Raw genomic sequence first — 65,384 nt, forward strand, 5'->3', positions numbered from 1 at the left:
GTGATATGTCATGGCTATGTGCTGGTGGTGAATGAAAGGGATGTTTATCAGGAATATCTAACAGCAATATCAGATGAAAAAAACATTCTCCTTTTTTTTAAATGAATTTTTCCAATATATTACTCATTTCAATGTAATTCGACACCCCTAATTTAAGTGCTAATTTATGCGCAGTTTAATGCAAAATTTTGACTCTTTCTTTACATGAAATGAAAATTTGAACACTCAGCTACAACAAACAACAAAAAAAGCATTTTCACCAAGTTTTTTCATTTTTGTCCTGTTACACAATTGCATACCCTGATTGTGCTATTGACCTGTTGTCTTTTGACCTTTAATCTGCTGTGCATTATGATTTAAGATAATCGAAATACAAGTATTGTCCTTTGCTCTTTGCCTTGGACTTCTTCTTGTTATCCCAGTAACAGTTGCTAAATTTTGTATCTTTTGTACCTTTGATTTTTACTCATGTATTGCTTTTTTTGTATTAAATTTGAATTTCATTTGTCTCACAAAGATGTTCAAAATCAATTTCTTCATGGAAAGAGAATTTGTTTCTCCATGACATACTGTACATTATCAATCCAAATGAAAGTGTTTTAATAGTGAAGATGATTTAATATGATCTTGTTTGTGTGAGTTATAGAAATAAAAGTTTTGTTTTCTATTCATAATTCTGTTCCTTTGGTTTTAGTATTAAATATCTGAAATTTTAGGAGTTTTGGTACAGGTAAACATACTAATAATGTCTCAATAAAGTTACTTTTTTCAAATATCTTTTTTTTTTTTAAATTCTGCCCTAGTGTTTAATCATGCACTGTAAAATATAGCTCTATGAATTAAAATTGATAACATACAGTATGTCCCAAAAAAAAAAAATTACAACGGGACCCCCCACAATGATATCTTTAAAAATAGTGAATCAATCTAAATACAAATTCAGGGTATGAAACTATAACTCATTGCCTACATCTTTCAGAAAATCCCATTTGATTTGCTTCAGTGGTCAAAGAGAAATGAGGAATTTTTTTAGAGGATGTCGGGAATCTCTTGTCCAAGTTCTGTCTATTATTCACACACTAAAGCATTGAATTGCTAAAATTGGAAAAATTAGACTCATGACATGCTTTACAACAATCTACATTGTACATTTCTCTGTGACCGCTTAACCAAATTGAATGAGGTTTTCTGCAGAATAGAGCTAAGATGTTATATTTTAAAGGGATGGTACAGTTTTGGTGGAGATGAGAAGTGGGCTTTTAACTTTTTGCGAGATACCAAGAAAACACTTATGATATAGTACAGAGCATACCATTTTAGGAGGAATTCAAAGTTTATTTGATGAAAATCGGGTTTGTAATTATTGAAACATCCAAAAACAAAGTAAAACAAAGCAATCGTAATAAAGTGTGGGTCCCACACTTTTTAGAATTGCTCTTTTTTGGATATCTCAGCCATTTCAAAACCAATTTTCATCAAATAAAGGTTGAATTCCTCATGGAATCACATGCTCTTTCGTATTTCATAAGAGTTTTGTCATTATCTCACCAAAAAATGTAAGAAACCTGAAATTAGGTCTCAACCAAAACTATACGATCCCTTTAAGGCCCCGAAGTAGCACTTAGACAGGTCGATCATTTTGGATGTTATCAATTTGAAAATTTGACTGCAATTTTTGAGGGACATACTGCAGTATGTCCCACAAAAATTACAATCAGACTTTTCACATTGATAACATCCAATATGATTATTTTTTTCAATGCTACTGCAGGGTTTTAAAATATAACATCTTAGCTCTATTTTGCAGAAATCCCCATTCGATTTGGTTAAGCGGTCACAGAGAAATGGGGATTGTAGTAAAGCATTTCATGAGTCTGATTCTTCCAAGATTAGCACTTCGATGATTTTGTGTGTGAACAATAGACAGAACTTGGACAAAAGAGATTCCCGACATCCTCTACAAAATTCCTCATTTCTCTTTGACCACTGAAGCAAATTGAATGGGGTTTTCTGTAAGATGTGGGCAATGAGTTATAGTTTCATACTCTGAATTTGTATTTAGATTGATGCAATATTTTTAATATTGCGTAGGGCCCCGTTGTAATTTTTTTTGGGACATACGGTATTACGCATTTAAAGCATGATTCATTTTTCCTTTCCTGCTTCATCATGGGCTATACCCTTCACTTGTATAATTTTACAGATCATCAGCTAGGATATTTCTGTACATACTTTTGATAACTAAAAAAATATGTGTTTGTTTGTTTGTTTGTTTGTTTTTCTTTGTATTTCTTCAGCAGACAAAATATTTCACATCTACACTGGATATTTATTTCTCTCTTCTCTACCCTCCCCTTCTCTCTGTCTGTCCAAATACAAAATTAGGAGGGCTTTACTGACCTGGCCAAAGGGACTGCAAGCGAAGCCATTGCGTACTTCCTGGTCGAGAGGACACGACTGTCGGGAGACGTCGCAGCAGCACGGAGGAATTCTCTGACCAATGAAACAGCGAAAACCAAAAGTGAACAGGTGTGGCTCTAAACTGATAATCTGTTACAATCAACCATTGACTGAATCTTACCACAGCTAATAGGGTTGGAATTAGTTTGTTCTAACTTAAAAATGAACGAACGGAGGATGCAGGCCTTGGAGCACAACTTGGTCTTTTCACTTCAAAATGTACACTGTAAGCTACTGTTAACATGGACATTTTCGGGGTACATTAATTTCCATGTGTTTCACACTACTTTTGGCTAGCACAAATTCTAAAATTAGTGCAAATATTTTCACAATTTTCTCTGCACATTTTGATTGGGTTGACAATTGTGCAGCACGAATTCGTGAATGTGCGAATATGCTTTGAGCCGCTCATTGCGAAAAATTGAATATCACAATATTATTGGCACTCACAGTACAGTCATCTGTATGAACAACAACCTTTTTATACATTATAGCTGTATTAAACTTGCCAAGTCACCTGACTAGCATTCCGTTCAATTTTCTTTCCCCTAAAATAAAATGCCGATCTACCGAACAGACCAACCAAACACGAAGTAAAGACACAAGAATCTGGACCATTATGTGAGGTTATGAAATGACAAACCATTTGGGCCTTCTTAGGCCTCAACATTTGTGCATTTAGACCATTGCATCATAAGTGATTTGGATGATTGCATAATCCTTATCAATGCAAGGTGATTTTAAGATGGTAGACCTGATTTATTAGTGCCACAAACAAAAGGCCCTGTCACACCTTTCTTGGCAAGCGACACGGGCTTGTTGCATGTAGGGATTTTCCAGCACGCAAGATAATTTATGTGAGTAGACAATCATTTGGGCTAGTTTTGTGTGCATGTTAACTGCTGGATGCATGCTACTTGCGTTCTGCTTTATACTTTCTAGTTACAGTACAGTGTACGTTCTCATGCCATGCAAATTACCATAAATAGCATTTTACTGCACATATAGATGTGAATCTATTTATTATACATTCTATAGTTATTCTACTTTTCCAGGCTCCTTTCCACTTCAAATATTGCCATATTTGCAAATCATCACATTGTGATCTTTGTCATCGCTGCAGGAACAAAAATCTCTGCTCTCCAAATTGGAGCTCCAGAAGGAGCGGTTGGAGCAGGAGAGCCGTCAGCAGATCCAGCGGGTGAAGGAGCTGGAGCTGGAGGCCAGGATGCTCAAGGGCAGACTGGAGAAGGAGAAGGAGACCCACCTCAAGGAGGTGGAAAGGGTCCAGAAGAAGGCAGGTCAGTGACCCACCTCAATTGAGTTTTCCTCAGTAGGCCCAGCTTTCTAGGCCCCATTCTATAAAAAGTTACTGTGATTGACCACGCTCGAGGCTTCAGCAGGGAGGATGAGGCTTCAACTTCAAGGCCTCATTTTATATAACTCGTTGGGGACGAGTCCCAAGTATACTCGGGCAGGTGTCTGTGGGAAACGAATTTTGTAGCAAAATTAGTCTGTCCTCAACGGGTTAAGAAAAAGTTGCTATGATAGCAACTCTTGCTGCAGTGGCAAGTGTCATGGTAACAAAAAGAATTTTGCTTTCTGATTGGCTGTTGCTACAAGAGGTTGCTATTCTAGCAAGAATTGCTATCCCAGCATCTTTTACAAAATAGGGCCCCGGTGTACAGTGTGGTTTGGCTCTGTAATTGTCTGTCTCGATTTTCGTAACGGCCGAGTGTTCACATTCTCTTGGAGCCACCGTCATCACTGTATGTAGAACAGTGACTATTCGTCATTGTTCTGGTGTCATGATACATGCAAGGATGTCTTTTCTTGCTATTCATGTTTGAGAAAAACTCCTACCCACAGTCAAATTGACTTATAATATGTAATGTACAGTCACACCAGCAGAAGGGAGTTCCCCTGAAATCTAGCAGTAAAGAAAAAGTTTGGGAGCAAAATTTCACAAAATGGTGTCAATGTAGCTGTCACAGTAAAGGTGTCAATCCCATTCTCACTCATGTCTTCCACTGGCTTGCCTTCAAATTCTTGCCATTTTTTCATCATCGAATTGAAGAAAAAGTTATAAATTCACTGCTGACTACTATAAAGCAAGACATATTTACGGCATGAGGTTTTTGCAAATTTGAGCAGATTGTCTTTCTCACAGCATGGCATTTTTGCGAATTGCCACTGACATCCAATGCATTATAGTGTAGACAAGAACTTTCTCATACATTTTAATTTCTGGTTTTACAATATTCTTGAGATGTAATAATCTGGCAATCATGGTATCTCAAAAGGGAAGAAAGTGGCTAAGCTGTAGCTTAAGAAAAGAATAGTGTGCAAATACCAGGTAGGCAATTTCACAGATTCAGAGTTCTTTGCCTACGTATGTCATTGCAATACCATGTTGCAGGGCCCCCAGGAATAACAGCGTAAAAACCACTAATGAGGCTACCCTGGGTAAAGAAGGTCAAATGAAGGAATAGATACATGTGGATAAAAACAAAATCCTGCCGCGCAAAGCTGGGAAAGCCTCTATATGAGTCAAGCTTGTAGGGCATTGCAATCAATACATTGTCGTTCACATCAGCACCATTGATATGACACCAAAACTACCTGCATGTATACAATGTGAGGGCAGGGTGACTGGCCAGGTGTCCTTTTTTTTTTTTTTACGGGCTGTAGATCACCGGTTCAAGGCCCAGTGTGACCTTTGCATACCACTTACCACAATTTACCCATCTGCGCTACCTGTCTCCACATAGAGGACCATTTGATTTGTACGAGTTCGACACACTGAGACAAATGCATGCAAAAGTTCTGCTCTTCTAGCTACTTCAATTACCTAGAATATCTTCAGAATTCTTATAACCCTCCCCGCAAGCATCGATCATCCAGTTCTTTTGTATTTCATATACCTATAGTTAAGCATTCATGGGGAATTCATTCTTCTTCCCCACATTGGACCTAAAGTTTGGAATGATGTCCCTGTCACTCTTCACCAGTCATCTTCACTGGAATCATTTAAAACTTCTCTTTCAAATTCTGTTTAACCCGTTGAGGACGAGTCCCGAGTATACTCGGACAGGTGTCTATCGGAAATGTGTGTTATAGCAAAATCGCCCAGTTCTCAGCGGGTTAATACACAGTCATTTTAAAAAAGAAATGGTTTTGCATACTTTTCCCTTTTTTTCTTTCTCTCTCTCTTCTTATCCTGAAAGCCCAAAAACGCCATGAGCAGCTCTTTAATGGATTGTTGCACTGTAGAAGTGTACACTATTATTATTTCATTATCATTATTACCTACATGTACTTCTTATGCAGAGCAGAGTGGTAAGTCCTGCACATGCTCTGAAAAGTGGGCAGTAGCCAGCGACACCTTGTGGTTCTTCTGAGTTGACAAGTAAAAGCCACACTTCCGTAGTCACTGGCCACAAAATTAGTGTCATACAACAAAGATAAGAATCATACTGACTGTTGTGAATGACTTGTGACCAACTAGAGCATCAATTCATGGCCAGAGTTGTATAAACAATGTTCAATCCCATAATGCACTAGGTCCTATTGGTTACATATCATACTGTATAGGTAGTATATCTTGCATCATTTATTTTTGTGAATTTAGTCAACCAATATTTGTGAAATGTTGCTTCCTGCAACACATATGCTTTGAACATCACTTCAAAGGTGGGTATTGCGCACTTTTTTTTTTTCTTGCAGAATGGCAATACGTCTTTCTCACTGTATAAGCTGTTATTTTCGTGTAGAGATATTTTAAGCGAATGAGGAGGTCACGGACATTTTTGCGAGATGTAGTTTTCGCTCTTTTGACACTGATGCTATGATATGCAGTAAGTGCACCAATGCCTGTCAGTTCGAGATATTTTCACGTGTTGTTAAATTCACAATCCAACAGTGATTCGCGAAATTTGCAAAAATTAGACCCTCACGAAAATAACAGCTTATACATTATTCGATCAATATGGTTCTTCATCTTGAATTGAAGTACTTGAACAGTTGTCCACTTTGCCCAATTTGCAAACAATTATGCTCATGAATTATATGGTGTGTATACAGTGATTTGCGTATAAGGGCAATTACCCTCCAGGGACAATTAACCCCCCTCCCCCGCTATTAGGTACTGGTTAGTGATGAGGTCAGAGTAAAGATTAGGATTGGGTTAGGTTTAGGGTTAGAGTTTGGGTTAGGGTTAGGACTAGGTTTGGGATTGGGATTAGGGTCAGGGTCAGGGGAAAGGTCTGGGGTAATTATTGTCCAGGGGGTAATTGCCCTAGAACCAGTGATTTGGTGCTTGCATATTCCTAAATCATATATCCGCTGCACACAATGTAGTTCGCATGAAATTTGAATTTTCCTGTTCATTTTTTTTTTTTTTTCAGATGAGAAGTTAAAAAGTACTAGTTCTGGAGACCAGGAAACAGCCCAGCTGAGAGAGGCCAAGCGTAAGCTGGACCAGGAACTGTCAACCATGAAGTACAGACTGAAGACTAGTGAGGAGGAGAAGGAAAAGGTGGACCAAAAGGTTAGTGACCCCTGATCATGTCTAATTTGTTAAAGGTCAATGACCCCGCCCCCAATAATAATATCTCCTCTGCAGAAAAGGGACTACCTCACATGTGTGTGAAAACGGGTGAGTGTAACATGACTTGCATCGTCTCAGAGAGGGATTGAGATGCAGAGAGAGAGAGATAAAAAAAAGAAAACCAAAACAGGAAAAAAATGCTAAAGACATCCTGTAGGTTGCTCCGAATGAAAGGCACATGGTCCCGGCGGTTTTAGTTGAATACATACGCGGGCGCATGGCGCAAGTTTCCTATAGAGACCTACACTATTGACTCCTCTTTAGCGCTTACGCTTTGACCCATTTCCCCGAGTCCGAAGAAGTCCCATCCACTGCAGTCAGTGGTCCGATCACAGTTCAGCTTGTGATTTGGCTGAGGGGGATGGCAGCTTCAGCAAACTTCTTTTGTGATGTCATAATAACAAGCACATGTATGCACCCTGGCATTACTACAGACTGCGTGATGCGCAGAGAAGACAACGAAGGCAATGTTACCTAGCAACACCTAGCGCTTTACTCTTGATGACAGCTTAACTTCAGCAATCTTCATATCATGTTAACGGTGATCGGCAGTATCGTTCAACAGCGCCCTCTACACGACCGGGACTATGCGTCTTTAAAAGCTGGCCTTGTACATCCAAAGTGTTCTACATTGTAGGTGTAGTTTTGGGGGTTATATCATGGCAATGGATACATAGGAAGCAAGGACACAGAGGCAAAATGAATGTTTGTTTTTGTTTTTTTTCTGACCATATGTCAAGGTTTATACCAGCAAACACATTTCCGTGGAGACAATGAAAAGAACTCATTGATTGTCTGTGTTTTCAAACCCTGCAATATATCCCACCTCTTGACAGATTGCAATAACATACAAATGACAAACATCCGTGATGGCGTTAGTAAGAATTGCCCGCAAAAATACCTTTTAACAGTCAAACACACAGAGGCGATAGCAGAGGTTGTTTAGACTGTTTTGCAATTCTCCCTATCACCTATAGCCAATATCAAGCGATATCACCTCGTGATACCGATATCTGATCGCTTGCTTCTGGGATGTGTACTTTCGGTTTAGCGGTTCTGGAAGATTGTACCATACCAAAGAACCTACATAGTGTAGGATCTTTGATCATACATTCAAAATGCACAGAACTCATCATGCATAAGCCATTTTACCCCATTTTTCAAATGTAAAGGTACAGATTAGAAAATAAATCTATTATTCGCGAGATTATAAGACAGAGTTTGATACAATCTATGGGTTCTAGTACTTCGGCGTTCAATGTGCATATAAGTGTACATTTACATATCACACCTTCAAAACTGGATGTTTATCCAATTGTTAACGATTGCCACGTCACTGTACAGGCATGCTAATCTGGAAACATTAAACTGCACATTACTTGAATATAAGACCATTCTGAAGCAAATGATTTTCACACAACTATAGATATTAATGTACTTTTAAATGAATCCCACAAGGATTGGAACAATCATCCCCAGCATTCCCACTGATTTCCACTGATCAGTTACTAGCCATCCCCTTTAATGCCCCAAGAAAATGATATACTGCGGTATATATTATTTGCTTCATAAAATGTTGAAGCAAGTCCTTGTCAATTGATAAATCACCCTCATTGCAAGTAAATGAAATTGTGCTTGCTCCCCGTCGCGATGTGAAAGTGCCTGGCTATGTCACTTTACTAATGACTGGTCATATACAAAATTGTGTGTTGCAATAGGCAAAATAAATGTCTGGCCTTGTGTATGCTCTCAACTAATTATTTTTTTTTACAATCTACTTCATCAGTATCTCAAGGTTAATACCCCTCGTTGCATGCTGCCATCAGCAGGGTACATGTACAATATACAATACAGTACATAAACATGATTTGGTCAGAAAATTTGGCAAGCTGACATCATGCTGTATTTCAGTATGAATTGTTGCTCGAGTTGCAAGCCACTGCTGTTGAAGTGTGATTAAGAATCTTATCATAACAAAGGTCATACATTTCCGCAAAAGATGGATCCAAGAAACTTGTTTGCTAAAAGGCTCTGAATTTTGAAGAAACTTGTATATATACTTTCGGTAACCTATTTGTAGTACATTAACTTGTTCCTTACGGGGAACCTGGTGGCCTGCGTATTAAGTCTGTGGGCATTTCAGAATTCAGTGTAGAAGGGGTTAAGAAGACAATAATATTAGTTTGAATCATTCTTGTATTTAACTAGCAGAATATCAAGACTGCAACCTTACAGATGAACAAAAGAATCATGACAAATTCTCATTCTCACTCTCTCTCTCTCAAAATCTTTGTATGAGAGTGTCAAATGGTTTCATGACAGTCTCATCCAAAAGCCCCGGACTGTTAAAGACAAGCTTTCTAATGATGCAAACAACCCTATTCAGTCAATCACCTCCCCTTCGCTCATCCCACAGCGATTACACCTTCCAATTGTCAGCCAACCTTGCCCATGGGGGAAGGGGGGGGGGGGAGGGGAGAGGGGTTAACTGAAGGGCTGCACTTTTGTATTGACCATTTCCAGCGCCCACGTCAATTCGCCGTCCCATAATAGACCTTTTATGAATGGGAGACCCCTCTCTTGTTGGGCTGTTATTGATTGGTCAGACTATGGAATGGAATAAAATCAGGCTTTTGTTGGTGTTGTTGGCAGTGGTGTGGCCCATTCTTGTCATACATGGTACGTTTGAATTGGAACAAGAGCAACAGTTTTCTGCCAGTGTTTGGCCGATGTGCAATGTTGGAGATCGCATTCAATGCTTCATTGAGACTAGAAAAACGTCTATTGACATCGCCAGGAATGTCCCAGTACTAATTGATGTTCCCCAGTGGATTGCTGAAGTCAGAATAGGGAAGCTGTGAAAGCCTACTTTACTTTATGAAACTCAAATTTTGCCGGGGAATGTGTGAGGACATTGCCAAACTAAGCAGTGCACCTGGAATTGATTATCCCCATTGGAATATACGTGTATATTATGCTACGGAGCCATCTGAATGAAATCTGTAGTATCAAGCAGCAACTGGACTGGATAAAAACAACTACACTTTGTAGTACATCAACAGTATTAATAAGTTTTGGATATCCTCAATGGTCTAACTCAAGTACTGAGTGCACATCTGATTTCTAGGACTAGTATGTGGAATATACCAAAGTCTGCCTCGCCATCTGCTTTAGGCCCCAGCTGAGCCTGCAAAAGGAGTCGAGTAAAGATCTCACCTCTATATCACAGTGTGGTTAGCTTGATCTTGTTTGGGATTGCATCTTGACTGCATGCAAGAAGGTCACTTGTGCGGTGATACAACCATTTTTGTGATCTATTCCCAAGGGAGTTTCAGTCACACGATATTCAGAGAACTGCCACAATGGAGCCCTACAGAGGTGGTCCACAGGTAAGGTTGTTAAAAAGTGTGAGACTTTGGTGCAGTTCCTGTGCAAGAGCTTAATACTTCTCATATCTGATGTTATCCAGAGCAATGAAATTGGAAACCACGCCCTCACAGAAATACATTGTATTGATCATCTGAGAGCATAATATTGTTTCTGGGTTGTCCATCTACTGATACTTCTGACCTCTGTTACCAATCTTTTACATTTCCTCCTGTCTTCAATCCCATTATGAAAGAAGGAAATTGAGAGATATAAAGAGAGAAAGAGAGATAGAGGAAAAATGAGAGATACATGTGCAATGTGACTCCAGAACAAGTTTTTCCTAAGCCAAAGTTTGACTCCTTTCTTGACATCTGAACTACAGTTGCTGCTTTGAAGTATTTTGAAATTTCGTATTTATAATGTGAACATGCAACAACATGATACAGTTTTTTTGAGAGTCTGGAGGACTTTGTTTTATTGAATGTTCTCTTCACACGCAATTTGATCATCTGTTCACGTGCAATTTGGAATTATATGATTAAGATTGTTTTCACTTGCCACATATTTTCCTCTGTGCTTCTAACTACCAATGACACTGATGAGTGAGTGGGAGGGACGTGAACCCTATCACTACCATTAATTAGCAAACTTCAAAGTGCGTCAAGAGTCAACAGCATTTGATTTTCATATAATGTCTCAGAGAGACTAAGGTAAAATATTGGTCATAACAAACTCACATAATATCTTGTTGATGACATTGATGCAACACTGCAGAGCTTACATCTAGGCCTGCGAAGAGATAATTTTTCCCAATCTTTGTTATTAACTCTGACAAAACCAGTGGCAAAAGAGTTGTACATATGCCAGTAGTATTGCCAGACATTGGTACTGGAAGGATTAAACCCCTCATCCATCACCTCCTCTCAAGATTGTCCTTTCAATGTTATACTGTGTAACCCATACCTTGCTTTACAGGTAATAAACCAACTGGAACAAAAGTGTCTGGAAGCTAACTTCCAATGAATAAAGATTACCTTCATGTAATCCGTCTCGTCTCTGTTTTGTCAATGTGGCCATTATATGAAACCAGGGAGCACCTCCCTGGTTGAGCCAAGCCATTGTTATCCCTGAATAGACTTGACCTGTAGCCAGGTCAAGTCTAGTGGTAATAGGGATTATTAGCAGAGTGCTAATATTGAAGAATCATGGCAATTTATAGCTGAACGCCCAAGGTGCTTTGTAGTGCGACTGAGTGTTTGATGGGGCTAGGTTTTCAAAGGAGTTCTGATGCTTGAATTTCAAGTGCAGGGAGAAAACTTTAGGGGAACGATCATGGAAATTAATCTACCACAGCCAAACAGGTGTATGGCTGCTGCAGCTGTTGTTGTTGTTGTTGTTGTTGTTGTTGTTGTTGTTGTTGTTGTTGTTGTTGTTGTTGTTGTTGTTGTTGTTGTTGTTGTTGTTGTTGTTGTTGTTTTTGTTTTGTTTTTTGATCAAGCAATCTTAATGTAGGATCTCATTGATCAGCAGCTATTGACAGGCTCACAATACAAGCTATGAATAGTTTCTCAGTGAAGCTACCTGTTGGTGATGATGTACACATTATGTATATACCCACTAATTGTCCAGACAAGACTTGTGATGTTGGACTTAATCTTATATTTCAGTCTATACTGAAACTGGAACATAAACTATTGCACTGTTTTCTGAAAAATTTGAGCATTTATGCAGGAGAGTAGTACAAGCTGACTAGCAGTACCATAGCAGTATAATATCACCTATATCATAAGCTTCTTTGCCAGCATACCTGACCCACGTTAGTCTACAATGCTCAAGTCAATCAAAAACAAGCATTTAGATACATGTAGTATAGATAGCAGCAGAGAGAAAAAAGAATTGTATAAGTGTGTAAAGAATAATATGTCCATTGTGAGCCCCTCTTGTATGTTACACAGCCTGAGATGATTCTACAGACTTACAATAGGGAGTTTTCGTTACACGACGGGAAGACCGAGAAAACGCGGAAGCAATCAACTGTGACAATCCCCGTACAAATGTGTGTACTTGGACTCCCATCCCCATATACCCAAGCAGTTTCGCTTTCCTGTTAAGGACGGAGGCGTGGGGACAAGATCGCTGACTGGCTGGCTGGTGGCTGGCTCACTCCTGCCGAGCATCTGGACCGAACGCTATTTTGGCCAAGTACCATACTCGATTTCCCCAGGACGGGACGTTTCTCGGATTTGATCATGCGCAGAAGCAAATTTTACACACGGCATGCTCAAGTCCCAGCCGCGTCGTGCTTGCTTGTGAAAACCCCCTATTGTATTCTACAAAATAATAGCAAATGCTGTCATGGAAGAACTACATGAATTTTAGTCATTCACAATGGAAGAGTAATAGAACGTGTCAACCAAATTCCTTTGGAAATGGACCACCTGGACAGTGGTGCACATGCCTAGTACATTATTGTAAATCTTAGAAGCTTAGTACTTGGTCTGAAGTCCTTTTTCAGGTCCTTGCTAAAAAGTTTGCAAATGTGTGCACAAGAAAAGCAAGGGGTGCAAAGAATGAAGAAAATGATTTAAATGTGATCAAATATACAGGAACACTTTGAGAACATTCCTGGAAGAATCATTTGAATCATTGAACTTGGACTGAATAAGAGGTTGCTCCCAAAGATTTATTTAATTGTAGGGTAACAGGCGAGTGTCTTAACCTGTCGTAGACTTACGTGTACATGTATATCATGCACTAGTCTTGAGTATACATGGGCAGGTGTCTATGAGAAATTATGGCCAAATCATCTTCAACAGGAATGTGCACTGTAGTTTAATTGGTCTCCTTCCTTGAAACTGACTCAATCCAGGGCTGTGTGTCTGAGATGTATACTGCCCTCTGTTGGGCGACTTTACCATCTGGCATAATTATGACTCAATGCACACTCATTCCATGCACCGAACAGTTGAAGAGTCATCGATAATGGAGTGGCCTCCATTCTTCAGCCAGCCACAGAGAGGTACTAGGCCTGTGTGACGAGCAGAGCTGAGTGGTTGTCATAGTTACCGCACACAATGAATGCGAATTTGCTCTCCACACTCCAATTACACTGTACACATCACTTTGGAGTATGGCGAATGCAAACCTTGATGTATACAGTGTAATACCATAGCTGCACTATTGTGCTGTGTATTACTCAATGCTTCCTACAAACTGTCTATTGTGGCAGTGGTACAGAAAGTGGTCTTGTAGTACTGCAACAAACTGATTATAGGCATCACACAACATGGCAGTTAAAAAATGTATGGGATAATTTTATTCATAACTCCTTGTAATCTGTAATAGATAAATAGTAATAATACTAATATTAAATAATGATGATAATAAAAAAATATATTCTATTCATGAATTATGATTATTATTATGGCTAATGTTATTATTATCATTATTATTATTATCATTATTATTATTATTATTATTATCATTATCATCATCATCATCATCATCATTATTATTACCAGGCATTTTGATTTAGAAATAGTACTATTATCTTAATGATGGAATATTTTTGAAGGCTAATATGTCTAATGTATACCATGATATTTGGTAAACTGTTGGAAACATTAATCATTTGAATTTGTTTCTCATTAAAAATGCTCTGTATTTTAATCATATTGTTCTCAGTAGTATGGACACTGAAAAACAGCACAAAAACTGAAGTCACTGTGACAGTGTGTAACACTGTCACTGTTATAGCATACAGTACCAAGGTGCTGTATTAATTAGCTCCTTGCTCTATTCATACAATTTAGACACTTTGTGATGACATCTTGACATACAGTATTGCCTGCACATATCAAAGCGGACAGCTATTGTACCGTGTAGTGTCATCTGCAATTTGTATCAGTTGTTCCAGTTGAGCGGTTGCCCAATTGTTCAGGAGCTCAACATGGCTTGCAAATTCAAAAGAAGAACACATCCCTCTTTCAAAAGTCTGTACCCCTCACAGACTCTACTTTGTTGTCTGCTTACTTTTTTTTCTTTTTTTTTTTTAAATACAGAGTGACGTTTATGCATCTGAACTACCAACTGTAGTTAGCATATATTCAGTGCTTGAATGCTAGTGGTTACTGGAAATTTCAGGTTCAGGTTAACGTTTCCCAGGAAAACACTCATGGATCCTGATGGTGGTGGAATACAAGGATACAAAGCCAACAGGAAAATGGAAAAAGAAGAGGAGGTAAATAATGTACTAACTGGTTTGGAGGTGGCATACAATGTGTAAACTTGCATTGATTGCTATAAGATATTTTAACAATCCTTGTTTGCGATGCTTCCTCATTTTAGTCCTACCCGGTACGTATTGATTGCAATCTTTGTGACTGGCTTTTAGAGAAAAGGGGTTTGGCATGTGTACATATTATGTACCATGCCTGTTTTCTATTATAATACATTTATCCTCTTTGAAAAAGAAAACTATGAAATCAATAAGTCTGTTTTATTCATTTCAAGTTATATCTTTGTACTCATTTCAACCACAACACACACCCTTTGATTAATCATTTATGAATTTTTTTAACTGTTGAAATATTTGTGAAGATGAGTACAGCATAGATATACAGTATTGTATTGCACACATGCAAGACTCAAACAATATTATAGTGTAAAAGTTACAGACCAACATGTTGGCAAATTCGACATATTTGATAAAAATTTCTATCGAATTAGGCCCTGATACATTTTCATTTCATACTCAGTCATCAAAATCAACTCTTTATGCTGTAAACCTACATTGTATAAAGTCAGTCCATTTTGACCATGTAGTTTACATAAAAGAGTAGTGCATTGTATGTTCAATTTAAGCAGATTTGTTTCTTATTACCTTTTGCCATCAAGTAGACACACATATCATTGTATGAGGTGAATAAGCGGGAAGGATGATCGATACTGTTAGATTTTGCAGACTGATAGAAATACCAAATCACACACAAAAAAAAATCAATATTGATTAATGCTCAAAATAGAGCAGAAGAGTACAAAAGATGATATGCTGTTGCTATTTTGCTTTAATCAGCAACTTTTGATGACCTACAATTTGTATCTGATAAAATTTTTCCATGGATGTGCTCCAATTTTTTGGCCATCAATAAACAAGTGTGATACAGAACTAGCCTTTGGATTCTCTTTTCTTCTAAACTCTTCTACCAGTTATGTGACAGGTTAGATTTCAGATGCATGTATTGAAAAACAAAGTAGTTAGCCCGTGACCAAAGTCATCTGAGACTGTGGCCTACAGCTTTTTAGTAGCTTTTAGTTTCACACGTACCGAGAGCGCTGAATTTGAAATGATGCATTTATCACTAGAATTGTGTTTCAAATCAAGCACTCTTGCCGTGTCAATGCAAACTGGAATCGCTGAGGGTGATTTGAATCGCAATTCCAATCGTGTTTCAAATGACGGTCCGGAGTAGTTTTCCAAACATGCTTCACCAGAATTAAACGGCAAAGGGATGACCGAGTGAATGTAATTGACCTTCAACTGCATTTTTGGGGTGGAGCTTACAGTGACCTTTCAACCACTTCCGCTGAATAACTGTGCTCCTCAAACGTTCGCAGTGCAGTCAATTATAAAGAGCGCGCTACTTACGCCTCAAGAGTGATTGATGGGTACTCAGAAAGAAGCCAAAACTCCCATCCTCCCTCCGAAATTCAAAACCACAGAATCCATATGGTCGTATGAACAAATGGTGATTCGAAAATTTTGTAATGGCACTGTTGTTTGTAATTCAGCATTTAAATTACGCACTCTCGGTGCGTGTGAAAGCAAGGCAACTCTCCTGCTTTGAGACCATTTTGATCTCAAAATCTCTCGCTCTCTCACTTGAATTAGACTCTCTCCTGCTCTGGCTGTAAACAGTACATGAACAAGATGCGTGATGATACCTAACTCCACAATCTCAAATTTAACCACTTGTGACATTGTCAGGTAGTCTTGATTCACAAAAATTAGACACGCTGAATACATGGATGGCATATATACCCGTATTTGCTTGCTCTGTCATTTTTTTTTTTTCTTCTCATAGCTAAGCATGCAATGTACTGGTACATTGATTGTGTACTATGCAGGGCTCACATGGATAAATAATTCCCCATAGACATGTGTGTTAATATTCAAAATTCAAGTAATTTTGTAAAATAGCTGGGAGAAATGAGGTGTTTCATCTTCGGTAACTTGAAAAAGTGAGGTATACCCTTTCATCCATCAAATAACCTTGGGGGTTCTTCAGCTCAAACTCTGCCCAATGGTTTGCAAAGCCAGACTACAAGTTCTTTTTACTCAAAAAAATCACATGTGCTGTATTTTCTGTACATGCACCCAATCAAATATAGTCCCTTCCAATTCCGTGAAAAAAGCTTTCATCTTCCAACCAAAATGCAGTTTGCTGAGGAATTCATACTCAATATCTGCAGCTATTCAGTTTCTGCCAAACTGTCTTTTCTGATTTTTAATTAAGTCTTCATTTATTTTAATAGTATCTTTGGTAAGATTTTGTGATGCGGTCAGGGATATTCCAGGATTATATTTACAGGTGTGAGCCCTACATTGTACTTCATGGCCACAGTAATTATTAAACTGGTACACACATACCTGATGGGGATATTGATTTTAGGGACAGGTATCTTGGGTGGTATGGACGTACATTGTATGATCGATCGTCTATTTGTGCATTGATTAGCAAATTAATAAACAGCACTAATGGGGTGCATCAATGTATGTAGAACAACCCTACATTGTACTTTATCACCAGTTTCAGCCCATTAAACAATGTTATCATACCTCCCTCATCATACTGGCAGCTTATTAATGTACAGGTACTGTGGTGTATAAATTTGCACTTACTAGTTGGGTGTAGAGCCTGCAAATCGATTTGCCCGTATAAAGCTATTTGCATCTACAGTGTGTAGCAAGCCTTAGGGTTATTTTGCTGAAGATGTCCATCTGAATTTAAAAATTCGTTTTTGCACAATCGGCAGCTACATTGGACTCCCATTATAACGAAGTTGTACTATAGGGACTGGCAGTTTTCTTTCGTTATATTGAAATTACGTTATGATAGAACAAATAAAAAATAAAGATACATAGAATGGATGATGTTGCATCCTAAATTTTTACTTTGTTGTAACCAGAATTTCTTTGTAATCATGTTCGTTATAATGGCAGTACACTGTACAAAGTGTACATCAGCTAGTGGGATAACATATGTCATTCCTGCAGTAAGATCTGATAAAGTTTATAGATTTTTAGCAGGCGATAGTCTCAGCACGAGGTAAATTTGGGACTGACTGAATTGTGAAAAAGTGAACTTTGATACAGCAAGGGGCACAAAAAATGGAATTCCACAGAAAGCCAGCCTACCACATCAGGTGAATCAATCAAGTTTCCTCTCTCTCCAAATGGAGTCTTTTATCACAAAGCTAGGGACAGATGTTCAAAATATTGAGTGTCTGACCTGCAGCTCGGTCAAGTACAGATTGATTCCTGCTGATTACTATCAGGAAAGCTTTGCAGTTTAAGTCAGGTATGTGTCTGGGCAAGTGCATCTAATCCAAGACCAGGAGAACATACTGTTATGGTTGAATTGTGCCACTCTTATGCAAGGTTAAAGTGGTGAGGCTTTGTCTCTATAGCAACCAACTTTCATCCTATCCCAGTCACCCTCAAAGAGGCTCCATTGTCATCCATTGTTGGACAATAGCTGTCAAACTGCTGTAAAGCATGGGGATTAAATTAAGCTACTTTTATAGGGATAAGGATTACATCCAGGCTGGGCAGGAGCCTTCTTTCAAGGGACCTGTGTGCAGTAGAAGTGAGCATGGGCTTGGCTTTTTATGCTTTCCCCCCTAGTATGTAATTCTCAGAGAAAGAAAGAGAAGTTGGACTCTTTTCCCCTTTTGTTGAGGGAGAGGAGTCCTACCAGGTCTTGTCAGTTTGGTCTGTTTATTTAGCAGCGTTGTAGCACTCACTGTGTTTGAGGGCACAACAAAAGCAATCTCATGGAATGCTTAATTGGAGTTTGGACTCTAAAAGTGCATAGAGTGCATTTCACGTTGAGTTCTTTGCAAGAGAGGGGTAGATGTGTATAGAGCGAAGTCTGTGCTATGCCCTGCCCTCTGTTATTGAATGAGACGTAATATGCTTTCTAGCCATATCACTATTATCACTCAATCCTTCCAGTCGAAATCTCTCAAGAGAAATGACAAGAGTTGATTGCATTGACAGGGCTTGCTTTGCAGTTCTTCACCGCTGAACCATCTTGGAGCAACATTTGTGTTTTATTAATCTACATGTACCTCTCTGGGAAATAATACTTGGATCTATATTCATTGTCAGGAATTTATCCCTTGAGACTAACTGGTAAGTATGCACTTTCACAGTGTGGTCCTACATGTGGACCTTATAGTACTGTAGACTGGGAGCCAGTGAAAGTTGAAGAATCACCCCAAATGTATTTACTCCCAACAAACTTTTACCTCTGTAGTTTTATTCATTGGCTTCTCCCAATGAGCTGCATTGCAAGTTTTGGAAACTGGCACTTTGATGACCTGGTGTGGGTTTCATCAGATTCTTTCACTTCAGAGTGACAAAAGTTGTGATTTGTGACATCAAATGTTGACTGACCAAGTTTGATGCAGTTGATGACTTCAGGAGAGCTGTGAATATGATGTAACAATCATGGTAGTTTTAGAGTCTCCTTCATTCCTGGTTTCGAAAGTCCATGTCCTTCACTTCTTAGATTGTTGTTGTAGGCATCCTGAAACTACATGCATACTGTGATTACATCCAGGTTCAGCTCGATGTATCAGTAGAATAAAAACAATGCTTTGAGTGCAAGTAAAAACATGATGGGGGGTCTACCTACATTGAGTCTTGCCTCCAAACATTGGCAGAAGACTTCTACCAATATTGTTGAGTTAGCATCAGGAGGGAGAGTGTTCCATGTCCTGACAGTCTGAAAACTATTAATTTCAAAACAGTATAATTCCTTTGTGCTAATTGGTAGCTACATGTACCAAATTTAACCCTGATGATGGATGTCAAGTGGCTCGCTGTGCTTGTATGAATCTTGAAGTGATCTGTGCCATGTTCAAATTTAAAAACCAGGTTTATGATGCATATTATCAAAAACTAGAGAAGCACTCTGAGAGCGCAGACCTTCGCCAAGTATGCAGCTCATTTCCACCGTCCCACTGATCTTGTTATGTTCGTCCATAGAGATAGTGATTTCCACCCATACGTACTTCTTGTGTGCTGAGAGACGCCCGATTTCCCAATATAGAAGCCTTTGTTACGTCATAAACCCTCAGCTGCGCGTCGCGCCTCGCCCTAGCAGAAACTACAGTACGCACTTTAGTGCGCGCATGCAAACCTCAAGTATGCGCAGCCTGAATTCCCAAGTTCATTGACCCTACCTGCCAAAATATCAAAATCTTTCAAAAACTCCCAAAAAATTCTCGGATCACTACCAGAAGTTAATCGTTTGTAATACTTAATGTGTTATTCTCAACTTTTCCGGCAAGTTTCATCCCAATCCGTTCACTACTTTTTGAGTTATACTGCACAAGGACAAACTAACGAACGAACCACACTATTTAAACTAGCAAACAAACCAACGGTAATGAAAACATAACCTCCCCCCTTGGCAGAGGTAATTAAAGAACAGGAGGCATACAAAACATCAACCTTATTCTGTCTTTGTTGCAAGGAGGGCCATTGAAGCTCCTGGAGCATATCGGTCAACGATTGCGCACATCCATTACATCCATCTGCTCTTCTTTAGATGATCAATTTCAAGTTTATGGATCATGTTTCTAGGTGCATATATGGGTCCCAGACAGGAGCAGCATTCTAGGATTGGTTGTACAAGAGTGAAGTATAGTAGGCAAGCATTTTGAGCTTCACAGATTTTATTCAAGATTTCTCCTGAGGAAGGCAAAAGCCTTTGATTTATAGCCTTTGAGCATGTTTCTTCAGGATGTCCGTTCCATCTAAGATCTGAGGAGGAAGTCACGCCCAAGTACTTGACAGTGGAAATTCAGTTGTTTTTTATGCCTTACTTGTGCTTTGTTCGCGGATTGGTAACACTTAGACTGGAGTGCAGTTATCTGGAAACTTATACGCCAATGAATAGGGAACACCTAATCCACTAATCCCTTTTGTGCCACCATGGCCTTGCTGTTGGACTGAGGCACATACACTGTAGGTACACCTGAGTAGGCTTGCCAAGTTTGCAGAGCTCTACAATTGTTGTAAGTCAAGTACGGATGGAATACTAAAAGATCACTAAAGCTTGGCAATTTAAGCCAGGCATTTATCCGGGCAAGTGAAGAGTAATAAGGGATTCAACTACAAATTGGTATACCTACTTGATCCCAACTCAAAAGGAGATTCTATTCCTTACAGTTTTTATTGATTACGAAATCATATGCAGCACAGCAGCACAGATAGTGCAAATGTTGTAGGTATTTTGTCAATTTCTTTCCATACTTTCCCCTCCCGCCAATCTTCCCTCACCAATCCCTTGGAGAGAAAGGGGGCGGGGGAGGGGAGGGGGAAGGGAGAGAAAAAAGTTACAGGGCAGGAGTACATGTCTGTAGGAATTTTATTAGAGTGCAATCTTACAGTTGTGCCAAATGTTTTACAGTTCACTACTACATATGTCTTGTCTCTTTCCTTCTTTAGTTTGATACCCAGAATTTGCACATTGTTCATCCCCTCTGGGTCATTTCAGCCCCTGAGGTCATTTTAGATCATTTGACCTGGGGTATTGATTATCCTTTAGTGTTCACTTTCACCGCACAACTCTGTGATATTGTCAGTCAAACTCTCACTGACAGAACTTAACCAGTCCACTGGAGTAGGAGAACATTGAGAATCAAGAATCAATGACCAGGAAACGTTTTATTAAATGAAGACAGACTCCAGAACATTGGTTTCTTTTCTCAGTACTTGTCAATCACCTGTTTAGCTAATGCCACCCTAAATGACGCAATTCTTCTGCTCGAGTGGACATGTGAAACAAAGAGGAACCAGGGGAGAAAAAGAGGGAGGCGTTGCAATTGTGTTCGTTTTCTCGGGAGACAGAGTCGGGAGGACATGACGTTTTTCAGCGTGCTCTACTTGCTCATTGTTGTCGCTGCGGGCAATCATCGTGGTGTTGTTTGTTTTCGGTGCGCTCCAGTGAGCGGGCGGAATCAATATCCGCCGCCCATAGGTCGGTTCTCGCTCTCTCCCGAGAGGAATTCTGATGATCTGTTCTCCTCTATCACATGTCTTGAGGATGTGATACGGCACTGATGCTACTTCATCATTTGTGAGGAAGTAACAGACAGAAGATGTAGTACAACTGTGCTTGTGGTGTACTGGAAACTGTTCTTGAGGAGAACATTAGCATTTTGTGTTTGGGGACGTACTGAATTCCTTCACCCTCTCCTAGTCCCCTGAGCTGAGATCAAGCTACCACGCTGGAGGGGATACTACTTTGACTGACTGCGTGGATGAGAGGATGTTTCCCTACGTTGGTTTGAGCATGATGCATCTCATTGTGTAGGAGGGTATGGAGTTGGCTGTTTAAAGGTCATACAATGCATTTGTAACATCTTAATTAAACTTGTGTATTACACATGCTGCTAGTCTACAAATGATTGTGCTTGCAGTAAGTTGAATATGCCATTCAAATTCTTCATGTGGCACATAAATGATAATTTTTTTATTTCGATCTTTTTTTTCTGATAACTCCATAAAGGCCAAAAAAATTAACTTTGCAGTGGTAATCACCTGCACTATACAATGTACATTGCATAAAATTAGCAACTCACTGAGCACTATCAAAATGAAACAATCAGGAGTTTATTCCAGTGAATGATGCAAGTCTTGTTTACTTCTTGTACTCTTTTTTTCTTTTTTATTCTTGCATACCAGTCATTCTTTGCTTTGGACTTGGAATCTGTGTACATTTGTATCAGCCGTCATAATCACCAAAAACTTTGTGCCACCAAATAAAAAAGAAGAAGAAACTTTGTGAAATCATCACTAAGGGACAGTCTGACTCTCTATGTTCACTACACAGGTCCGAGAGCTGACCGAAAGCTTAGAGGCGGAGAGGAAGAGACGGTCATCTTACGAGGGCACTATCATCAAATTGAAACACCTCCTGGATGCAAACAGGAAGACTATTTCTTCTCTTGAGGTAAGTAATAAAAATTTAAGTGTGTGTGTGTATGTGTGTGTGTTTGTGTAGTGAAGTACTTTGTCCTAATACCCACGCATATACAGTATAATAATAATGATAATAATAATAAGGGCTTATTTGTCAAGGGTAGCCTCTTCAACCAGTGTTGCCACTGCTCTACCAGAGGGCCCTGCCATTATTACGTATTACCCCAGCGTTGCCAGGTACCCATTTATACACCTGGGTTGAGAGGGACGTGGTGGGTAAAAACATCTTGTCCAAGGACGTACAATGTATTCAAGCACTGGGCGGGAATCGAACTCGAGTCCTCTGATTGGGAGTCAAGAGTCTTATCCTCTACATGAATACCACAGTGCCCCCACAATATAATGTCTTCAATTCTTCTTGAGAAAAGCTACCTTTAATATCATTCGTTTATGTGATGATGCTAGTTTGTGCCGTGACTGGTGAATTTTAGCCATGAAAAGGCAAACTAGATAGAACTCGCTCATAAAGAAACTATGAAGTCTCTTCAGGAAAATCAGTGCCAGACTGTGTTTTTGTATATTTGGAGTCAGTAAAGAATGAAATACTATGAGAAGACACAATCATTCTCATGAGGCAAGTCAATTCCAACCCTATACACACCCAGCTAGCTTGTACACTGTAACACCATTCATTTGATTTTTCTCTTGTAGATTGATACCAGAAACTTCATTTCCATAACCTCCCTCCTGAAGCTCTCATATTCTCCAAAGTCTACTAGAAGAGCATTCGTATCTAGATCTGTCATGGTGTAAGAGATGCTTCACTGAATATTTCATCTTGTGAGGTTTCTAGTACTTAATTCAGTCCTAAACATGAAGGGGGAGGGGAAGAGGGAGGATTTAAGAAGTATTGAAGAGTTGTAAATCTCTGCAGGAGATAGTGTAATCCGCTCTATTCACAGACTCAGATGATGATGTCTAATGTTTGCCAACGTGCTGTGAAATTTGACAGGGCACTAGGTTCTCAAAATTTGATTGCATGCCCATATCACATTTCAGTTGGTACCTACAATTTTTGTAGGTAAAAATGTGATCGCCAACTACCTAGGTATTTAAAGTTCAATTCACATTTGGGAATTTCGCCAGTGAAGTCTGAATGCTCCACCATAAAACTTTCCGACTTTTATACCCAAAATGCCAGTGGTTCCTAGGTAATACAATTATATAGATTGTAGTCATGCTTTCGTGTATCTTTCCCATGCAGCAAATGTTAGCTATTAAAAACATTTATGATAGCTGCAGGGCAAATAAAAAAAAATAAAACAAAACAAAACAAAACAAAATGTTGCATAGAGTACCAATCACATGTACTTTTATCTGCAGGGACAGTTGGAGGAGAGAGAAAATGTGAAAAGTCATAGTAAATATAATGTTCCAGGTTCAGTATTTGCCTTGAAGTTTGATATTCCTGTAACAGAATTTCGTTTTTCATCTACTCGCGATACCAGTGATATCATGAAGATCTTTACCAAGGAACAAGAATGAGAAGTTTCAAAGAGGGAGGGGTGTAGGGTTGTTTGGCGTAGGGCGAAAGTTATTTGTAGTTTGTCCTTAGCTGTCACGGCGCCTGCCCCGTCCTGAAAGGATGGGATCAATAGGCCTTTACACTAGATGCTTGTACGACTCCGAAGCCCACTTCAACCCACCTTTTGATAGGGAGGATTCGTACCTTTGTCACTCCTCGCTGGCCGAGGCGGCCTTGATTGATTTTAATCCCCTTCCAGGGACGCGGAGAAAGAGGAGTGGGTTGGAAGTTTTCTGTTAGCTACTCTCAATAGCCCGGATGGTGTAACAAAGTTTGAAAAAAAGAATTGCTGTCTAGTCTGATCTGATTTGACAATACTGAACCATTAGAGGACTTTTCCTATTATCATTCCATGAGAAACCACAATGTTGAAATTTGCAAAGGAGAAAAAAAAAAGAGGAAGAATAATTGATTTTGTTAAAACATGTGCCTGTTTGCAGAGACAACACAGCATAGGCACATGAAATACTGAAGTGTTTCTTTGAGCATCCAGTGTACCAAACAAAAGTCTAATTTATGGAGAACAATACCGAATCATTAGAGTTTCCCCTCATCATTCCATGAGAAGCCACAATGTTAAATTTGCAAAGGAGAAAAAATATGGAGGAGGAAGAATGATTGATTTTATTGAAACATGTGCCTGTTTACAGAGACAACACAGCATTGGCACATGAAATAATAAAGTATTTCTTTTAGTGCCCAATGTTCCAAACAAAAGTCTAAAAGGAGAACAATACTGAATCATCAGTTTCCCCGCATCAGTCTATAAGAAGCCACAATGCTAAATTTGTAAAGGAAGAAAGAAGAAGAATATTGATTTTGTTTTATAAAAATATGTGCAGGCCTGTTAATAGAGACGACACAGTATCGGCACATGAAATGATAAAGTGTTTCTTGTAGCACCCAATGTTCCAAACAAAAGTATAGACAAGAACAATACTGAACCATCAGAAGACTTTTCTCCGCACCATTCCAAGAGAAGCCACAATGCTAAATTTGCAAAGGGAAAAAGAGGAAGACTATTAAGTGGTTGATATTGTTTAAACCTGTTTGGAGAGACAACACAGAATCTGTAGATGGAATAGTTGTAACTGTAACTGGAAAAATAGTTAACCATTAGAAGATTTCTTCGGCATCATTCCATGAGAAGCCACACTAATTTTGCAAGAATAGAAGCAATTTCATGTATACAAAGAATAATTGATTTGTTGAAACATGTTGGCACTGGCTTGTAAAGACAACACATACAAATGTAGTATAGGCACATGACATAACTGAGTGTTTCTTTGAGCATCCAGTATACCAACCAAGAGTCTACTTTTGATACATACATATAGTTTTCATTTGTATACCATGCATATATATATTCTTCATGTTAAATTGCATTTGATGAAAATAGAGTGGTATATTTAGTTTCAATGAATATACAAATATTGTACTTGCCATGTATAAATTCATTCTCTACTGCAGCTCGTTGTTATGACTTTTATGTTTCTTTTTTTCATCAGAGTTCTCTGTTGGAGTACACATTGGTTTTTTTCCTTTGTCAGTATCAAATCTCAACATTCGCAGGCCGCATCATGTACAGACACTATCAGTGACACAATCTCACCTGTTGTGGTATTAAATTTAAGTAACTGGCGGTATTTGAAACCGCCAGCGTCTCACGCCCCTTTTGGGTGTAAGAAGTGAAAGTTACTGCCCATTGTTCCCAGCAGACAATGCCCCCATGCATGCCAGGGGGGCTTGTAAAATGAAGCCCTGCGCCACGCACCTTTGGCCTTCTTAATAAGTCCAAATTATGAGCGACTAGTCAGAAGGTGTACCGATACACTCAAACATACAATGTAAAGTGGTTTATACATGTACCAACACACACAGACACATACACACACACACATATAGACACCCACACATGCACACAAGGAGAACATTTCTGAGTGTTTCTTTTATAATAGTCCATTAAATTCCATAGCCAGTGCAGTGTATCCATTGGTTGAAAATAACCATCCCATTGTGCCTATCAAGCCAGTGTTTATGTTCAGTCAATCCGAATTCACAATACAATTCTGTCTAAAAATAGCCGGGCAGTGCTATTTCTTTCAGTTCTGCAGTAGGTGATATATTGTTTGTGAGAGGAATATGCCTTCGTTCAAACACTTAGTCAATTGATCCCGGCATGAGTGAGGGGGAAAACCTATACTAGTCCTCATCATCTGAGCTCGTGAGTTCTCTCTGCAAATACATGTATAAAACCCTGATTGAGTGAGCTAGGTGTGAGAAAAGTCATCACCCATTGTGAATTTCATTCGTGGCTGCTGATGCGTTCACCACAGTCCAGCGTGACTGCACCACTTTCCCATGCATCGTATTGCAGGAGACACTTGTACACTAATATTCCTCAAGCTATCTGTCTGGGCATCACATTTGTAAGCTGTACTGTGCACGGTAGCAATGTATGTGTTGGATTTTTACACATACATTGTACATGATGATGTATCTCTTCACGTACAGTGATTAATATGTTATTTTGTTGATTTGTCTTGATTTACAGGTGTATATCCTTTCTGTTGGTATACACCTACAGTATATAATCTGCCATTGAAAGAAGCTACTGAATGGAGACTCTGCTCCCATTTTGAAATACATGTATCATGTATTGTTTAAAGTTATCAGGAATGTAGCTTGCTTTTAAAGATTGAATCTCAATTCTCTTTCGACAATAATGATTATCAAATCAAATAAAATGTTTAAGGAATTTTGCTATTTTGAAATGTATATATTATATATGGACTGTTTAAAGATTTCTTGGCATTGCTGTAAATTTTGTGCCCGTAACTGCAGGTGTGACACTCTTTTGTGTTTTGTTGTAAAAACAGGAGGATAAGCTGTCGTTGGCCGAACAGAAGAAGTCACTAGAGAGGAAAGTTGACACTCTCCAGAAAGATGTGGAGTCTTTTCAGAGGAAGGAAGGGACCACAGTAAAACCACAGGTGAGCTGGTTGGGGGTGAAGATGCCAAAGTGATTGTTAAAATAACCCTAGACTCCTAGCCAAACGCAATATCATTATGTTGTACATAGCAATGGATATATTGGGAACTGTCCCCTATGAGTTAATCTATGCTGCAATACAGTGCACTCCCGTTATAACGAAATGCTCGGGACCGGCAGTTTTCTTTCGTTATAACGAAATTTCGTTATAACCGAACAAATACAATATATAACGAAAACAAGGAAACCATGTATATATACATTGTATCATATTCTGTTTGCTGAATACTCATCATACACTGGAAAGCTATGTGAAATGTGATGGGATAACTGTATCACAATAATAAACGCAAGTTCCCCTCAGAAACTGTGCGTGACACGAAGAGCGAACACACAGTGGTGTGAAGCGTTCACCCATGCAGAGAAGCTATAAATGCTTGTTCCGCTACGAATTTTCGAAAGCAATTCGCATTTCGTTATAACGGAGCAAATTTCTTTTGTTTTTCTTTGTCTATGGCGCTCGGAAAAGACTTCGTTATAACGGAAATTTCGCTATAACCGTGTTCGTTATAAGCGAATCTTTTACCATAGACTTTTATGGTGATTATTTTGGGACCAGAAGATTTACTTCGTTATAACGAAATTTCGTTATAATCGTGTTCGTTATAATGGGAGTGCACTGTATGCCTGCCAATTAATCAGCACAGCCTGCCAGTGTACTCGTGTCCTGAAATGAAGCTTCTTTGTTGGAGACTTCCGGTGATTTCTAGTTTTCCTTGTTATGTGTTTGTTTATGTTTTTGTTTTTTTTGTTTTTTGTTCGCTTTTTTTAAGGGGGGGGAGGGGAAGGGGGGTGCCATGTATTCATTGTCATTTCGTGATAACACTGCTGTGGGATTATGCACCAGTTCAGTAATTGTAAAGGAGGAAATTTATCGTAATTTGTGTGAGAAATTTGTTGTGCTCAACCTGGATGAAGATGAATATTATGTGTTTTTAATTTTGCGGAATCAAAATATAAGATAGTGCTACATAATCATACAAGCAAAAAAAAAAAAAAAATATTTCGTGTGCTTTTGATTCATTTGATTGTTTTTTTCATTGACAACAAACATCATGCTTACCTGCAAATGTGAGGTGTTGTTGAAGCTCAGGATTTTATGAAATCTGCCCCAAACAGGAGCCAGTTTCCCAAAGCGGAGGAGGAGGAGGAGGAAGCGGAGGAGGTATCGGAGGAGGAGGAGGAGGAGACCTGACCACCATCAGACTACAGAGGGAGCTAAAGCAACTCCAGCAGCACAACGAGACCTGCGTCAGCCGTCTGGAGGAGGCCATGATCTCCCTGGAGCAGGAGAAGCTCAAGTGCCGCGAGCTGGAGCGCAAGCTCTCCACGACAGAGGAGAAGTGGGAGCTGGTCGTCAAGCGCTACCGCGACAATGAGAGGCAGCTGAACAGCAAGGTGTGGTACAACTAGTAGTCTTCACACTCCTGCAATTAACAGAAAACAACCATTTTTTTTATACCTTATAGAAGGATAATTGTATATTGTGCTTGGTACAACATACAGGTCGTACCATGTAATTTGAAATTGAATATTATTCTGGACATACATTATTAGCATTTACAGTCATGTTCTCACTCTTTTTTTTTCTTTTTCTTTTTTTGAAGAAAATTAATGATTTACCAGTATTCCTCACCATCCTGTGTTTTGGGGATGCAGCTACAATTGTACCTTTGTTTAAGTTTATTATAGTGCAGCACATATACAGCAAGGTACATTTCATATGGTGGCATTCACAGTGCTCTGCCAAGGAAGGAGGAGGTTAATAAGTCATCATTGGCATTGGTTTGTCTGTTTGCAAAATCACTCAAAAAGCTGAGTTCGGATTAAAATAAAACTTGCATAAAAAGTCGATATTGACACAAGGAACACCTCAGTCAATTTTGGTAGTGATCTGGGAATTTTTATGGATTTTTGAAGGATTTTTCATCTTTTGGCATATACAAACTGTAAGGTCAACGAACTTGGGGTTCAAGCTGTGCGTACTGGAGGTTTACATGCGCGCACCAAAGTGCGCACTCTGCTCGGGCAAGGCACCGTGCAATGACATAAACAAAGGGCTACTACAAATTGTATTTAGAAATTGCATGCATGTAAAAGGTGGAAATGAGTTACTGGCTTTGCGAAGGTCTGTGCTCTCTGAGTGCTTTTCTAGTTGTAACAGCACCACTGATCACTGGTATCATTCACACATGGTGAATTACTCAGTGTAAGTGATAACAACACAGAGCATTTCAGATGATGACATTCACATTGTTATTTAAGAGATAATGTTCAGTGTGATCCCATGAATAAGTTCTAAAATCAAACAGAATATTTAATGGACAGTGTACTAAAGATGAGTTGCCAATGGTAGTATATGTTTAACTCCTACTTTTAACCATTATAGGAGATAACCTCCATGAGATAAATTCTCTCCAGGCCCAAACTGACCAGGGCAAGAATGGACACTGTGATTACATTCAATCCTTTAGACAAAAAACGATTTGATATGTTTGAAGATTGATTTAGAGGCAACTCCCCACAAGTCTTTTGTCTTACTTATTTTTGCAGCTTGATACCCTCAGTGACGAACTGAATGGCTCCAAGACTCAGCTGTCTGCTAGCCAGCTGGACGTATTGCGGCTGCAAGCAGAAAATAAAAGAGTGAGTGAGCATTTAAAATTGTTTCTTTCTTTGCATGTGGGTATGACACAATATCATGTTGTCACTGTATAGCCTGTGGCATTAAATGTGGATGATACACAATATAAATCATATGATGGCATTTAGAGTTGGTAGTATGAATAACCACTGTCCTGTTGCAATGTAAAGTGTACTGAATGCCTGTTGCAGGGTGTTATCACCTAACAGTAGTGTATACCTGTTGACTCTTAATATGCTATCTGGTTATTAGATGATAAGTGCAGACAAGATTCCTTGCAGTTGTAGATATTTGCATGCTAAAATTTACACTCACATGTCACTAAGGACGCAACAGGCAAAAAACAAAACAGTGCAATGTGCACTGATGTATATTACCATTCACATCACATAAAGGGCTTGGGCTCATTCATGTATGCACAGACATTGTATTTGTATGAGACTGATTTGCTCAACGACAGGTGTTCTGTTAGCCCATTTGCAATATTGTTTCATCGAGGCTGAAGGCTTTCTAGGTACAAACTGTAACACAGAATTGCATTAGCCATGGATATGAGCTTGGATGGAGCACGGCAGAACGCGAGCCATTTGGTATGTCAAACAAGTTGTAGAAATGAGGTTTTGCTTCGTATTCAAGCATTCATGAATAATTGTACACATAGACTTAGTATTAAAGCTGTAATGATGCTAGTGAATGTTACATGGTATCATTTCAAACAATGAGAAACCATGTTGTAAATGCACTATTTTCTATTTCATGCTGCATTATATGTGTGTCTGAAATGCATATATGATACTGTATACTTCATACATTTCGTAAGCCTAATTCTTAGCGAATCAGGACTTTCCAACAATTCCGCGAATGGTTCAATTCGCGACCATGGGGTACAGTGATGAATGGAGAAACGTACGAATGTGCGCCGCATTCATGTTGAGATCAGAGTTAAAATTTTTGTGTGTTGTTCACTCCTTGAATAGCAGCCGACTCATGAAATTAACAAAATGTATGGCATGTACCATAACATGGGATGTATCCTTAGTGCTGGTCGTCAAAAGATTACTTTTAATGGAGTCTGAGTACCAGGTAATATCCCTTTCATAAACCCAATGCGACTATTATCTGTTGTATTTGGTCATAAAATCGGAGTGGGACCTGAGTAACCCTCACTTTTTCGATACTGCAGTTATCCAAACAATATCCCCATCATGACCAGATCCTTGTACATGTAGTTTATGAACAGAATTCCACAACCGTGCAAATTATTTCCAACTTACGGTCAAAAGGTCACCTTTTTCACGCATGCATACTCAGAGGGGTGTGTACAGTTGCCTTGTCGATAACCCCGTTTTTTTTGTTGTTTTTTTAAGATCACTCATGAGAAAATGATATGGCTTATTTTCAGATTTTGTGAATGCAGTTTTTATTGAATTGTGTATAAAACACTATTCTTACGTGAATAATAAAGAGATGCATTGGTGAAAGGGTTATACATGGCGTAAGTTGTAATTGTCAGAAACGTACACCAACTTACTGACCAAGTTGAAGAGCTAATCTAGATATCCTCCCTCCACAGACATCACGGGCCACTCCTACACCCAGTCCCAAGCGAGTAAGGAGATTGTTGATGTTCTTAAAGGGAAACTCCCCTCCATCTTCAAGCTGACTTCTAGAGTGAAATCGAATAAAGAGAATGGCGAAAATTTCGTTGCAGCCTGACAAGACATGTAGTACCATATAGTTTAGGATATTTGTCACTATATTATGTTGATGGCGTCATTCCCTCACTAGTCTACAGTTACACACAAATCTTTTTTTTTTTATTGTTTCATATGAATTTAAAGAAGTAAAAGTCACCTCCTATGGGTATCAAAGTACTCTAGAGGTGTATTGATTCATTTTTTGACAAAATAACCATAATTGAGTTTACTTTTTAGGCAAATATAGTGCGTTAATCCCGAGACGATATCATATCTTCCTCTCAATTGCAAAATATGTGATTTAGACCAATAACACCGTGCTATAAAGCAAAGAAGATTTCAAAATTCCATAACTCTCTGATTTTTGGTCCGATACCACTGATAAAGCTCTGGTAATGTTGATTTTAGACACTTTTGTAACAACATCAAAGCTTGAGTATGGAGTGTAGTTTCCTTTTAATTCATTAGCATGCACTGTATTTCACATTTTGTTTTCTCTCTTATGCTGTGGTGTTGCAGTTTTGGGGAAAGGGTTTAGAGACTGCAAATTGCTCTTGACATCTCTGTGGTGTTGCCTAGCAACGAGAGTGCGTACCTGCAGTTTGAGTGATGGTGGAGAATGCATCACTTGTTTTGAGGCAAGAATCTCGGGATCTATGCTGTTGGAGTGTCTATTGCATGGCAGATGAAACACTCATCGTCATTGGGTGATATACAGTAGGCTGTTGCATCATTGCCATGACACATTTCTCCTGGACTTTAGGAACATTTCCTACCTTCAGTTTATAGTGGGATTTCTTTTCCCTTTATCTTTTGGTGTGTGCGATATGTACTGGATGTGTGCTTGTGTGTGTACATATTTGTTTGTTTGTACAATATTTTTATGTACAGTGTGCCATGTATGTGCAGAGCACTTTACTTTCAATTTCTGGTGCATTCTGACGAGATTGACTCGATAGCCCCTATTCAGCTGCACTAGCTGGTCTTCAGTGGGTTCCAACTGGGTGTGAGGTGGGACCACTTCACTGGGTAATGCACCCTGCTTTTTGCAATGGTTGAATGAAGTTGAATGAATGAGTTTAGGAGAGCATTCCACAGAAAAGGCTCAGTATAGGAAAACAACTTTCTCCATTATGATTTAGAGACTTCCACAGAGTGGATGACATGGTTGAAATAAGTTAAATATGAGTGTGTGAAAAGACACTGTCTGACAATGAGTACAAGTTGGATAGTATTATGTGTGCACAGTACAAGTGTGGAGTATTTTCGCACCCTTCATGCAATGTGAAACAATATAATGTGCAACTACATGTATCAAAACGTGCAAGTACATTGTATAATGTTTATATTACTCTATTTTCCTTCTCCTCCTCCCTCCTTCTCCTCTTCTTCTTCTTTCCCCACCTTCTTTTCTTCCTCCTGCTCTCTCTCTGTCTCCTCCTCTTCCTTCTACTCCACACCTATTCCTTCTCCTCCCCTCCTCCTTCTCTTATTGTACCTCCCCTTCCTCCTCCTTTTCTTCTTCTTCCTCCTCCTCCTCTTCCTCTTCTTCTTCTTCTTCTTCTTCTTCTTCTTCCTCCTCCTCCTCCTTCTTTTCCTCATCCTTTTCATCCTCCTCTTCTTCCTCCTTTTCTACTCCTCCGTATCTCCTCATCTTCCTTTTCCTTTTCCTTTTCTTTTCCTCCTCCTGCTCCACCTTGTCTGCTACCACCACCACCACCACCACCATCACCACCACCATCACCACCATCACCACCACCACCACCATCACCATTATCGCCACCACCACCCCATTCTCCAGGTCCTAAACAGCTCCCTGACTGAGAAGGACAAGGCACGGGAGCAGCTCCATCTGGAGCAGAGCCTGCTGAACAAAGAGGTAGAGCGCCACCGTGAGACCATCGGGGAACTGGAGGGCCTGGTGGAGGGACTCAAGAAGGACCGGGACGTCCTGGCCCACGAGCTCCAAGTGATGATCAGCAAGGAGCAGAAACACAAAGAGTGGGCCGGCTCCCTGGAGCTGGCTGAGCGGGAGAACAGGGAGCTGAGAGACAAGGTGAGTCTCCTTTTGGATGTGATTAACCCCTTTAAGCACCAATACAGTTTTCCTTGCAACTGATTGACAAATTGCCCTACACTGATGTAAATAAGCACTGAATTGATCAGTGTTTTAGTAGTAGCCATGATAAAAAATTATTTACATTGATGTAGGGCAATTTGTTAATCAGTTGCAATGAAAACATCTCGATGGAAGAATTTCATGAATTTGAACAATACAGTTTTGTTGTTTATTTCATTTCCATCTGTTAAGATGGCTGGATAGCCCACATTCAGTTGCCCTAGCTGGTCTTCCATGGGGTCCAGTTGGATGCGAGGCGGACCACTTCACTGGGTGTGCACACTAGTCTGTGCGACGAATGAATGAAGCGGGATCTTTTATGTGCATGAGTTGTGACTTTCTCTCACACGGGACTTCCATTTTACATTGTATGTCCTATCTAAGGGACAGAGTGTTTTGCCTCTTACTAGAGGGGATGGTATGATTACACACAACACTGCACAGCTAGACTTGGGAATCAAACCCGGGTCATTTGAATTGAGAGGTAGACGTGCTAATGACTGAGCAAAGTCACAGTTTGAAAGTTTTTTTTTTTTGTGTGTGTGCGTGTTTTGGGGTGTTTTCTTTTTCCACTATTAACCTCTAGCAGTAAGTAAATGTCACACTAATATTTGAGATAAGATTGCAGGGTAGAGAGATTGGTGTGAAGTAGGCGAAGTAGAGCACACATTTTAACACACCCGTTCCTCACACACAGGCACACACAGACACACACAGCAATTCCTCACACTCAGACACACACACACACACTCATACATAATAGGGTGACTGATGCTTAAAGATGCTACAGGTTTAAAATGTTCCATGCCCCAGCCCCTGAATTACATCGTACATGTTTGTGTCTTCTTTTTTTTAAAAATTAGATATACAGAAGGCATACAAGTGGTGCACATATAAATAATGTGCAGTATACCTCAATAACTTGTACAGAGAAAGGGGAGGCAGGTTAATCTGGGTGTTAGAATTTGGGCAAGAGCTTTATAGTTAATACATGTAGGGCAAACAGTTTTGTCATGGTTGCCCTGCCTGTTGAGTCAAACAGTCTTTGTACACATGAAATGTAGAAATAAAGTGCGATCACATGTAATTTTTCCTTTTGAATAAGAAAGCAGGAGCTACAATTTTGTAGCTTCACTCGTTTCTCAGTAATCACTTACCCGTGGCTGTGGCACCTTCATTCTTCGACTCCGTGTTGTCCAGCACCTGCCCACACTATTCACAGACTGAGATACGGGTCTGCTGGGCAGTGATGACGGTGTTCAAGTTCTGATGGAGGGAAAGATAAAATGAGACAGGGGGAGAGAGAGAGAAAAAAAAAGGGGGAAAGCATATGTGTGAGCTTATATGGAGAGAGAGAGCAAAAGAGAGCAAGAGAGAGCAAGAAAGAAATGGAGAGAGACAGAAAGAGAAAGAAAGAGAGAGAAGTGAGAATATATGAACTCTTGCTTGAAAAAAAAAAGATTAAAAATGTGTCATGTACTCATGTTTGGATTGATAGATAATACATACCCTGGTAACAGACAATACCTTATAAAAGACTGCCATAGAAAATTGAACAGTTGTTGTAGAAAACATCACTTTATATTGAAAGTCAATTATAATGATGCAAATGACACCAAAATGTTCATGACTTTGTATTGCTTATTTTGACACAAAGAAAATCTATAAAAGTTCGGAAAGACTTTAATTTGATGAATGAAAGTCATGTGATTATCATAAGCTGCCTGCCATGATTTAAGGACACCTAACTATCACTGACAACTTGATTGGAATTAACTGCCTGTGGAGTTGAAGAGATTATTTCAATTGAAGTGTCGAAAGCATCTCTGAGTGCTTCATGATACCTAATGAGAAGCTTATTAAATTAATTGAGAATGTGCAGTGTAACATGCAATGAAAAACTCAAATAGATGGTGAAAAGCAGCATTTTTCTCTTTCTAAGAGAGAGAAAGACAAGCAAGAAATGTTTTTCAGCATAGATAGATGTATAATATGTCCAATGGTTGTAAAAGGTGTGATGATAAGAGAGAGGGATTAGGCAAAGACGTGGTGTAAAGAATGGTATATGAGAAATGGGAGATTTGATTGAAGTGTGAGCGTGTGGAAGGGCATTTATAGAAATAGGAAACAAAGAATGGATGTATTATGGCGAGAGAGCAAAGTGACACCTCCCCATAGTCGTCGAACGCAAGCGCGGAGAGAGCGCAGGTGGTTCGCAGCGACTATTCCTGCTTGACGCGGAAGGAAAATCTCTCGCTCGAGCATGCTATCCCCAAAAGGAGGTGTTCCATTTTTTGTGCATCAACAATTGGCAGGAAGTAGGGACAGGTGCGTCCGCTTGCACAAAAGTGGAGGGGGGAGGAGGGGTGGACGAGGGGAAGGGGAGGCAGAATCAACTTATACCTAAAGTCGGCATTTGGAGAGGGTACATCCAACTAGTACGCATAACTGAGAGGTGGTATGCATTTGCTGTACATCTGCTTTAAGATGGCAGTCGTTTCGTCAATAGATGGCATATCAGATACTTGTAATAGCAACCAAAGGAGTGTCATACCTGCCCACAGCTAAAGGAGGCATCCGCAATGCGATCACCGCGCCAGTCGAGGTAGAGGGATATATCGTGCCTGTGTCCAGCTCCGAGGGACCATCCCTCCTTGGTAGTTTTGTGCCTTGGATGAGCAAACACGGCCACAGTTGGCGAGTGATAGTGAGAAACTGAAGTGCCGGATACCAGTGTTTCCTGAGCGGAAGATGGTTTTAAATGCTGGTGAAAGCGTGTGTCAGGCTTCTACGACTCTTCAGCTCCAAAGCGGGACAGACTTCGTGGGCATCTCGTAAATTTGATCATTTTTCATGCTGCAGTTAATCATTAATGCGTATCTGCATTGTTTAGACACATAGGAATCTCTTGAATATTGGCATTTTTAAAATTATTTATGGTATCATTTTTTCGGGGGTGGGGGATGGGGACAGGGATATGGTTGCTCTGGTAACTCATCCATATGCACCTGCTCCTTGTAAATCATTTACTAGTATTTCTACAAGAAGGAAGTCTATAGAGACAGAGCTTACACTGTGTAGTGAATATTCTCTGGATGTACGTGTTCTTGTGTTGTATGTTAAGATGTTCTGATCCTTCACACGAACAAGTGACTATGGTCGCAGTTTGGAGGGCAAAATAAGTGTGTATGTATACAATGTACTTTGATTCTCTTTGTGATGTTTGTAATGAGTTGTATTATTTTTTTTTCCATTTCAAAGGGCAATGGTATCTTTGCATATAATTACATATTATGAAGACACCTTGTGTGTTGAAGGATAGTTTATATGTTTCAGCAAAAATCACAATTTAAGATAAAGTCTTTCTTTCGGCAAACTTGATGGTTACAGTTTGAAATGAAATGTAATTCTCTATCTAAAGGAGGAAAACCATGTTGTCACACCTGAAGACATGTACTATGTACGCCACATATTTTAATAGCGAGTCTGATTTTTTGTGAATCTGGACTTCCTGACAATTTTTGCAAGTATTTAGACTTGTGATTGTGGAGTACAGTACTGAAGGAACAAATGTATGCGTGCACATCATCTTCTTGTTCGGATTAGAGTCAATATTTTTGCATATCTTAAAATTCTCAAATAGCACCCCTTGCAAAATTCGCCAAAATACAAACGTTGCAAATATTCGGCATACAATTATATTATACAGAATACATCAGTTTTGTTGTTTATGCATCGTATGTTTACATTTAAAGTTTCATGCAAGAATCTCATATTAATCTTATATTTCCATACAGTCTAGAATGTACCTTTAGAAATGTAACATACTCTTTAGTTGTTCATTTCCACCAGCTTCCTCGATGTTCACTCTACAATTATTGTGGCTGTCCTGTCAAATAATTCTTGATCCCTTTACAGACAGGATTAACCTTTGCGTCATCACGAACTACGTCACCTTCACCAGCGATACAAGCAGTGAGGATATATTATGCAGGCCTTTTTTTTTCTTTTTTTTTCTTTTTCTCTTTGTCTTTGCATATCATCATTCATCATCATACATGTGTGTAGCCTCCATTCCAGTCTTGCATGACATTTTGTTGGGTTGTGCGGGTCACGCCATAGCAAGCTATTGATTTCTCTCATACTTCCCTAGTAAGCATGTACCTATGGTTGGGACCACTTTATAGAGATGTTCAATTTGCAGATATTTCAAGTTGCAGTATCTGTTAGTTACTGCAGCAACAACTTTTTCAATGTTTTCAACTGATTGCCTTTTCTGTCGCTGCTGTCATAGTAACTGTACTTATTCAATCAACAGTTATTGCAAACATCTTTTAAAAAATGGGTCCTTGGTGTAAGACATGATACATTAGTATCACATTTGGTTTCCGTTGAGCAGCCTGTCATCAGATTTAATATGCATTATTCTTCTGTTAGAGCATGCTTCCATATTTATTCACTTGCATTATTTTTTGTATGTATTTCACTTGTAATTTTTTCAGTTGGATTAGTACTTATACTTCAAACTTCAAAAGCTTGAGAATTACCTGTAGAGTCATTTTTTTTTCTTTAAATGAAGGCAAGCTTGGCAACAAAGGAACAGTTTGATCCTGCTTTTGTTTTCAAGACTGATTCCAACCTTAACCCTTTCAACTCATTAACTTTGAAGTGACACTGATGTCGTGTATATTAAAAAAGTGTTAGTCATAACAGCAGACTTGGATTAAATATATCTGTGGCAACAAGCAGTAGAAATGACTTACAATCACTTCTTGACATTTTGAATTCTAATTTTTTAATAGGCCCTGGACAGCTGCACCTGTATTCTAAATACAACACAGGTGGAAGAATTTATCTTTCCCTACATTCTGTGTCTGCACAGAATTGTGAATCTACCACACTACATTGTACATGTATTTTCTCCATAATTATCAGATCTCCTAGCTTCTTCACACATACCATATACATGTAGTCATTTTACCATTATTTCACATCAGTATTTCTCATTGATAGTGCACTCATTTTTGTGTTTGTGGTTGGTAGCCTTTGATTTTTTTTTCTCTATTTATAGCACTTGTGTACCAGTATCTGTAATCATACTTTTCCATTCACTCAGTATTCCATTCACTTTATGATAATCTTATGATATATGACTGCGATATATACACTGTACATGCTGGTGATATGTGGATATAGTTTGCTTTCCTGTTTTCTTTCAATATCTAGCTTACTCTCTCCGTCTCTTTGTTTGTACGTCTTATATGTCTGTATGTCTGTCTGTCTGTCTCTGTGTGTGTCTTTCTCTCTGAGACTCTGGCATGCTTGTGAGGCTGATGAATATTTCTCGGAAACTAGGTTTTACAACAAAAGAGAGAAAAGCAAACTTGTATTTAAAGCATTTGAAAAAGGGGACATTGGTGAATGGCTAGTAGTATGTAGACAAGAACATTGTTCTGAAGACCAAAAGTCTTGCAATCTAACACTGATATGAACATACTGGTACATTAATGTACTTCAGACTGGAACAAGGAAAACTAAAAGATTGTACAGTGTGTACTCCAATATTCCCATACTGTATGTACGTGGGTTGTTGGCATCCATGATGAATGTTACAATGTTTTTCCCATATATTTGTTCTATATGCTTTAGCCATGTGATGTCATAACTCCAGATTTAAACAATTACAACAGAATCAATTAATGATGACATTTTGGTTATATTCATGGTTATCTTATCTTTTGTTTTTAATATTAATTTTTATCTCAGCTTCGTAACAGATGCATTCTATCATGACCTGCCTATTACTTTCTTTCAGCATGTTTTATTTTGCTGGTTTGAGGGTTAACAATAATCTCAGCATGGCTTGGTACGCTGTGGCAAATAATTAGTTCACTCGTGCAATGTGGAAATTGTATTTATATCATGTGCCTTGACTATGTGCCTTGACTGTATGCTGTAGTGATGATCAATGTATCAAGTCATAATAACGAGCATTAGAGTGCCATACAAGCTAGAGCAGTTTCTCTTGACTTATATACACATCAATGTCGACCTTTAAACTTAATCTCCATGGGCAAAGTGCTGTATATTAAAAACAAATTGGCTGTCTAAATATAAACTTTGGAATGACTGAAAATTTCATCAATAATATTACCTTTGAAAAGACAGCAGAAATGGAAGCACAGCTGCCAGCATGCATAGTGTATGAACATACACACTGTATTACTGTGTTAGTCATTGCATTGCAAGGTTTATCTTACCTCCAGAAGAAATACATTTTTGCTCAATTTCTTCTTTTTCACCCCCTCCTTGTGATATCAGCTGGAGTCTAGTCTTGGAAAGCACAACTTTTTGGAGCAGGAACTGGAATTAGAGAAGAGAAAAGTAAAAGGTAAAATGCAAGAAGAGTGTTTTCTGTTTTTATACTGTGAGTGAGACATTTTGATAAAATCCTGTGTGATTGCTCTCAAGTCATTCATTCAGTCCTACTTTTAATCCATTGAAGGCTAGTCCAAAATATACTTGGGCAGGAGTCTGTGGGAAACATATGTTGTAGGAAATCAGCTCATCCTCAATGGTTTGATATTGTGTTTGTGTTGTATCGTAACATAAAGTACCACACACAGATATATTCAATCTGATTCATATATCACAGTTAGGATGTATTCATCTGTTTTCTACCATCTGCTACTTGCACAGAGACTCCAACCCCAAGCACCTCCTGATCTGGAGATTCTCCCGCCCGAAACCCCTAGCAAACGGGAGACTCCAAGTTGATGTGTGCGAAGCGCGAAGTTCCTAGGGTTCTAGATGTTCTCTGGTGCTATCTAAGGCTTATTTTTTCAACATATGATAGCAATAAGTAAGAAATCCTTTCCACCGGGAGACACAGAGCCAGGGCGGGAGAAATCACATCTCCAGCGGGAGAATGGGAGATTTTGCAAAAATAGGTTTTCGGCGGGAGAGTTGGAGTCTCTGCTTGCACTTTCATAGCAGGCATATACAGTACAATGAGCTTTATACAAGTGTGTGTTTGCATCTAGGCTTCCTGCAGTAATAGCATACATGATTTCTTTTTTGTGGACTTTCTGAAGATGTTTGTGTTTGAACAATTTTTCATGTGCATACATTGTTATTTGCTTCTTGTCTGAAACACTTTGGAGAGTAAATCAAAGGGCTAATCGTGAAATATGAGAAATACCTTTCTACAATTTCAGATGACTGTTGATATGTTGGCAAGAGTATAATGTACTGGTACTTGTTAATACTCACATACAAATGCGCATACACACATTTTTCTGTAAATCATCTGTGATGTGCTACAATGTGCTAAGAAAATTTTTGAAACTTTTATAAAAGATTATTGAAATAGAATTAGTTATAATCTTTCTGTGGTGTGCTCACCTGTTGCTACATTGAGTATCTTTACAATTCCTGCTGCAGATTTGCTTGCTCAGCTAGAGATAGCCAAGCAGAAGCTTCGGACGGCCGAACAGACGGCAGAGGGTCTGCAGGAGCAGCTGGGGAGGAAGTCAGTAGAACTGTTCAGACAAGCTGGTAGCGCCAGGGAAGGACAGGTGGGTGTATTATGAGTTGAATAAGATGCTCCCATCCTTGAATCTTTTCATCCTCTTTTCCAAGTTTCATCCTCTTGTCCAAACTGTTTGTTCTGTCTTACGTACATCTCTCTTACTTTACTCTCTTACATCTTTTTATTTTCTTCATTTTATGCCAGTCCGTTCTTCTGTTTGTGTTATGTTTCAGTTTCTGATTTTGTTTGATTGTGTTTTCGCTGTTTTGTTTGTTGTTGGGGTTTTTTTGGAGGGGGGGGGGCAACTAGGGCATGAGCAAATTTCCCTCCTATTGTAAAAGTGGAAATTTTTGCGGTGCTGAAATTTTCGCACATTTTGCGCAACCAGAAACTAGCGCGAAAATAAAAGCACGCGAATATTATTGTTTGCCATTTGTTCCTGTGCATGATGTTTTGATTCCGCGGAATTAAAAACACGCGAAACTCTTCTGACACGGCCAAGCGCGAAAAACTAATTGTGCGAAAATACCACTTTTACAGTATTTCTGACATTAGGGATATGAAATGTTTGTTGATACATGTATGTTTGTGGTCATTATCTTATTCAGCTGATCACAAACTTGTGTAGAGTTTTCTTCTCCTTGATGAGCATGAATACCTCACTTCCACCAAATTGCCCAGAATTACTGCTAGATTTCTCTGAAGAAGAAAGAAAAAAAGTAACAAGAAAATCTGTGGAAATTGCTCGCTTTGAAGGTGTTTCTGGAATCACTATAATCCATCTTCATAATCATCAATACTGTATTTGTATTCACTATTGTCATTATCACCATTGTCATTGTCTTCACCATCATTATCATCACCACCACCATCACTATCGCCATCATCATTACCATCATCATTCGCATCATCATCAACATCACCATCATCATCATCACCATCATAACTATCATTGTCACCATAATTTGCATCATCATTATCAATGCCACCATTCATCATCATCATCCTTGTCATCATCCAAATCATCATCGTTATCATTACCATTGATATTGTCGTACATGTACTTCCATTGACAGTCTAAGATGGAGAATGAGTTGCAGACCCTGAAGACTGAGCTTGAGAGGGAGAAGGCCCTCGCCAGCCGGGACAAAGTTGACCTCAACCGGTCCCTGGATCGGGAAGAGAGGCGGATTCAGGACCTTCATGAGCAAATCCAGAGCAAGAATGAGGTACAGGGACTAGCGGGGACTCCTCCCCCCACCCCCCCCCCCCTTCCCAAAGTTGGTGCAAACTCACAAACGTGCTTCCCATTGCGTTTAAGTACAGTGATAAATATCAACAGTAACTATGTAAGGACAAGATAAGGGGTGGCTTCCATAGACAGGTCATTACTACAGACAAAATGCCTAAATCTGCCCTTATCAATGTTTACCTTAAACAGCACTGCCTATCTCTTTTTAAAACAGGAACAAGCCAATGACCCCGATACTCCAATACAAGAAGCTTTGACCTTTCAATACAAGAACATAGAATAAAATTCGGACTGATACATTTGGAGGTAAGATGATTATTGAAGGCATGAGTGGAAGAGGTTTTCTCCGTGATTGCTGTTCCCATCGATCACATCACTGTATAATTAACCCTTTCTGTGTTAGGGACTTTGGACACTATGCAACATTTTGGAGTTTTCTGTGCCAATTGGCACTCATAAATGCACAAAGGGTTAGACAATGTGTGAATTGCTGCTACGAAATGACTTTGAGTAAAAATGGAACTTTTGATGTGACAGAGTATTATTGTATCGTTGGAGTAATCAGAGGAAGAATTCTGGATGACACTAGCACCATACAATGATATATAATTTACACCTCTCTCTCTCCCTATTATATAAACATACATATCATCGGCTAAGGAACCAGAAGGGTTTTATCGCAATTTTGGGGGAGTATTGAGTTATTGGTATCATGTTGTTGAGCTCCATCTTGTTTACATTATGGCATCAATGATAAATTGATTGTATTTTCATTAAATATTAGAAATTCTGTACCAAAAGGACGCTGTTTTACCTTATATAAATTATTGTGATAATTGATTGTTTCGTTTTTTATTACGCTCAAATCTTAAGAATGCAATAGTGCCCTTCTGGTTCTCAGCTGACCATATAACCATATTCCCCTATACTATTTTCACAGGAGATTCTCCACCTGAGACGAGAAGTTGGAAGACTGTCTCTGGACGGCTCCAAGTCAGATGAGAAGGTTCAAGAGGAGACTCGTCGCCGGGGAGACATCGAGTCTCGGAATAAGGTCCTGGAAGAAGAAATGACCAAGGTACAGTGTACACATTTTATGCATTTTACCGGAACACAGGAATTGGCTGTGGGGTGTAGCAAAAAACAAACCAAAACAATTACTGTAATACTCATCTCGTGGTCTCCTGAGAGTTGACATTGCATGTAAAATCACCTGCCCCCCCCCCCCCCCCCCGACAAATCTAACTGTTCTGCCCAAATCAGGATGTCTAAAAGGAAATTTGGAAATTCATTTATTAAATCAGATTTCCCTGTGATTTGTAAAGCACATTGAAAATACTATGTGTGTTTGGAGCACTTTGTAAAGATATGTTTTCATGTATTGTAACAGATGTGATATGATAATATTATGATTATGATTGTTATAATCACTCTGATGGTGATCTTCATGATGATGATGATTATCTTATCATTATTATTATTATCTGATTCTATTATAGATTATTGTTATCATCATTAATGCCATTACCAACATTCTAATCATCTTTATTAATTATGATCATTTGACTCACTGTACTAAGCATTTTCCATCCAAACAAGCATATACATACAATTATTTACTCTATGATGCCTATTACAGATGTTTGTGTGTTAATGAGCAAAACTAAACTTTCAATGTAAGACATGAACAATTTGTATTCACAAGATTTGCACTGTTCATATTAACGCCAATTCTTACCCATCTCATCGGACTATGTACACTTGTATTGTGGACCAATCATAAATGAATACAACTATATCATTCCATTGTGTAACAGAGCACTTGGCAGAATTTCGCATCACTTCTATACACTTACTCCTCTTAGATTATCAGAGTATATGAAGTTGTACAATTAAGAAAGAAATGGAAAAGATAACTCCTGAAGGGTGTACTTAAAGAAAATAATAAGATAGGTAAATAAAATAAAACGCAAAAAAAGCAGCAGTCGTATATCGGTGAAGGGGTTGCAATATTAAAAAAGAATTGCACAAAAACAGCAATCATATATAAGTGTTGGGGTTGTAATATGCATGTGGTTGTGTGTGAGAACTGGAATATAGCCATACTCGTTACTCATTACCTAACCAGCTGTGGGGCCAGATGAAAAGCATGATGGATAGGCTGTCGGAAGCAGAGAAAGGCAAGCAGGAGGCAGAGGCAGAACTAACCAGGGTAAGTCTGGGAGTGAGACTAACCTACGCTGATGATGGCCAATTCTTGTCACAGTCCCAAATGCCCCTTGTATGCACACCTGAAATAATGTGCCTATTTCTAAACTTATAACATAACATTGAGCTAAGCCTGCTGAGGTCTAACTGATGCTTTGATGTTTGTTAATGAAATATATTGGGTTTGAAGGAAGGAAAAGTAGTGAGAAATTATATATAAATTGATAGCGAGTATTAATTTCCCTGAGCAATCATCATTGCATTATACATGTACTTATTGCAAGAAGGAGACTACCCTGTAATATGAATAAAGTTATAAATCACTTATATTACCGACAACAACTTTAACAGATTTAGTTATGTTTGTACATATAATCTATCATATGCCTATAACAATTGCTCACGAATGCACACTCATACATGCACTGATTACTGCACAAATGAATACAGATTCTCTGTGTGATATACAAACTGCAGCTGTGCCACTTTTGTGTAAATCTGGATGACAACGTTTTTATTGTTCGTGCAAGGAAAATGCCTGATACACGGAAATCTGCTAATTTTTTGTCCATATTGAGTTCTCCATATCAACTGTAATGAACGAATCGCCATTTCCAATGTATCTTTCCAACCGATGGATGTGCCCTCCTCGTCACAAATTGTAGATTGCTCACCGACTGTTTGCCATTCAATCTTTGATGTTTGATGTCACAGTGGGATTGTGTACTTCAGTATGACAAAGCAACCAACTGACAAACCTAACATCCATGTGTATCATGAAGTCATATTTATATTACACTAATGAAATGTATTTTAGCAGGAGAGAAATCCCAAAATTTTGTATTCCACCGGCCAGTCATGCAAATTATTGTTTCTTCCACCATCAGACTTGGTGCTTTCTTTAAAAAAAAAAGAGTTGCAAATAACTTGCTCTAACATCTTGTGCAGCATTTGACACAAATGCACACAAATGCAATTGATTTCTTAGATTCAAGAGATAACATATTTGATATGAAAAAGCCACTTACTTCATTTTTGTTCTTCTTTTCTTCACCCTTGCGTTATACATGTATCTAATGGGATGCATGCTTTACTCTGTTTTCAAATTTGCAAAATTCCCATTTTTTCTGTGTTTTGTGAATGTTCGCTGGTTTACTGACTGGTGTGTGTGTTAAGCAAATAATAAATGAGGTCGTAACACAGTTTACAGGTAAACAGGTACAGGTGTAGTACATGCAATTACTAATGAGTGCTATTTTGCTGTATTATCAGCAGTCCGTACAGCAAGGAAGTGATGAATTTTTTTAAATTTTGATGTAACTATCTGCATCCACAACAAACATTCTTAATCCTGCTATTTGTAACACCTTTGATGCAAAAACTAGAGATAAACATGATTAAAGGCTACCCTAATTTGTTCCCCACCCCCCCCCCCCAAAAAAAGGCCCTCCTATATATCCTTTGTGCCTAATAAATCAAACTAACTTATAACACCCCTCCTCATTGGTCAATCCCTGTCACCCACACCCGCAGCTGACCAATCAGTACCGGCATCAGGAGGCGGCCAAAGACCTCCACCAGGCGGAAACGATGGCGGTCACCACGACACTGAGTAAAGTACAACAAAGGGCCCAGGCCGCCGAGAGGAAGGTCAATACACTTTGTCCATTTCCGTCACGTATATGGCATGCGTACCAGATATACATTGTCAAAGAACTAACAAACATATCACGCTACGCTGCATGCTAGTTTCTAATGTTAATTTTCAAGCATGTTTGAACATTCACAGGTCTTATTACATGGTTATTGTGTAATTGCTCATCTACGTACTACAGTTGCATCACAGGCATGTGCTGTTTTTACATTGCATAGAAAACCCAAACACACCCAACCTAAAACTACTCACAACCACACATATTTTGGCGATTTCTAATATATATACATCATTCCGCATGCTACAACAGTGTTAACCTGTTCATAGATATTGTAGAAGCATTGTGAAGCATTAACATTTTTGAATATCTATTCAGTATCTCTCTGTTCTTACAAATGTGTATCTTGTTATCATGCTTTTGATAAGAATAACTTTCTTGGGCCAGTGACTATAATTAAGTTGACGTGATGGTATCATTTGAACAGAAAGTCCATGAAAACACAATGATACGTATGCATTGATGCTCTTTGCTTTTCAAAAGATCCCTGGATTGAAAAAAAAAATAGAAAAATAGGATCTACACAGTACCGTAAAACGGGGTGAATAGGGACGGCGAGGTGAATAGGGACAAAACTGAGAAAAGATTTTTGATTGTGCATGTTTCATATTTGCTTGAACTTTTTTTCTTATTTTTATCACAGGATGGAAGGACCATCCAACAGTGTCCAGAAAGTGGTCCTCCTGATGTGAAAATTTTTTTAAAGGGTACAGGAGGTCCAAATAAAAAGTTTTCAAAAAATCTTAAAAAAATCAGGGCGGTCAAAACTTTTCTGCTCCTGTGGCCATTGATTAATGAAATTCGCTGAAAATGTGCATGAATCTAGCCTATTAGGTCCTACAACACACCTTTAAATATGAAATAATTATTCCAACAGGAATTTGTGACAGCACATTTTTTCTTCTCTTGGGCAAAAAATCAGTTAGACTGGGGTGAATAGGAACACCATGGTGTCGTTTGATTGGCCCTTTAAATTTTCTGTATGATTAACTATTATAATGTCATAAATTGCTCTGAAATGTTTGTTATGTCCAGCTATTTCCAAAAGTGTGAATTTTTATTCTAAATCTCTTGACAAGAGAGCAATAGATCTTTGGATATGTGGCTTCACTTTTGTATACATAGATGAGAGTGAACTTTGCTGTCGTAACCCTAACTTGGGGAGGAAGGGTCTGGGAACCCCAGCCCCACCCACCCTCTTGGGAATTTTTTTCACTGCCTAAGACAGGCTAGGACTTTTCCACTTATATTTCATGACCATTTTCTCTGTCTTCTGCATGTTTTAATGCCAATAACACATCAATTTGGGTCAGACCCATACTATAGGTGCCAGCTTATAATTACTGTAAGAACTCCCAAAATATCCCCGACATCATAAGAGTCAAGTTACACTGAATTTAAAGTGTATGAATAAGATTGTACATCATGATTTGCCACTAGAAGAAGAAGTGGGTTAATATTTGAGTGCAATTCAATGAATTAGTAAAGTTTTGACTTACTTTAGCAATCTTAACCTTTGACCTGATGGGTCACATTTTTGTATATCAGCTCATTTTGTTGGGCTGTTGCAATTTTTGTTAAAGACTGATTTATCAATGGAATAGATTGCTCTTAAATGTTTGTATATCATTTTTAAACTCTGTAGTTGTTCCCTTAATCCAATTCATTGGATGGATTGAAAAAAAAAAATGCCTCCAAACAGCTTTTTTTTGATCAAAAATAGTGTTGTCCCTGTTGACCCCAAATTTGGGGTCAACAGGGACAGCGTCATTTTATCAAAAAACATACTTTTCCCCCAAATATTTATTTTTTTCACAATACCAAATTAAAGGTTTTAGGTGGACATAAAATCCCCACATAAGATTGAGTCTCTGGGCTGCATGAAAAAAAATACAATCATAAGTACTTTAAATTTGTCCCTATTCACCCCGTGTTACAATATGAAGTTGGCATGTGTTTCTGCCATAAAGCATGGGCTGGCGCCCTCAGTGGCAAGCTCCATACATGCACTTGATCTGCTGTGGTTCGCATGATCACATGACCCACATATTTTTTTCTTACCTGATTGCTTAAAGCAGGACTGTTCATTTATCTTTACAATATTATCATTATCATTATTATCATTATCATTATTATCATTATTGTTATTATTTTTTAACCCGTTGAGGACAGACTGATTTTGCTGCAACATGCCTTTCCCATTGATACCTGCCTAAGTATACTCGGGACTCGTCCTCAACTAGTTAAGATTATGAGAGGTTAATGAGTAAATGAGAAATAAAATTTTTGTTGCTCATGACAACTTCCTCTCAGACCAGTCACAAAATGCCATCAAATAATAGACTGATTTTAATTCTTTATGCGCCACGTTCGCACGTCTGACTCAGTCGATGGTGTGCCAACTTCGCATATTCTGCTCAAACGCACAAACCCGCCCAAACCGATTGACAAATCGCCTAATGCCGCGGTACATTATGAAAGCGTTTCTCGCGATTTTGTTCCTCTCACATGCAGCTTGCATTCTATGTGGTGATTGAATATCAAGCGGTCTTCCCAACTAGATTTGAGTGTGAATTCTAAGTTTTTGTCACTGTTTTATGTGCAAAAGTCATGCCTTTACAGTAATGTAGCTACTGGTCATTCGAAAGAAAAAGTAAACATCGATTTGTCATACAATTTATGTCAAAGCAAAGCTTGGCATTTTCTCTACAACCTTGCTCACTTAATGTCCAGCTTAACAGAAATCTATAGAAGTTTATAGATTGGAGAAACAAAATTCTTTCACAAGGCATGACTACCTTGGTGTCTCAGAATAACGTGGCACACAGGGGGTTTCCACCATGGCACATAAAGAGTTAAAGTGTAGTAGATTTCTGCTAGCATTGCTAAAAGTGAGAAACCAATGGTGAGCAATAGCTTCATGGGATGCCTTTAATATCACCCTAGTAAAACTAAAATTCACAGGATATTTGAACATCTCTATTATGTCCTTTTTTTTTTCTTTCATGCTCAAATCTCACCTCACAGAAATTAAAACTACATTAATATCTCACATCTTCTAGTAACATCCGTAAAAGTTCTTTATTCTGTTGTCATCGTTATAGATACCTGAATTACAGTCAGACCTAGACCAGACTGTGCTGAGGTTGCAGGCGACGGAATCACAGCTGAAGGAGTACGGCGCCCTCAAGGTCGAGTTGCAGGACAGGCGGGATGAGGTCACAAGGCTGAAAGCTTTGGGGCAAGATGACAAAATGCAAAAGTGAGTGGAGGATCTTGGCAGACAGTGAACCAAGAAGTTCATGTTGCAACCTTATAGTTTTTCAACATGTAACAGTTGCAAATGAAAGACACAATATTTCAGATTTATTGTATGAAATTAGATAACATAATCCTGTGTAAAAAAAAAAAAAAAAAAAAACAGCTTTTATTATATCTCATTCAAAAGCTTGTCAATATTGACCGACAAGCCTAAATTGTTGTTATTGTTGTTTCCTTTTTCATTCTTAATTACCCTTACTAGTGGTTTTACAAGGAAAGTACACCAAGAGAATCTTTTGTTAAATACATTATCTGAAAAGAAGTATCTATGTGTACCTAGATGCACACCGGGATTTAAACTGTGTTGTAGTTTTATGTACAAGTGTGCGTACTCCTATCTGAAATATCAGTTAATACCGGTATACCTCATTCAAAAATGAAGAAAGAAGTAATCAATTCTTTGCTTAGAAGACTTACAGTGTAGTATGACTTATTTTTTTTCCAAGCCCTATTCCATGTGGGATGTAATGATGAAATTAAATGAATCCAAAGAAAATTTGATATATGTTATCTGTACAATGGTATATGTTCATGTGGCATCTGTAACCATATTATGCATATCTTTAACTGGCCAGAGAATTTTGATATGTTACCTTGACAATGGTACCTATTGGGATCTACATAGTGTATGACTACTGTAAAACAAGGAATGTTCGCTTGCATTTAATTTCGCTAATTTCGCGAGTTCTTGTCTACACTATATGCACTGAATGCCAGTGGCTGTTCGCGAAAATTTCATGCCGCAAAAAAGGCCGTCGGCTCCGATTCGCGAAAAATTCATGCCGCGAATATATCATGTTTTACAGTATGCTATAATTGTACAACTGTACTGGACTTACAGCTGTACATGTAGTAACTCTGATAGGTAATCTGTGCAATGATACAGTACTATGTATTGTATCTCTACCTATACCCCTGTATATCTGTAGCTGACTACAATATCTGTCTGTGTGTCTATCTGTCTGTAGGTCTGTGATGTCACAGCAGATAGAGGACCTGAGGCTGCAGCTGAAGACCGGCAGGGCCCTGGAAGACCAGCTGAGGAAGGAGAACGTAGAGCTGAAGGACCAGCTCCTAGAGATTCAGGCTAGGCTGGCACAGGCTGAGGATACCAGTAGGAACGTCTCAGACAGGGTAATCTCTTTATCCTTTGCATACACCTTTCACTTTAGCATACTCTGCTATTTTGAAGTTGGTACATACAAAATGTACGTGGTATTTTAACCTGTTGAGGATGCCGGGATTGATTTTGCTACAGCACGTATTTGCCGTAGATACATTGTGTACATGCATGAGTATACTTGGGACTCTTCCTCAACGAGTTAAAACAGAAAACTTTTGTGTCATTGATTTGGGTCATTTCAGTGAACATTGGATAACTTCTTTATTCTCGCTTATATTTCAGATTGTATAAATACCTAAAGGTTACACTATTACCTGAGATATCAATAGTTATATTTACACTTTTACCCTGGATGTGCTTTGTATGACAATTGGCAAATGTCTAGAAACTCTCTGTCAAATAAAGATTCCTAAATGGTGACTAAAGCACAGTAAGAGTACATTGTTTGATTTGTAAAATTTTCTTTCAATGTTGTCAGGCATGCATGAGAACATCCCACAACATTAGTGTACCTACCATGTAAATGCACCTAAAGGATGAGATACAATTCTTGATAATAATGATTCTTATAATAATGTCGATGATGATGATGATATCAGTTACGATAATAGTAGATTACATGTTCGAATCTCACTGGTTTCATTTTTCCAACATGTTTGTTAAAATTGTAGATCAGCAGTTTATAGTAATCTAGAAATACAACGTGTACAGCTGGCGTCATTTGAAAAAATCTCGTACAATGCATCTTCTTCCTCTGCATGAATAATCTCTTTCCCTCAATAATGATGATTATGATGATGATGATGATGATGATGATGATGATGATGATGACGACGATGGCAATCATCATCATCATGGAATATCATCATCATCATAATCATCATCATCATCATCATCATCATCATAATCATGCTTGTATATATGGTGCACGGGTCTGCCTTTCAAAGGCCATGGTGCTTAATAAACTTCTTCGTGTGGGGGATTATTTTTGATAAAGCCCAAACTACTTTCCAATCCTTCCTCCAGCACAACATGGCAGAGCAGAGCAGAAGTTCCCTCCTCCAGCAGCTGGGCACCCTCCAGGGGGAGAACGAGAACCTGAGACAGGAACTCCTCCGGGTCTCCAACCAGCTGGACGCCCAGCTCCGCAAGTACCAGGACCACAAGACCAACACCAAGACCAAGCTGCAGCAGGCTAGGTGAGGACCAAAGATTGGGGGTTGACCCTTTCACCACTTAATACATTATGCACAGACACTTACAGGAGAATGAAACCCAAATATACTGTATAAGCTGTTATTTTTTGCGAGGGTTAAATTTTCGCAAATTTCGCGAATCACAGTTGGACCGCGAATTTAACAACATGTGAAAATGTCACCATACACTTAGGTAGTAGTGCGCTTATGAAGGCCTCTGTGTCAATTTGCGAAAACAACATCTCGCGAAAATGTCTGTGACCTTCTCACTCGCGAAAATATCTGTACGCGAAAAAAACAGCATACAGTATACCAGGGTAGACATGTTTGACTGTGAGTCCAGAAATATTGATAAAACACATCTCAATGAAATGTGATGATTCATTTCTCAAAAGTGCACATTCCTTACATTTCTTACTGACTTGTTCGAGCTAACTTTAGTCCCCCCACATTTTGAAAGAGGTAAGCCATATGCTCTTTCGCTATGCAAGAAAAATGAAAATACATGTATGTTGAATTCTCTGTATGTTTCCTCTACAAAGTGTATATCGCTGTCCTACTGTGGCATCACAAATTGTCATAGTCTTCTCATTCAGCGATGGCAGTACTGAAACTAAAAAATCATGGCTATTGAATAGCTGATATGATTTTCCTTAAACCTCATTGATGTGTACTACACAGTGTAGTACTAGGTATTTCTGCATTCCTTCAATCCATGTAATACATTTGGGTTTCATTCCCCTTTAACTTGCCATGTCATTTCACATTTCTCTTTATATGAAGAAAGATAGTAAACATTAATTTTTACAAGAACAAAAGAGTAGAGAAGAAGATCTATGATGTGCAACGTGTGATATGATTTAGTGTTTTGTTTTGTTTTTCGCTGTGACTTTCCTCTTTTCATTTGGACTGCCATTATTTCAGAGAAATTTTCAACAAGCAGAAGTCGATGTTAACGGACAGCCTGATGAAGTTGCAGGAGGAACTGAACATGGCGAAGACGGAGCTGCAGAAATCCGGAGACGATCGATCCAACATGGACAACAAGCACCAGACGTTGCTCTCAGAGCACCGTGAAGTTCTCTCCAAGTAAGAGAGAGAGAGTGCCCTCTAACCTCAAACTAGTGAAGTTTAAAGAAGAAAGTACTGTAAAAGTGGAAATTTTCGCGCATTTCGTGTAACCAGAAGATAGTGCGAAAATAAAAACACGCGAATATTTTTGCATGTCACATGTTCCAATATATAAATGATGCACAGTGTCAGTAGAGTGGATCGGTGAGAATTGGATGCGCGAGTTTAGCTTTGGAACTGTTTAAACCCACGAGCATAGCGAGTGGGTTTTAGACTGTTCCAAAGTTAAACGAGAGCATCCAATTCTCACTGATCCACGAAATAGGCCTGTCCATCATTTGTGTTATAAATTGGGCCCGTAAATTCATGAAATACAACCATTTTCCCCATCATACGTCCGGTACACCTACAACAATGTACAGCGTTATACAAGACTTGAGCCACGCATTCGGATTTTACCGGATGCATGGCTCAGTGTGGATCAGTAGAAATCAATGCATGACAATTGACCAATCAGATTGCAGAGATTCTAAAGCCCATTTTATAATAGTTAATGTCCTGATTCCGCGCAATTAAAATTATTCTTAATTTATCTTACCCGCTTGAGTGCGAAAAATTACTCATGCGAAAATACCCACTTTAACAGTAACAGGAATTTGTTTTGCAGAGAGAGTACTGGTAACTTGGCTCTAGTTCAGTGGTTGTGCTGCTGCCCGGTATGCTGTAGGTGACGCGGGTTCAAATCCCCAAGCAAGTTCATTCTTTTTCATGTGGTGTTCATAATAATGCAGATCAGGCATACAATCTCATTCATGGAGAGTTACCGCAAAACAAAACAAAACAAACCAGGAAAAAAAATCTTCCATAGAAGAAGAAAGAGTCAATGAAACGTTCAACAGAAGTGTTCTTTTTGGGGAAGTGCCACCTTCAAAGGAGCTTTGCAATGATAAAAACCTTATTTTGCGTTAACAATGCTGGATTGTCGTGGAGTCTTTCATAAGTTGTAGTGACTACAATTGTATAAGAATTTCATTCAGTTCCTGAGTGGTTAACCTGTTGAGGACGAGTATACTCGGGCTAGTGTCTATGTGAGATGTGTGTTGTAGCACAATCAGCCTGTCCTCAACGGGTTAACCCAACTATTCATTCTAATCAATCTCATGAGGGATTTTACCCCAAAATGGTGATGAAATAGTTTTGTCAACCATGGAAGTGCCTAACCCTTTGAAGACTAGTCCGGAGTACACTCAGTCAGATGTCTGTGGGGAAATAGCAAAATTAGTTTGTCCTCAATGGATTAATGGGCCCATAGGGGTTAATTGCTAGGCATGCTTCAAACAACTATTGAGTGATAGTGAAACATGCTATCTACCCATCTAGGATGGCCGAGCTGGAGGAGTTGGTGAGAGACCAGAGCAGGGACATCGGGACTCAGGACTACCGGGTCAAGTTCCTGGAACGGGAAAACGCCATGCTGCAGGAGCGCATCGACACTCTCAGCAAGCAGCGAATGGCTCTAGAAAAACTTGTGCGGGAGTACCGGCTGGAGAAACAGAAAGATGTGAGTTTTTTTCTGACCATTTTCTTATCATATTTCATTCTTTTCTTCTGCTGACCTCTTATTCTTATGGTGATTGTCATTGACATAATTCCAGGCTCTCGATTGCCTTGGAAAGTTTCCTTCATTTTTTTTTTAATACGCTTTGTTGTTTCTTTAATACTATTAAAGGGTGTGTACAGTTCTGGTCGAGGTGAGGATTTAGATTTTAACGTTTTGCAAGATATTCAGAAACCACTCTATGAGATGTCAAAGAGCATGCAATTCTAAGGGGTATCAAAAGTTTATTTGATGGAAATCGGTTTTGAAATGGCTGAGATATCCAAAAACAAGGTGAAACAAAGAGATCCTAAGAAAAGGCGTGGCCTGTCGCCTTTTATTATATCACCACTTTTTTTGATATCTCAGCCATTTGAAAACCAATTTTCATCAAATAAACGTTGAATCCTTCTTAAAATTACATGCTCTTTCATATTTCATTAGATGTTTCTCATTATGTCACTTAGGAATGTTCAAAACATGAATCCCCACCTCAACCAGTACTGTACAGTCCCTTTGATATAAATTATTATTTGAAGTTAAGACTTAGTCTTTAGCAAAGCAAAACAATGGCATTGCAAAAAGAGGGGTGGAGAGTATGACCTGTGTTTAGTGAGAAGTCCAGTAGAAAGTGGAAGAATTGTTGTTTAATGGATTGCTCGTGGATTTCACTGAAGAAAAAAGCAAGAAAGTAGATGCAGACATTGATATAATGTGATGCTTTTGTATCTTACACATTGATAAAAGAAATGATTGATTGAGCCTATATCTAATAAACATCTGATAAGTCAGGTTGAGTTTGGTTTAATGCATATTAGCTTTTACTCCCTAGAGTAAGCACTCATTTTGAAACCTGTTTGGAGCATTAGAACACAAACAGCATGATGATTTAAAGAATGTGTGTAGTATCTCTGAAGGGGCACTTTGATGTGGTGGACGAGACTTTTGCCTTTCAAACTGAGGTCCTGAGTGTGAGACCTTCCAAGTGCTAATGTCCTTTGACCAGATGTTCTTTATTCATGATGTCCCTCTTGACCCAGATGTAAAAAATGGGTAAATGGCTATGCTGGGGTAATGATAAAGGCAGGTCCTCTGGTGAAGCAGTGTTAATATCTAAGACACTACTCTGGGGAAATAGAATGTACAATTGTAAGATCATAAAATATGACTATGACCATCATGAAATATAATTGGGATTACATGTCCGTGATTTCCGCTGTGCTTCACAGGATATCAACCGGTCGATAGGAGGCGTGCCAAGTACTGCTGGCTTTGGAATGATCTCCCAGCCCCTAGGGAGCTCAATGGGATACATGCCATCAAAGACCTCCCCAAGCAGTGGTGTTGGCAACTCGCTGAGGTAAGATGAGTTAATCTGTATTGTCTTCAAATGCATCACTGCTGAAGAAAGCAATGAATAAGCCAGTTCAGAGATAGCTCATGTGCACATGGGTACAAATGACCTTTCATTTTTCTGAGTTGGTTATGCACTTCACTCAATTCAAAGCGACATAATGCAGCAGCTTGCCCAACATACACTGTAGCAATGTTTGGAACTCGTATTCAAACAAAGAATGAACCTGCGTAGATGAAGCGACCAGAATGGTTCGTCAATCAACACTTTGGGAAGCATCCATTTCATTGTGCTGCTTTGAATACATTAACAAACTTTTTCTGTTAACATTAATTGCCAAATACCAGGCTTGCTGTCAGGTGGATGTACTGGCAGGCACCATTTATAAGGATTACATGAATAATCATAGCATTACAGATGCTTATCTCAGTGAGTTTAAAACCAACCAACATGTATCTCTCAGTACAAATGACCTTTTTCTGCTCATGCTCAAACTGGAACCCCAAACTGGCTTTTTGACTCAGAAGATATTATACCAAAGATTGTATTCATATTTGTTATATTTTCTTAATATGCTCTCATCTCTTTCAGCAACCTGTCCACTGCTGACCTGCCCAATGGCCACCATGACGGTCTGCTGGTCAAGACCGGTCAAACCAGCGGGCTGGACCTACATCCATCCGTGGGTCTGCCATTGCAGAGTCCAAGCAGCACATTCATGAGCAACAATGGAAGCATATGATCAAAGGCCTGTCACAGTCCCACCCATTGACATCTGTGTTTAGTTGCAGGATAAATCTTCTAACCGGAGAGTTCCCACAGTAAATGTACTGGGACTGTAATTTGGAAGTTTCAGCCACATACAGTGTAGCTGAACAACTGAATATTGCCTGTGCTATGTGCCTATGCAACATAATGCCAGTGTTGTATTGATGTTTTGTGCTCAATGTGTAATTCCTCAATGGTCACATGCTGTACCTGCCCAGCAGCTCACATACACGAAATGCGTAATATACATTGTATTCGTTGGATATGATTTATATACCTGTATTATTTTGAAACATCATGCACTTACGTGGCTTACTCAAAGGTACGCTGATTGCACAAATTTGTTTCCCATGGAGTATGCTGAAACAAGCATATAGCGCTAAAGTCGTAGTGTGTCAGTAGTACACCAGGCAGTACAGTGTGCAGTATGAAAAATAAGTAGTAGATTATTCTTGCCCTGTAGACGAGTTTTACGTGAACTGGATGGAAGTTTACTATATTTTGGCAAAAGAGAGACGGTCACATTGTGTGATTGTAATAGGTCGTGTGTTTCTTTCTATGCAGATATATCTTTTCAAATGACGTATGTCTGAAGCTACAGAGTACTTTGGCTTGACATTTGATATTATGCAACACAATGATGCAAACTTATCAATATTTTTCAGTCATTTATATGTCTTTTTTTTTTCCTCCATCATGGTTCAAGTAAATTAAAGAGTAAGTTAAAATTCAATCCGGACATATTGCAAATATTTATAGACAATGGGACAAGTAAAATGTACATGAATGTGATGATGATACCAAAATTCTAAATCATGCAGGATTACACACTTGTACTTAGCTTTTTAAGGCCACTGCACACTACACGATCAGACTGGTCTTAAAGTCTTGAGCCAAGCTGGGTCTTAAGACCAGTCGTACGACCGGACACCGCACACTATACGACCTGACTGTAAAGCGCGCGCAGTGCGCACTGCATGCGCTTGCATTTTACTGCATTGTGAATGGCTGGAAGCTCACGACTGGTCGTAGAAATTCAACATGTCAAATCTCTACGACTGGCGCTAAGACCCAGTCGTACGACTGGAAAATGGCAAGACTGTGACGTCACACTTCTAGTCTTAAGGTCTAAAGACCGGTGAATCGGGGCAAAATCGTGTAGCGTGCGGCGGGCTTTAAACACTGATTTTATTACACACCAATCACATTCTACTGACCACTTTATAACAAAAACATGTGGTTTTCATTTAGTAAGACCAAAGAAGATTATACACTTTGATATGCTGGATGTATGCACTGAAATTTTAAAAACATGAAAAGCAGCTGTTTCCTAGAAGTACATGGTTCTGTGAGTCCATTGGAATTAAATACCATATTGAGCTATTGTCAGCTATTGACAAAAGTGGGAATAAAAATTTCAAAATTAATCCTCACAGACTGAATGTCTACCTAATAGAAATACAAACTTCTTTTGGGTCAACCCTTTTAAATTGATGTATATGAAGAATGTGACAGCTCACAACGATCCCATAATCCTGCATATCAGCCACTTTCATACCACTACCCTTCCTTGAGCAGAATTGGGATTGAGTTTGGAGGCTTACAGGTGTTTCAAACACACAACATGGAGGGCAACACAAGGTGAATCACATTATGCAAAATTACCTCCCCCTATTTCCTGAATGGTTTGTGTTTGTTTGTTTGTTTGTTTGTGTATTTGTTTCTATCCACCACACTACTTGTAAGTGATGTAAGCAGCAAGAAAAGGTGAATGTGGAGATCGGGATGCTGTACTTCAAACAACTCGTAATTGCTCGTCCAAAGCTGTGTAGATGTTTTTGTCCAACATTCTCCACCAAGAATATTCCGTAAAGGGGACCACTACTCTGCTATAAGATGCATTTGGGAATAACCAATGAGGAGGGGAAATATTGGCAACAGAGACTTGTTGAACAGTTTACAATGATGGTCTTGGATGTGATGCATCTTGTACCTTAGACAAGTGAGTTAAGTGGCATGTTTCCCTCTGAAATTCAGTCCTTTCAAGTTTTACTGGGAATGATATTTGAAAGATTGATGCTGAGAATGATTGCCAAATCATGTCTTCTGAGACCAGTTACAATTTGCTTTGGAGCAGCAAATTTTGTTACCTCTAAATTTCACTACCTTGATCTGGCATTTCCTCCCAAACAGTGCACAACACAGATTAATTTATGGTTGATCATGAAGGAGGCAATTAAATGTGTGGATTAAGTGTGCTAATTCATATCATGGTGATCATTTGTGTGTGGTTTGATTCTCAAATGATGTAATCAATATTTATCTTGTGACATCATATTAGTCTTGTGTGATGTCACAATTATCACTATTTTTTTTTTTATTAGATACATGGCGAGAGTGAGATTGATTGTAGAAACAAAGTTTGATTATCTTAGATGGAGCCTTTGTCAGTGATGTGCCATCTGCAAAGATGTAGTGCTTGTTAGATACAAATAAGGATTGTGTTCATTGTGTTTGAAAAATATTATGCAGAAGTTAATCATTCTGTTGTGAAGTCAGTGAAATGTTTGGTAATCATGACTGTATGAAATTCTCTGGCCTAGTGAGTAGACGGATGTACTGTATGATTAATGTCTACGTTGTAGACAAGTATATTTCATTGTTCTTGAATTTTGATGGAAAAGGCTAGCACTTGAAGTCTACTCTTTTTTATTCTCTGCCTTGAAGAAGAGTTGATCTGCAGCGAGCTTTTGAATTGTAACTTGTATTTTGTTTTCTCCCCTTTGTTGTAAACATGTGATATGCATGCATATCATTGTGCATAAATGTAGACTGTACAGTACAACTTGTATGTCAAGTACAGAGGCTGAAATACTATTTTATAAAGTATGCAAGAGATGTTCTTATGCTGAGATCTTTCAGATGTGCATCCAGTGATTCAGTGCTTGTTTGTCATCCCATGATTCAAAGTTTGTATTCAAATTCATCTATTCTTCATTCACCTTGATTACAATTGATTTACAAAGAGAAATCAGATTTAATCATATCAAGTTTGAAATTTGCAGGACAGTATTGTAAGATGTGTATAAACAATGATCAAATCTTGCCCAGTTGTAGAAACACTTACCTATTTATTGATTTTGATTGTGACAAATTCATAATTATATGCACAGACTGCTGTATAGAAATAATAAGCTATTTTGTGAGATATTATGCACATTTTCATTGTTCTAACTTTTCTTTTTCTCAAGTGTGGTATAGCATAGCAATGAAGCAATTAGTATGTAATTAACATGCAGGTACATGTACAGCTTTGGCCACCATTGCTAGCTTCTTTAGCCAGCAGTCGTAATAATTTGTGGACAATTGATTTGTGGACAATTAGCCCTCTTCATTGTAACAATAATTTTCTCTCCAATCAATATCTTTGATCATGCTGAGAAAAAGTGTATTTGTTGTCTAACATAGTGAGTCTGATTTTTTTGTCATTTCTTCTTACTGCCAGATAATAGAGTCAACACAATGGAGGTCAATGTTTTTTGCTGAATCTGTTTAAAATAGTAAAATTTGTGTATTCTTCCCTGTTCCTGAGACTATGATTGCATGTAGGATATGATAAAGAATAAGAACTTGTGGAGATGATTCATAGAAAGAAAAAAAAATTACCATTCTCATTATTTTCCTGAAAACAGTCTATTTGGATGAAATTTAAGTCTTGTAAAAATGAATTTACAACCAGCCATGTGGCAGGTGACTTACAGTTAACTCTTGGAAGACATGTGTTCTCACCACCAAAACTTGACACTGTATAAACATAAAACCATCAAGAGTTGAATTTGATATCATCTTGATTTAATTGTGAAGGAATGATCAAAAGGATCATTACAGTAATCATGAAAACCCTCTGGTTGTCCATGTACAAGAAGACTATGCAGTTTTTCGTTTTCATAATACATTCACAGGTATAAAATGCATGTTTTCGTTCTTGTATGAATCAAGAAAATAGAACTGAACCTTCTGCAAATGAATGGATCATCATAATCATATTAGGTGTAGCTGAGCCTGCATTCTTAAGTACAGTCCAGCTTAATTTGTTGGAACATTAATTTTGTAGTTAAGTTTCATGTACTTAGTTTTTAGTCAAAATGCCAACGAACAAATGAGAAAAGTCCATGCACCAGCAGCGCTGTGATAATGGATTTCTACACAGTACAGTACTTAACTTTAAAAGTTTCGAATGAGCTTCATAACATGCAACTAGATTCAGATCGCTATGTTACAATGTATCACCTTGACTTCCACATATTGCATTGTTATATTTACAAGGTACGACCAGACGGCTTTTGTAGACTTTAAAGTACACTGTATGTAGTGAAAAGCTATCCTGTTTGTCCTTGATCTTGGTCATTTTGCCTAACCAACAAAAAAGCAAGAGACAGGCGACTCCCATTATAACAAAGTCTGTGGGACTGGCAGTTTTCTTTTGTTAATTCGCAGTTATGTTATGTAATCAGACAACACAGTCATATAAAGTGGAGAAAGGATGGAAGATAATAATTTTTGGACCTGAATTTTTACTTCATGTAACAAAATTTTTGTTAAAATCATGTTTGTTAAAACAGGAGTGTAGACACTGTATTGATGTTAATGACAGTGATGACCCTAGAGCAGCCATCTTATCATTCTGTTTAAGAAAATAATTCATAATTCTGGGCAGTATGACCTGTGATATGCAGGCAGAAATTACACCAATGGTTATAAATTGCTGTCTTCAGTTGTATAATGGTGGATTCATAATTTAATTTGGTTGGGAAAATAGAGACAGCCATGTTCTTTCTCCCCCTGCCCCCAAGGACTTCCATTTTTGAGATTTGCCTCATAGAAGCAGGCATGTTTACAACAACAACATGATGGTCCAGTTAATGCACATCGTGATATCATTAAAGGACAAGTTCACCTTCATAGACATGTGGGTTGAGTGAATGCAGCAATATTAGTAGAACACATCAGTGAGAGTTTGAGCAAAATCGGACAATCTGTTAAAAAGTTATGAATTTTTGAAGTTTTTGCTCAGTCACGGCTGGATGAAAAGACTACTATAGCTTGTGATGTCACATGAGTACAACGATATAAAGAAAGAATAAAGAAAATTCAACATATTTCCATTTTTCTCGCATAAACAAAAGAACACTCGACTTCTCTCTTTCAGAAGGCAGGGGGAATAATATTACCCTTAACATACATCAGTAGCAAGTCGAAGAAATGTGCACTTTATTCACAAAGTAAAGTTTTGTGAAATTCTCTTTTTATTTTCCTTATATAGTTGTACGCATGTGACATCATACACTGTAGTAGTCTTCTCTTCCAGCAGTGACTGCGCAGATACTTAAAATATTCGTAACTTTTGAACGGATTGTCCAATTTTCCTCAAACTTTCACTGATGTGTTCTACTAATATTGCTGCATTCTCTCAATCCTTATGTATATGAAGGTGGACTTGTCCTTTAAGCTCTATTTATCCCAATGTATTGTTCCTCTATGCAAGCTTGTCCAAGAGCCACTTACTGTCAGAGCAGGTACTCTATACCCCCTTGATTTCACCAAATTATCTTTTGGAAAGACTGTGGTGTCAGATTGGAAAAAGCAGTGAAGCAACAGAACATATTTTGTGTTGAACTGTTAAGAGACGTTTGCAAATGTCCTGAACGTAGCAATGATGACATACATGTACATGGACATCTGTACGTATCACAGCTTTCAAATCTGAAGCTACAGACTTTGTAGGGATGTGTAGCAAAGAATTGTTTTACGCAGAAATTTGCTCTTGAGTATTTTTGCCCTAATCGAGCCCATACCAGTGAATTACAATATCAAAAATTGAGTGCCCATTGCAACTACGGTTGTGTGGACCCCTGCAATGGTAATTGTGCAAATGTTTGCAAGTTACTATGGACATGTACAAAACAGTTTCTGTCCGAGTAGACAGATATTTATGAAATATTTTGTATGTTTTGCTATGAGTAGCAATAAAGGCAACAGAAATTGCTAAATGAAGAGTAAGTGTTTGTATTGTCATTGAGTGTGTTTTGTTGAGTGTTTGTATGTAAGAATATTCTGCGATCATGACTAGCACAATCATCTGAAACATAATACATTTATGTGTCTCTCTTTAATATTTACAATTATAGGTATCATCATCATTAAAAAATAATTGGCAAAATAATCACCATCGAATCCAAATCATCATCATTTATCACTATCACCATCATCATCATCATCACCATCATCATTACCGTCATCGTCACCATCATCATCACCATCATCATTACAATCATCATTACCATCATCATCATCATCATCATCATCGTCATCATCATCGTCACCATCATCATCGTCACCATCATCATTGCCATATCATCATCATCACCATCATCAACAACATCATCGTCATCCTTGTCAAGCCAACAGATATCAACTTTGTACTCCTTGGCAAAGAGTCTCAAAATGTGACCCTGCACCTCAAAACAAACAAAAAGTCGCCAGACATGAATTTTTAGTTAAGACCATATTCTGAAAGAGCAGACTTTAAGCTTTAAAATGATGTTTAACTCAAATCAAGTGGACTCTCCTAACCTATCTAAATATTGGAAAGAAAGCACAAACTCAGAAAGTGCGAACTGAGAAAAGAGGCTCTGAAGTACAGTGTCTATTCAAGCGCTTAATCTTTACCAAACCGTGCTGGCTGTGCGATGAATGGGACAAAAAACAGGAAGTAAACCACCAGAGTATCAACAATGAAGGGATTATCAGATTAAACTGAAATTAAGCATGCCTCATTAACACATTCTGTCCATAATTAATGCCAACTTTCAAAGCAGTAGCGCTATCCTTTCAAAAGTTATTAGAGTTGAAAGTGAAGAGTGTGGACAAGGTTTTTCAGAAATGAAAAAGGGATTCTAAAGACACACCTAATCACACTATTCTACCAAAAATGTTCGAGATAAACTGCTAAAAAAGCACACTTTCCTGCCCGTCTTATGATACCAAATTTTAGCATAATGTAAAAGAAGACCCGCTCTTTCAGAAAATATGAAAAAGTCAAGTTTGGCTAGGTTGACCTATTTCACTTATTTTCAGTCCTCACACAAAATCAGTGTGTGCGACTTTATGTTCGTTTTGAGGTGCACGGTCACAAATATTTGTCAGATATGTGACAGAGGAACCTCGTTATAATGAGCTGCTTCAGACCACTAAAATTTTCTCATCATATTGGGGATAAAAACGAATGGGTATGAAAGGAATGGGGCCTGTGATAGATCTGCAAAATTTCCTCATTATATCAGGTATCTCGCTACACAATTGTACATGTACATGTATATCCGACCTTGTTATAACAAGGTTCTTCTGTACTTACAGTACGTAAAAGATTGATTTCAGAAAATAAATTGAAAATCAGGGACAAGTGTCACAAGTTTTACAAATCTACACAAAAGTGTGATACAGTACAGTCAACCTCACAAGGGTTGATGTCACATAAGTCAAAAAATTTGCTAAGTCAAAGAACAGTTCAACCCTGAATGGATAGAACTACAGGTGTATGTATTAAGTTCATTGTATACATGTACGTTGAAATTCACCTCATATTGTAAGTCGAAGGATTTTCTCATGTGCTTTTTGGAATCAACTTGGGCCAAGTTGACTGAATACGGCAAGCCTTTGTGTACACTGATCTTGCAGTTAATATGTTCATTCACACAATACACATCAGGGTAACTTGCATTCAACAAAAGTTTTCTATTCCCACATCATCTTCTCCAACACACACACAAACCAACACAGAAGCTAGCATCAAGGATCATTCCACAAAGAAACACATAGACATTTATGTTTTAAGACATTGCTATTTTATAATTCTATTCACTTGTAAAGTAAATACATAAAGTAGTCATACAGTACATAATATATCTTTTTATATACGTATGCAAAAGATGATGGATAAATATGCTAGCATTAATTCTGTCATCCCATTCTGTCTGCACTAGAATTTAATGCCCCACCATCCTCTCACTATCATTTGCTCCGTAATGCAAACAGCCATCAATTTCAGAATTTAGAAGAAGAACAAAAGAATAAAAATTGAAAAAAGCACGACTGGGACATCTTTTAGACAGGCATCTCTTATATATTTGTTTCATAAAATTGAGCAGACACCCACAGTATGTGTATTAAAGAAAAAAAAAACAGACATGCTCTAACAAGCATCTCTTGTATCAGCTACTTTTTGATTTGAACAGCCACTATTTCAAAATGCGCTAGAAAAAAAAAGAGTGACATTTCAGGACATGGTAACAAGGCAACCATTCCCTTCAAGCTTGTATCTATGTGCAGGATTGATTTCAAGTGATTCAGAATTGCATTGGCTGCCTTCAGAGAATGTATGAAACTAATCATGGCTGTGCAGCTTCTGGGACAAAAGTGAGCAATGAACGTGCATGGAAG

The 65,384-nt window shown here is 38.5% G+C and overlaps 1 protein-coding gene across 1 annotated transcript; it reads left to right on the forward strand.

Annotated features, from left to right (window-relative positions):
- Positions 1 to 2,385: 2,385 nt before the first annotated feature.
- LOC139715297 (uncharacterized) lies at positions 2,386 to 56,866 on the forward strand (the record flags this gene model as incomplete). Its single annotated transcript, XM_071626873.1, has 22 exons — positions 2,386 to 2,529; positions 3,584 to 3,761; positions 6,867 to 7,009; positions 22,567 to 22,686; positions 27,120 to 27,237; positions 28,470 to 28,690; positions 29,846 to 29,938; positions 33,435 to 33,689; positions 37,671 to 37,727; positions 40,074 to 40,143; positions 41,196 to 41,329; positions 42,360 to 42,512; positions 43,476 to 43,613; positions 44,664 to 44,747; positions 46,277 to 46,393; positions 49,560 to 49,717; positions 50,745 to 50,910; positions 51,926 to 52,098; positions 53,020 to 53,184; positions 54,547 to 54,727; positions 55,993 to 56,123; positions 56,709 to 56,866. Coding segments are annotated over 22 exons (3,150 nt in total), but the record flags the coding sequence as incomplete, so codon positions are not given.
- Positions 56,867 to 65,384: the final 8,518 nt, after the last annotated feature.

The sequence above is a fragment of the Diadema antillarum genome, unplaced genomic scaffold (assembly GCF_040938485.1).
Source record: "Diadema antillarum isolate AM-2024a unplaced genomic scaffold, OU_Dant_1.0 seq00003229_RagTag, whole genome shotgun sequence".
In the NCBI taxonomy this organism is placed as follows: domain Eukaryota; kingdom Metazoa; phylum Echinodermata; class Echinoidea; order Diadematoida; family Diadematidae; genus Diadema; species Diadema antillarum.